This window comes from Lutzomyia longipalpis, chromosome 2, assembly GCF_024334085.1.
Source record: "Lutzomyia longipalpis isolate SR_M1_2022 chromosome 2, ASM2433408v1".
Lineage (NCBI taxonomy): Eukaryota > Metazoa > Arthropoda > Insecta > Diptera > Psychodidae > Lutzomyia > Lutzomyia longipalpis.
The window spans coordinates 9,038,145-9,099,092 of record NC_074708.1 but is presented as its reverse complement, the minus strand read 5'-3'; the positions used below and the strand labels follow the sequence as shown (position 1 = coordinate 9,099,092).

The 60,948-nt window shown below is 36.0% G+C and overlaps 10 protein-coding genes across 15 annotated transcripts in view; 4 read left to right on the top strand and 6 right to left on the bottom strand.

Annotated features, from left to right (window-relative positions):
• The first annotated feature begins 3,273 nt into the window (after positions 1 to 3,273).
• Positions 3,274 to 7,279, top strand: LOC129789144 (ubiquitin-40S ribosomal protein S27a). Its single transcript, XM_055825801.1, has 3 exons — positions 3,274 to 3,369; positions 4,913 to 5,233; positions 7,064 to 7,279. The coding sequence occupies exons 2-3, from the start codon at positions 4,913 to 4,915 to the stop codon at positions 7,208 to 7,210; spliced, it is 468 nt and encodes a 155-aa protein (XP_055681776.1). The 5' UTR covers positions 3,274 to 3,369; the 3' UTR covers positions 7,211 to 7,279.
• LOC129789114 (ribosome biogenesis protein NSA2 homolog) lies at positions 3,285 to 4,813 on the top strand. Of its 2 annotated transcripts, none has more exons than XM_055825760.1 (2): positions 3,285 to 3,369; positions 3,966 to 4,813. In XM_055825760.1, the coding sequence occupies exon 2, from the start codon at positions 3,977 to 3,979 to the stop codon at positions 4,754 to 4,756; it is 780 nt and encodes a 259-aa protein (XP_055681735.1). In that variant the 5' UTR covers positions 3,285 to 3,369; positions 3,966 to 3,976; the 3' UTR covers positions 4,757 to 4,813. The 2 variants fall into 2 exon arrangements, with proteins under 2 accessions (XP_055681735.1, XP_055681736.1); XM_055825761.1 differs by lacking the exon at positions 3,285 to 3,369 and adding an exon at positions 3,508 to 3,790.
• Positions 7,264 to 16,716, bottom strand: LOC129788945 (nuclear pore complex protein Nup154). The gene is made up of 5 exons (XM_055825439.1): positions 16,478 to 16,716; positions 15,645 to 16,295; positions 12,911 to 14,402; positions 8,956 to 10,082; positions 7,264 to 7,991 (listed from the first exon to the last, which is right to left on the bottom strand). Exons 1-5 carry the CDS (start codon positions 16,571 to 16,573, stop codon positions 7,344 to 7,346), a joined length of 4,014 nt encoding a protein of 1,337 aa, XP_055681414.1. The 5' UTR covers positions 16,574 to 16,716; the 3' UTR covers positions 7,264 to 7,343.
• A 930-nt stretch (positions 16,717 to 17,646) lies between these two features.
• Positions 17,647 to 33,789, bottom strand: LOC129788959 (unextended protein). Its single transcript, XM_055825478.1, has 9 exons — positions 33,121 to 33,789; positions 28,188 to 28,629; positions 26,050 to 26,232; positions 25,756 to 25,971; positions 25,517 to 25,690; positions 22,398 to 23,043; positions 22,043 to 22,309; positions 20,660 to 21,012; positions 17,647 to 19,105 (listed from the first exon to the last, which is right to left on the bottom strand). The coding sequence occupies exons 1-9, from the start codon at positions 33,615 to 33,617 to the stop codon at positions 18,941 to 18,943; spliced, it is 2,943 nt and encodes a 980-aa protein (XP_055681453.1). The 5' UTR covers positions 33,618 to 33,789; the 3' UTR covers positions 17,647 to 18,940.
• Positions 33,790 to 34,279: 490 nt separating this feature from the next.
• LOC129788982 (conserved oligomeric Golgi complex subunit 7) lies at positions 34,280 to 36,785 on the bottom strand. The gene is made up of 3 exons (XM_055825540.1): positions 36,584 to 36,785; positions 35,341 to 36,522; positions 34,280 to 35,273 (listed from the first exon to the last, which is right to left on the bottom strand). Exons 1-3 carry the CDS (start codon positions 36,695 to 36,697, stop codon positions 34,359 to 34,361), a joined length of 2,211 nt encoding a protein of 736 aa, XP_055681515.1. The 5' UTR covers positions 36,698 to 36,785; the 3' UTR covers positions 34,280 to 34,358.
• A 62-nt stretch (positions 36,786 to 36,847) lies between these two features.
• Positions 36,848 to 40,218, bottom strand: LOC129789023 (U4/U6 small nuclear ribonucleoprotein Prp4). Of its 2 annotated transcripts, XM_055825632.1 has the most exons (5): positions 40,143 to 40,218; positions 39,897 to 40,081; positions 38,925 to 39,836; positions 38,577 to 38,853; positions 36,848 to 37,023 (listed from the first exon to the last, which is right to left on the bottom strand). In XM_055825632.1, exons 2-5 carry the CDS (start codon positions 40,076 to 40,078, stop codon positions 36,880 to 36,882), a joined length of 1,515 nt encoding a protein of 504 aa, XP_055681607.1. In that variant the 5' UTR covers positions 40,079 to 40,081; positions 40,143 to 40,218; the 3' UTR covers positions 36,848 to 36,879. The 2 variants fall into 2 exon arrangements, with proteins under 2 accessions (XP_055681607.1, XP_055681606.1); XM_055825631.1 differs by having other exon boundaries at positions 39,897 to 40,215.
• On the top strand, positions 37,179 to 38,575 carry LOC129789063 (probable DNA-directed RNA polymerase I subunit RPA43). The gene is made up of 2 exons (XM_055825691.1): positions 37,179 to 37,965; positions 38,029 to 38,575. The coding sequence occupies exons 1-2, from the start codon at positions 37,255 to 37,257 to the stop codon at positions 38,506 to 38,508; spliced, it is 1,191 nt and encodes a 396-aa protein (XP_055681666.1). The 5' UTR covers positions 37,179 to 37,254; the 3' UTR covers positions 38,509 to 38,575.
• A 4,612-nt stretch (positions 40,219 to 44,830) lies between the features above and the next one.
• Positions 44,831 to 52,122, bottom strand: LOC129788979 (uncharacterized). Its single transcript, XM_055825537.1, has 6 exons — positions 51,860 to 52,122; positions 50,950 to 51,775; positions 50,856 to 50,886; positions 46,820 to 47,135; positions 46,283 to 46,727; positions 44,831 to 45,641 (listed from the first exon to the last, which is right to left on the bottom strand). The coding sequence occupies exons 1-6, from the start codon at positions 52,003 to 52,005 to the stop codon at positions 45,150 to 45,152; spliced, it is 2,256 nt and encodes a 751-aa protein (XP_055681512.1). The 5' UTR covers positions 52,006 to 52,122; the 3' UTR covers positions 44,831 to 45,149.
• Positions 52,123 to 52,190: 68 nt separating this feature from the next.
• On the top strand, positions 52,191 to 55,659 carry LOC129789009 (negative elongation factor B). Its single transcript, XM_055825605.1, has 3 exons — positions 52,191 to 52,536; positions 52,594 to 53,630; positions 54,870 to 55,659. The coding sequence occupies exons 1-3, from the start codon at positions 52,404 to 52,406 to the stop codon at positions 55,464 to 55,466; spliced, it is 1,767 nt and encodes a 588-aa protein (XP_055681580.1). The 5' UTR covers positions 52,191 to 52,403; the 3' UTR covers positions 55,467 to 55,659.
• A 1,117-nt stretch (positions 55,660 to 56,776) lies between these two features.
• Positions 56,777 to 60,948, bottom strand: part of LOC129789134 (ras-related protein Ral-a) — an 11,115-nt gene continuing 6,943 nt past the window's right edge. For 2 of the 4 annotated variants that reach the window (XM_055825786.1, XM_055825787.1), the window contains exons 3-5: positions 58,814 to 59,149; positions 57,465 to 57,585; positions 56,777 to 57,126 (exon numbers count right to left, since the gene is read on the bottom strand). In XM_055825786.1, the coding sequence (XP_055681761.1) occupies positions 57,469 to 57,585; positions 58,814 to 59,149 (453 nt within the window). In that variant the 3' untranslated portion in view covers positions 56,777 to 57,126; positions 57,465 to 57,468. The remainder of the gene's footprint in view (positions 57,127 to 57,464; positions 57,586 to 58,813; positions 59,150 to 60,948) is intronic. The other 2 variants (XM_055825788.1, XM_055825789.1) reach the window with 1 other exon arrangement.

The following is a 60,948-nucleotide window of genomic DNA, read 5'->3' as shown; positions in this document are numbered from 1 at the left end:
AAATGCGAAAAACTGATTTTAGCCAAAAATTTGTCTAAACTTCAAGGGAAAAATTGAAAATTCTTATTTTTTGTAGTTGAAACTTCCCTTTGGGACATATCGATCAGGCTCATCGACGAACCTGCGGGTACGGGATGACCCAAAAAACCATTCAGATTTGCTCTAAAATCAACAGGAGAGCCAGAAAATGCGAAAAACTGATTTTAGCCAAAAATTTGTCTAAACTTCAAGGGAAAAATTGAAAATTCTTATTTTTTGCAATTGAAACTTCCCTTTGGCACATATCGATCAGGCTCATCGACGAACCTGCGGGTACGGGATGACCCAAAAATCCATTCAGATTTGCTCTAAAATCAACAGGAGAGCCAGAAAATGCGAAAAACTGATTTTAGCCAAAAATTTGTCTAAACTTCAAGGGAAAAATTGAAAATTCCTATTTTTTGTATTTGAAACTTCCCTTTGGGACATATCAATCAGGCTCATCGACGAACCTGCGGGTAGGGGATGACCCAAAAATCCATTCAGATTTGCTCTAAAATCAACAGAAGAGCCAGAAAATGCGAAAAACTGATTTTAGCCAAAAATTTGTCTAAACTTCAAGGGAAAAATTGAAAATTCTTATTTTTTGTAATTGAAACTTCCCTTTGGGACATATCGATCAGGCTCATCGACGAACCTGCGGGTACGGGATGACCCAAAAATCCATTCAGATTTGCTCTAAAATCAACAGAAGAGCCAGAAAATGCGAAAAACTGATTTTAGCCAAAAATTTGTCTAAACTTCAAGGGAAAAATTGAAAATTCTTATTTTTTGTAATTGAAACTTCCCTTTGGGACATATCGATCAGGCTCATCGACGAACCTGCGGGTACGGGATGACCCAAAAAACCATTCAGATTTGCTCTAAAATCAACAGAAGAGCCAGAAAATGCGAAAAACTGATTTTAGCCAAAAATTTGTCTAAACTTCAAGGGAAAAATTGAAAATTCTTATTTTTTGTAATTGAAACTTCCCTTTGGGACATATCGATCAGGCTCATCGACGAACCTGCGGGTACGGGATGACCCAAAAATCCATTCAGATTTGCTCTAAAATCAACAGGAGAGCCAGAAAATGCGAAAAACTGATTTTAGCCAAAAATTTGTCTAAACTTCAAGGGAAAAATTGAAAATTCCTATTTTTTGTATTTGAAACTTCCCTTTGGGACATATCAATCAGGCTCATCGACGAACCTGCGGGTAGGGGATGACCCAAAAATCCATTCAGATTTGCTCTAAAATCAACAGAAGAGCCAGAAAATGCGAAAAACTGATTTTAGCCAAAAATTTGTCTAAACTTCAAGGGAAAAATTGAAAATTCTTATTTTTTGTAATTGAAACTTCCCTTTGGGACATATCGATCAGGCTCATCGACGAACCTGCGGGTACGGGATGACCCAAAAAACCATTCAGATTTGCTCTAAAATCAACAGAAGAGCCAGAAAATGCGAAAAACTGATTTTAGCCAAAAATTTGTCTAAACTTCAAGGGAAAAATTGAAAATTCTTATTTTTTGTAATTGAAACTTCCCTTTGGGACATATCGATCAGGCTCATCGACGAACCTGCGGGTACGGGATGACCCAAAAAACCATTCAGATTTGCTCTAAAATCAACAGGAGAGCCAGAAAATGCGAAAAACTGATTTTAGCCAAAAATTTGTCTAAACTTCAAGGGAAAAATTGAAAATTCTTATTTTTGGTAATTGAAACTTCCCTTTGGCACATATCGATCAGGCTCATCGACGAACCTGCGGGTACGGGATGACCCAAAAATCCATTCAGATTTGCTCTAAAATCAACAGGAGAGCCAGAAAATGCGAAAAACTGATTTTAGCCAAAAATTTGTCTAAACTTCAAGGGAAAAATTGAAAATTCTTATTTTTTGTAATTGAAACTTCCCTTTGGCACATATCGATCAGGCTCATCGACGAACCTGCGGGTACGGGATGACCCAAAAATCCATTCAGATTTGCTCTAAAATCAACAGGAGAGCCAGAAAATGCGAAAAACTGATTTTAGCCAAAAATTTGTCTAAACTTCAAGGGAAAAATTGAAAATTCTTATTTTTTGCAATTGAAACTTCCCTTTGGCACATATCGATCAGGCTCATCGACGAACCTGCGGGTACGGGATGACCCAAAAATCCATTCAGATTTGCTCTAAAATCAACAGGAGAGCCAGAAAATGCGAAAAACTGATTTTAGCCAAAAATTTGTCTAAACTTCAAGGGAAAAATTGAAAATTCTTATTTTTTGTAATTGAAACTTCCCTTTGGGACATATCGATCAGGCTCATCGACGAACCTGCGGATACGGGATGACCCAAAAATCCATTCAGATTTGCTCTAAAATCAACAGGAGAGCCAGAAAATGCGAAAAACTGATTTTAGCCAAAAATTTGTCTAAACTTCAAGGGAAAAATTGAAAATTCTTATTTTTTGCAATTGAAACTTCCCTTTGGCACATATCGATCAGGCTCATCGACGAACCTGCGGGTACGGGATGACCCAAAAATCCATTCAGATTTGCTCTAAAATCAACAGGAGAGCCAGAAAATGCGAAAAACTGATTTTAGCCAAAAATATGTCTAAACTTCAAAAGAAAAATTGAAAATTCTTATTTTTTGCAATTGAAACTTCCCTTTTGCACATATCGATCAGGCTCATCGACGAACCTGCAGGTACGGGATGACCCAAAAATCCATTCAGATTTGCTCAAAAATCAACAGGAGAGCCAGAAAATGCGAAAAACTGATTTTAGCCAAAAATTTGTCTAAACTTCAAGGGAAAAGGACTTATTTTTGGCTGAAATCAGTTTTTCGCTTCTAGACGCAATGGAGAAGGGGATGCATAAATGATTCAGAAAAAAACGCGGGAAAATAAATAAGCTTTGAAAGCGTTGAAAGCTTTGAAAAGTTCATAAACGTGCGTCGACTAAATGATACTTATCGCAAAAGTTGCGAGATTGGTCAGATAATTTTTTCTGTGCAGAAAATGGAATATTTTTCTTACCTTCTCTGGTGCTTCCCTCACTTTAGACACTTCCTTGATGTTTTTTTTTTTATAGAAAGAAAATGCAAACTTCCGGTCTTCATGTCTTCACGTGAAAAAAAAGTTTTCACTGCACTGGGAAACCGGCATTTGAAACTTTCCGAATTTCCTGAATTTTTTTGCAATTGTCAAAGCTCTACAGTTTCCCATCGATAGTTTTCGTATGATATCGATAATATCGCTAAATATCGATAGTTTGGCATTCCAAATGTCACCTCAACTTCCGCCAAACCTCCATTTTTCTTTTCGTTTCGCGTTTTGTTGGATCAAGAAGTGAACAAGGTAAGTTCCTTTGATTTTTCCTTAATTTCCTTTCCAAAATTTCCTTTTAGTGATTAAAAACTACGCGTAAACAATAGAGAATTATGGATTTAAAGGAATTTGATTGATTTTCTTTAGAATTTCACTGGAAATTATTGAAAACAATAATTGGGAAATAGGAGACCGCGTGGCTCAATCGTTCTGACTAGTTTTTGCTTAAAAACTATTTCTTTTTCCTTTGATTTAGCAATAACATCTTTTGCTGACAATTTACTTATATTTACTATTGTAGTGATTTACAGAAACATTAAAAAGTAGTTTTTTGAGCAAAACAATCGAATTATTGTGTATTGAAAATCCTAACCTAAAAAAAAACTTGTGGAAGACTCACTAATCTCGGTGTGAATATAAAAAAGTGATTTTCCCGGAAGTAAAACCCGCGGTAAGTGCAGAAAAAATGAAATTAAACAATTGTCTGGGAATTAAACGATTGACGTATTCAAGAGAAAGGGTGGGTCTTCCACTCAACCTCCAATTTGATTTTGTTAGCGTTTAATTCTCCGGACAGATTCATTGAAATTGCTTATCGTCTCATTTCTTTTATTTTTCTCTTTAAGAATCCCACAAAATGCCACAGAACGAGTATATGGAACGTCATGCAAAGCTGCATGGACGGCGGCTGGATTATGAGGAAAGGAAGCGCAAGAGGGAGGCACGTGAGCCAAAGAAGCGCTCCAAGAAGGCACGAATGCTGCGGGGAATCAAGGCGAAGATTTTCAACAAGGAACGTCGCAATGAGAAGATTCAGATGAAGAAGAAGATCCAGGCGCATGAGGAGAAGCGAATCAAGAAGAGTGCTGAACAGGAGAAAGATGGAGCACATCCACAGTATTTGCTGGATCGTGGTGTACAGTCCAGTGCTAAGGTGCTGTCAAACATGATTAAGCAGAAGCGCAAGGAGAAGGCAGGAAAGTGGGATGTCCCCATACCCAAGGTTCGTGCTCAGAGTGATGCTGAAGTCTTCAAAGTACTCAAGTCCGGAAAGACAAAGAGGAAAGCCTGGAAGAGGATGGTGACAAAAGTTACCTTCGTCGGGGAGGATTTCACCCGGAAACCCCCAAAGTTTGAGAGATTCATCCGCCCCATGGCGTTGCGCTTCAAGAAGGCCCACGTAACACATCCCGAACTCAAAGCCACATTCTGCCTCCCAATAATTGGCGTCAAGAAGAATCCCAGCTCACCGATGTTCACGAGTTTGGGCGTTATAACGAAGGGTACAGTCATTGAAGTGAATATCTCAGAACTTGGTCTTGTGACACAATCCGGGAAGGTTGTCTGGGGGAAATATGCTCAAGTGACGAATAATCCGGAAAATGATGGATGTATTAATGCTGTACTTCTCGTTTAAATCTCCCCAACAACGCTTTGTTTTTTTATAATAAAAAGAAAATAATTTAAAAAATAACTTTGTTTTTTAATAAAACTTTTAAATTAATTTACGAGAATGATGTTCCTACAATTAAAATTCTTGAGTTAAATGTGATTTTCTTTTTCCTCTTTGCAGATGCAGATCTTTGTGAAAACACTCACAGGGAAGACGATCACCCTCGAGGTTGAGCCGTCAGATACCATCGAGAATGTAAAAGCTAAAATTCAGGACAAAGAAGGCATTCCGCCAGATCAGCAGCGTCTCATCTTCGCCGGGAAGCAGCTGGAAGATGGGCGTACATTGTCCGACTACAACATCCAGAAGGAATCAACACTCCACCTTGTGCTCCGTCTTCGTGGTGGTGCCAAGAAACGCAAGAAGAAGAATTACTCCACACCCAAGAAGATTAAGCATAAGCGCAAGAAGGTCAAGCTTGCTGTACTCAAGTACTACAAGGTAAGTTAAGGGAACTCTGTTTATAGAGGGAACAATCGGACATTCTGGAAATACCAAAAGGAGGCTTTTATTCGTTGGAATTTCGGGTAATCTCGAGATCAATTCATCTTCCGGAAAGTCTCAAAAAGTAATCTTAAAGAGGAAACGAATGGGGAGGAATCCTTTCTGTGTATATTAGATTTATGGGAGGACCTTTTAGGCAAAATAAATCGACAAAATCTCTCGTCAGTCTACATTTGCGATTAAAAATTTAATTCATTGGTTTAGATCGTTTAGATAGTTTTAAGGGTAAGAATGATCCATGAAAATCAAGAGAAACTAGATCTTTTAGACTGGACTCTGAAATAATGTTATCAGGAGATATTGGGCCTTATTCAGCGACCAAGAAACCCTTGAAATTCGCTTGAAATCTTGAAATTTATGCAAAAAATTCAAAGATTTTAAGGGTTTCTTGGTCGCTTAATTAGGCCCATTATTAGATTTATTTTCAAAGGGAGTGTCTAACAAATATTTCTATTTTTCAATTATAAAAAAAAAAACAATTTTAAATGGACTTGGAACGCTTAATGAGTGAAGATTTATGAGGATTGAGATTTGGGTAATTTTAACGTTTAACGTGTATTTTCTAACTTACAAGACTTATTTTCAAATACTTGACAGTTCTTTTTTAACATTGAAGTTTTATTTAGGACATTTGAAGTCTTTTTTTCAATGTTTGACGTTTCTTACGATTGACGTCTCTTTTCTAACGTTCAACTTGGTTTTTCTGACATTTGTCGCCCTTTACTAATGTTTAAAGTTTATTTTCAGACATTTTACGTTCATTTTCTAACGTTCAATTTTTATTTTCAAGCTTTTGACGTTCCTTTTAAAACATCTGTTGTTTGTTTTATAAAGTTTAACGTCCTTTCCAACGTTTGATTTTCCTCTCTAACGTTAGACTTTTACAGTTTTTGACGTTTGTTTTCGAACGTTTAACATTTATATTCTAACATTTGACGTTCATTCAAGAACGATTTATGTCATTTTCTAACTTTTGACTCTTCTTTTAATACGTTCGACGTTTTCTACAGCTAATATTTATTTTCAAATATTTTACGTTTTATTGCAAGGTCAGCGGAAAATTCCCGCTCACCCAAGGAAAAGCAGCAATTTATGCTTGTTATTAATTAATAATTTCAGTGGTTTGAAAACCACTGAAGAAGAGCCACTATTAGGCTCGAAAGCTTTGTCATAAATTGCTGCTTTTCCTTGAGCGGGAATTTTCCTCTGACGACCACCGGAAGCCTCTTGCAATAACATCAAAATACGTCAGAAAAAAGAAGGAAATTTTACGTTCTTTTTTTTTTAACGTTCGACGTTTTTACGTTTCAAAATATCATTGAAATTCTACTTTTAATTCCAAGTCCTAAATTAATTTATTTAATTTCTTGGGAAAACCTAACCTGCTTCAATTTCAAAAAAAAAAAAAAAAAGAAAATTGATCTCCGTCCTAACTATAGGACCCTAACTATTACTACTGAACGGTGTTCGTTATTTATCAGGCTAGATTATTTTTAAGTGGAACAAACACGTTTTTAGTTAATTTTTTTTAAGATTTCTTGATAAAGTTTTTAATCAATTATAAATTGTATCGCAATTGTAGACTAGTACGAGAGTCTAGTACCTCCCACCTACGATCTCTTAGTATTTAGTAGATGACTCGAGTATTGCCGGGATTTCTTCTAACGTTTAACCGATCTCCTTGCCGATTTGAGTCCTTCATTCCCACAATATTTTCTTCTCTCAAAAAAAATCAAAAAATTAATTTCGTTGTGGTTGAATTTGAAGGTCGATGAGAATGGCAAGATTCATCGGTTGAGGCGCGAATGCCCGGGAGAGAATTGTGGCGCGGGTGTCTTCATGGCTGCCCATGAGGATCGCCACTACTGCGGCAAATGCAGTCTCACGTTTGTCTTCAAGCAAGACGAGAAATAGGCGGGCAGACAGCAAGAAATGTTGTAAAGATGCCAAATTAAACAATAAAGAGGTGTCTTGAAAATGAAATTGGCGTTTTTATTTTAACTTTTTGTAGAATTTTTCTTTCTCACATCTTTGGGCGGGAAGGTGTTTATGCAAGAAGTCGCTCGAGTTTACTCTGAATATCCCGCAAAATTTCAATTAGATGCTGCGTGTCGGGTTTGGTGTAGAGAAGATTGAGGCATGAGGAGATGAGACTCATTGCCTTGGCAGCTACACGACGTTGATTCCTTGCCACAGATCCCGTACAGGTGGCAATGAAGGTGGATGCGAGCTTTGCAGCTGCTTCCACGAGGTACCATTCATTGCCCTCCGCCAGCCAGACGCGATCATTCATCGCCACCATGCGCGTGTAGATGTCCAGGAGGGTGTCTGTGTCGAGTTTTATTGCCAACAGACATTCCGGGACGGGAGACTCGTGCAGACGGAGCTTACAGGCACGCACCTCGAGCTCGTAGACGAGGAATGGGAGTGGGAAGCAATTGCCCGTGTCACTGTACTCCCGTGCGAGGCATTTGAATTTCGTCAGGAGACGTTCCATTTGTTGCTCCGGCGTAGCATGGGTGGATGCTGCGAGTTCCCGATCGAAGATATTCAGCCAGACAGTCTCAATGAGGAGGGCATCGTTGTGGTGGGAAACAGCGAGAATCTTTAATTTGCACTCCCACAGATTGAATGGTTCGGCGAATTCGCAGTAAAGTTGATTCATGGTGTACAGCTGGGAGTTGAGTAGCCGTACCTGTTGAGAAGGGATTAAGGAATGTTTTAGTTGTGTTTCTTTCAGACACAGCTTTTGTGTACCGAGCAAAATCGAAAGTCGTCAGATCGAGCTCAAACTTGGGATGAGCACGAATAAGGGTCCCCACATTCCAAAAAACGTATGCGCCAAAAACATTTTTTACCGGCCGGCCGTCCGTCCGGCCCTCCGGATTATAAACTTAAATTGCAAGAGAACGGTGATAGATAGAGACTTGCGGTAAACGGCAAAGTTTAAATATCGACCTGAAGAAATCCGATTATGAGGTCAAATCCACCACCCCACCCCCCCGTCCGCCATTTTGAATAACCTCAAAATTTTGTTTTCGCTATATCTCAGCCCCTATTATAGCTAGAGGTCTGAAATTTTGATATGTTGTAGGGGCCATCAAGACCTTTCCAACGATACCTCATTTTCGAAAATCGGTCAAGCCGTTTAGTCAATATGGCCGCCACAATTTTTCATCGAAAATCGACCATAACTCGAAAACGGCTTGACCGATTATGATCAACCCGGGGTCAAATGAAAGATCTCAACAAACCCTACAACTCTCTAGAACATCAGAAGTTTCAAAAGTGACCGCTAGGGGGCCAAAAAACAAAAACAAAATTTTCGATGAGTTTTCGATGAATATCTCGAAAACGACGACATAAATTTTTTTCATTTTTTGATATGTTATAGCTGACCATATTATCTAGCTCCATGCCAAAAATGAAGAAAATATATGGATCCATTCTCGAGATATTATAGCCTTCTAAAGATTTCTTAGGGTATGTATTTTCAACTTTTCCCGACTTTACGCGTATTTAAATTAATTCGCGTTCTAGTTTACTCTCACAATATTGGTACACTGAAAGAAACACAGCTCCCGTAAGCTTGGTCAGCTTACCAGTACATTTTTCAATGAAAAATCAGGTAATTTGGGTAATTCTGTAGCTGTACTTACTGCATCATCTGTGTCCAGATCCCCCTCTCCCATGCTGGATAGTGTATCAAGGATGAGCTTCTGTACTTGAGCAAATTCCAATTTTTCCTCCATCTCCTTGAGCAGAACCCCATTTTGCACGGAATACCCAATTGTCTCGCTCCTCATGCACAGAACTGCCTTCGAGAGGTACTCAATGCGTCGACTAAGGGGAATATTGTCCGCATCAATTGTTGCGAGATTATCGAGAATTTTCGCTGCAGCTGAATGCTGCCCATTGCGCTCATGATACTTCCACAGTAAATCAGCCAATTGCTGATTATCCGGATATTTTGCCAGTGAATTATTCAGGAAGAGGCGCAGCGATGGCTCACTGAGCCCCAGCAACTCCCCGAGAAGTCTATGCGACAGCAGCCATTCATACACGGCCACATGGAGAAGGATGTCAGACGTTTGCAGTGCAAGAGTAACAATTTTGAGGATTTGCCCATTAATATCAGCAATCTCCGTATCATTATTGGCATTGCCATTCACCTCAACACAGCACAGCTGCTGATAAACCTGTTCCAGCATCAACTTAACCTCCTTGTAGCACTCACTCCTTGCCGAATAGGCCATTAAACCCTCACGATCGCCCTGTGGCTCCCCATTCCTATAGTAATGCAATGCAGTCTCATTAACATCCAATTTGAACGCACAAACAGCACAAAGCTCAATGACGCCCTGATAGAAATTAGCCGCTGTGAATTGCTGACAAATACTCCCAAGTGGGAGATTCGGTGCAGCACTCTTGCACAGTGTTAGCGCCGTCATGAGGTGCTCATTCTTCTCCTCCCCATCAGTGCATGTTTTTGCCATTAGAAGAATTTCCGTTGCCTTGTGCGACACAGCCTCCTCATGGCTATACAGTGTGGGGCAGACATCACGTAATTTCGCCGATATACTCCCAACACTCGCATTATCATTGAGGTAGTAATTGATGAGAACACTCGTAAATTGCGAACATGTGTCCGGACGACAGAGGATCAAGTCCCGGAAAGTACACGATGCCAGGATATTTTGCTGCTCACGCGATAGGGCACCGATTAAAATGTGAAATTGATGTTCACAAAGCAATTTCCACAGGGCTATCACTTCGCATGTATGTTCTAAGGAAGAAAAAGTATTAAAATAAAAATTAACATAAAAGGAGTTTATTTGTTTTGTATGGAAAACTTTTTTGTTTCGGGATAAGTCTTTAGGAAAGCGATAACAAGAACAATAAAATGAAAAATTCGTCTCATTTTCATTCTTGTAATAACCAAGGGACATTTATCTGAATGAGAATAGGCAGATCTTTCAAAAAGAAAACCAAAATATTCGGCAAAAATCAACCTTGAGTTTTTAATCTTAAAGGTGTAGAAATTCGTGTTCATCCCAAATTTGAGCTTGATCTGACGACTTTGCATTTTAGAGTGTACACAGAAGCTGTGCTTCTTTGAAGAAAGAATCACAGCTAAAAGGAGCAAAAGTACAAAGATATTAAATTCAAATCCATAATGTTCTAAATTCAAGCCCTTTAAGTACTAAATTTAACAATAAAAAGTACCAATACCCTTTCCGGTTCATTGGGTCATACGCTGACCCAAAGGCTCGATTTTGAAAATGTTTCATTTTGTATAGTTATTTTATGAATATTGAGTCTAAACTAGTACAAGACTATCTTTACAATCCCTGATCATTTTGTGAGCATAAAAGGCCATCCCTAAGGACTCACAGGATCAAGAAGGAGGAAAAACCAAAAATTTTTGAGTTGGGACTTTTTGCCAAAAATGTCTTATTTGAGTTCAAAGGAACCCATAAAAATTATTTTTAGTTCAATCAGCTCGCTTGATTGATCGCAGACATCGCAGACCTGAACGGGTTAAGCCGAAATATTCAGTTAATTCGTCAAAAATGTCAAAATATTCTACACATTAACCCTTGGTAAAAATATTCTTTTTGTGGAGAATCGAAAAAGATTCAGAAATTGCCATACTTCCCATTTTCATTTCAGAATATCTGAGAAAAGGTTAGAAAAATACGCCCAAAAACACAAAGAATGACGTTACTATTGCATTTTTTTGTTTCATTTAATACTTGAAACATTTGTGCTGATGTTTAACCGGTGATTTCTAACGCGATATTATTATGCTTCATGCATAAGAATGAATGCTTTATGCTTCAAGAAAGAGACAAAAATCACAACAGTGACGTCATTGTTTATATTTTTGGGCAAATTTTAGCTTTTTGCAAACTAATTTTTGAGGAAAAAGTGAATGAGAATTTTTGAGAATTTCTTATTCTTTTAAAATGTGATCTATTTTCTTCAAAGGAGCACTCTGTGTACTAATTTTAATGCAAAATCGTTAGATTGACTTCAAGCTTGGGCTGAGCAGGAGCTTATCTCAGTCTATATAACAATTAGAGGTCTGAAATTTAAGAATATTGTAAGAAACCTCATCAGCTCTCAAATGAGAGTTTATTTTTTAAAAATCGGTTAAGCCGTTTAGCTAAGAGTTGAACTCAAGCGACTAAATAGCTTAAAAAATGTACGGGTAAGCTGACCAAGCTTACGGGAGCTGTGTTTCTTTCACTGTACCAATTTTGTGAGAGCAAACTAGAACGCAAATTAATTTAAATACGCGCTAAGTCGGGAAAAGTTGAAAAGTCATACCCTAAGAAATCTTTAGAAGGCCATATCTCGAGAACGGATCCATAGATTTTCGAGTTTGAGCTATCGTTGGAAAGGTCTTAACCTCAACTATAATATATTAAAATATGAAGTAAATCGATAATGGCATTTTCGAAATATTCGAGTTCGAAATTTTCGAAAATATTGATTTTGACTTTAGCGCCTCTCGCGGTCATTTTTCGAAGTTGCAATGTTCTAGACATTTGTAGGGTTTCACGAAACCTTTCATTTGCGCTTGAGTTGATCAAGATCGGACTTGTAGAACCCGAGATATGACATGCTAACTTTGGAAGGTTATATCTCGAGAACGGCGACATAGATTTTCTTCATTTTTGGCATGGAGCTAGATAATATAGTCAGCTATAACATATCAAAAAATGAAGCAAATCGATAATGGCGTTTTCGAGATATTCATCGAAAACTAATCGAAAATTTTGTTTTTGATTTTTGGCCCCCTAGCGGTCACTTTTGAAACTTCAAATGTTTTAGAGAGTTGTAGGATTTGTTGAGATCTTTCATTTGACCCCGGGTTGATCAAAATCGGTCAAGCCGTTTTCGAGTTATGGTCGATTTTCGATGAAAAATTGTGGCGGCCATATTGACTAAACGGCTTGACCGATTTTCGAAAATGAGGTATCGTTGGAAAGCTCTTGATGGCCCCTACAACATATCAAAATTTCAGATTTTTAGCTATTACAGGGGCTGAGATATAGCGAAAACAAAATTTTGAGGTTATCCAAAATGGCGGACGGGGGGGTGGGGGGGTAAAATTTGACCTCATAATCGGATTTCTTCAGGTCGATATTTAAACTTTGCCGTTTACCGCAAGTCTCTATCTATTACCGTTCTCTTGCAATTTAAGTTTATGATCCGGCCGGACGGACGGCCGGCCGGAAAAAACTTATTTTTGGCGCATACGTTTTTTGGAATGTGGGGACCCTAATTCGTGCTCATCCCAAGTTTGAGCCCGATCTGACGACTTTCGATTTTGCTCGGTACACAAAAGCTGTGTCTGAAAGAAACACAGCTAAAATTAGAACTTTCAAAATTCACCACATTGGTTCGATTTTGATAAAATTTAATTTTGATCTCAGCCTAAAACATTTCTTTTGTTACTTTTGCATAAATATCTCTAAAATCGCATAACGAATTTTCTTTAATTACAGCACTTAAGTTTCTTTTCTCAATTAAAATACTTTCCCAAACAAAATCATGTAAACTCCTTTGCCTAAAACAAATATTAAATTGATTTTTTTTACTTACTTATAAATCGATTGAGCGCATCGAGGGATTTCTTCTCCTCCAACCGAGCATCTTCGGCCATATTCTTGGGTCTAGTTAGATTCCCACTGGGGCTGTATTGGAACACCCCACTTGCCCCCTGCGTGGCTGATTGATTGTTCTGCAGGGTGGTGGTTACATTTGTAGCCGCATTGGCTGCCAGGAATGCTTTAATGGCGTACAAATCACTCAAAACCTGCCCACAGTCCTGCAGGCTGATTGAACTTGTAAATGGGGCCGTTTCACTGAGGCATCGTCGCCTCCAAATGGGTTTCAGGAGGCGCGACACGTGCAAATACAGCCCCGTGTGCTTGGCTGAGTACACCAGATTATTCGATGGATCCATGGTGGTGGTGAAGTTGGCATTGGAGACATTTTGTACGGTGGATGGGTACTGGGTCTGCTGCAGGAGACTCTGTTGGATGGCCGATGCTGGTCGTGACGCGAGGAAGGGCGTAGAATTGAATATGGGCGCCCCTTGGCCATCGGCAAAAGTTGTCCCAGCACTGAATGCGCCTCCTGTGGGTGCTGTGCGATAGTGAGGCTCACCGCCGTACAGGAAGAATGCCTGTGTTGCCCACATTGTCATCTCTGTGCCACGAAGGGCTTCAGTGCAGGCTAGCATGAGGCTCGTGGCACAGGCTTCGGGTTCAGTTTGAGCCTGGAAGTACGCTTTGACGGCCTCATGATGAGGTCCACGGCAGGCAACAAGTAGCTGCTGCAGTAAATCCATGGGCTTCAGTAGGGACACAATGTGTGCTCCCTGATTTGTCAGGAGAACAATCTTCGTGGGTTGGTATGTGTGTCGAATGGATGATATGGTTAGGGCGTGAGAATCTCTATCCTTGATTTGTGCCAAGGCGCACACCTGCCCATCGAGTTGCATTAGCGTTGAGGACTCTGTGAGGTAGGGACGATGCGGAAAAGGTTCCGAACTAAGGGACCACAGAAGGTCTTGATCCTGCTGCGATGAGGAGACCATCAGGAGGGATCCACGATGGTAGAAAGCTGAATGAACTTGCCGCGGTTTCCCCACTTGTGTGTTTGGCGTGTATCCAGGTGGAAGGCGCACGTGCAGGAGGTACAAACCCTGTGGCCGAAGTGCCTCCATCGTTCCCTGACCCACGAGAATGGGTGTGGTGGAGAAGTAGAAGCGTACGCCGCATTGGGTCACAGCAATGAGGTGCAAATGGGGACTATCGTCGAAGGTGAGCGGACAAATGGCTGTGATGTTCTTGAAGATTGCCGCATCGACGGTCTTCACCATACTCACAGCTGCCTGAATTACTTCCCGATGTGTCACACGTCCCACGCGTCGGATGTTATCATTCGGCTCCAATTCCCACGCCTCGATTGCGCCCTTCTCAAACAACACATACAACAATCGTCGACTGTTGTCCATAGCTATACGTGCTACTGCATCATTTTCCGCGAAGATCTTCAGAAATCCCGGAACCATGTAAGAAACTAAGCTCTGGAAGAGATTTGTAAACAAAAAAACATTTAAAAATGTACTGGTAAGCTGACCAAGCTTACGGGAGCTGTGTTTCTTTCAGTGTACCAATTTTGTGAGAGCAAACTAAAGCGTAAATTAATTTAAATACGCGCAAAGTCGGGAAAAGTTGAATAGTCATCCCCCTAGAAATCTTTAAAACACCATATCTCGGGAACGGCTCCATGGATTTTCGAGTTTGAGCTATCGTTGGTAAGGTCTTTACCTCAACTGTAACATATTAAAATATGAAGTAAATCGATAATGGCATTTTCGAAATATTCAAGTTCGAAATTTTCGAAAATTTTGATTTTGACTTAAGCGCCTCTCGCGGTCATTTCTCGAAGTTGCAATGTTCTAGACATTTGTAGGGTTTTACAAAACCTTTCATTTGCGCTTGAGTTGATCAAAATCGGACTTATAGAACCCGAGATATAACATGTCAAAGTTGGAACTCAATATTTTCAAAATGGCGACATAATTTTTTTTAATTTTTTTTTTATAAATAGATGTTATAGTAGGCTATAATATATCAAAAAATGAAGCAAATCGATAATGGCGTTTTCGAGATATTCATCGAAAACTAATAGAAAGTTTTATTTTCGATTTTAGCGCCACTTGCGGCCATTTTTTGAACTTGCGATGTTTCGAGGGGTTGTAGGGTTTGTTGAGTTGTTGTTTCATTTCACCCCGGGTTGATCAAAATCGGTCAAGCCGTTTTCGAGTTATGTTCGATGAAAAATTGTGGCGGCCATATTGACTAAACGGCTTGACCGATTTTCGAAAATGAGGTATCGTTAGAAAGGTCTTGATGGCCCCTACAACATATCAAAATTTCAGCCCTCTAGCTATAATAGCGGCTGAGATATAGCGAAAACAAAATTTTGAGGTTATTCAAAATGGCGGACGCGGGGGTGGGGGGGTTGATTTGACGACATAATCGGATTTCTTCAGGTCGATATTTAAACTTTGCCGTTTACCGCAAGTTTCTATCTATTACCGTTCTCTTGCAATTTAAGTTTATAATCCGGCCGGCCGGATGGCCGGAAAAAAAAATTTTTTGGCGCATACGTTTTTTGGAATGTGGGGACCCTAAGTCGTGCTCATCCCAAGTTTGAGCCCGATCTGACGACTTTCAATTTTGCTCGGTACACAAAAGCTGTGTCTGAAAGAAACACAGCTAAAATCTTCCTGGAAGAATTGCAAAAAAAAAGATTCTTTTACCTGTGAGTGATTGACTTTCTTGCAACGTCGTCCAAACCAATTGGATTCAGCTTGGTACTGAAGCTCAAAGAGGCTCCCATCGCGTCCTCCAAGGAAGATTCTCCCATCGGATGTTCCCTCAATGGTCATGATGGACACATTGTCGGTGTTGAGGACAAATATGGGTCTACTGATGTGCAATTCCTCAAAGGGCTTCACAGCATGAACTGTACGATTGGGCGAACAAATTGTCTTTGTGGAATCCCCAAAAATCACCCCGAGCACCACAATCTCAATGGGTGTTGTGAGGATCAGGAGGTACTTGACGTCATTCACAAAAACATCCGGCTTGGGGGCAACGAGTCCCACGCTGACAATCAAGTGATTCAACCCATCAAAGTATGCCACATCCCGATCATTCTCATACGTCCAAATGTAGATATCTGAATCAATTGTCAGCCATGCACGTCCAATCTCCGGGAAGAGTCCCATCATGCAGTGGCATTTGATGTGATTGAGATGCTCCAGGATTTCCGGTGGAATGGGCACCTTGCTGGATGTCACCACTTGATTGAGAGACTTCAGATTCATCGAGAGTGATGATAAGTTCTGATAGTCAAAATCATTCAGCCCACTCGTTGTGGCCATGCCGTGCTGCGCGACTCCGGTTACCTGTGAGTTGAAAAGAAAATAAAAATTGAGGTTAGAATCACAACCCGGGAGATCCGGATCTTTGTTCCCCCAGCACCCACTTCTCCCAACATCTGGGCAATCTTTCTCTGTTGAAAATTCAATGCTTCATCACACAAATGAGCAAAAATCTCATAAAACTCCTTAAAATATGAAATATTTACCTCCAAAAGATTGGGCGAGGATAGACATTGGAAATGCCTATCAATCATATTTCCGGCAAACTCCAGTGTATTCCCCCCAATTTCCATCACATTCATCTTTGCACCAGCACTCAATTGAACGCCTCGAAGTAATATTAATTGTCTTTAATTAAAACTTTCAAGAAAAAAATGCGAAAAAGCAAAACTTGGACGCCGCCGGATGAATGTCAAAATTGATGGCGGTTAAAATCTGAGACGATATGACAAAATATAGGGGAGACTGGGGTATGTTCAGACACTTTCGTTCCTTTCGTGGCATTATTTTCTAAATATGATTTCTTTTTTTGGCGAAATTACAGTGATCACAATTCTTGATTACTTATGAGTTTTTAAGGAAAAATAATTTTAATTTTTTGTGTTTTTTGGGTTATACGATGACCTAACCCTTTCACGGTCGCATGAAACATGAAATTGAAACATCGTTGAAATATTCGATATATGGAAGCATTTTGAGGATATTCCTCAATCAAAATGAATTCTTTTGTCAAATGTACGTATTTTCTATCCATTTATTATTTAGAAAAACAATTTAATCATTTGGGAACTTAAGAAAATAGAATGTTTCATGTTTGTATCAGTGTATGAGGGACGCGAAAGAGCTAAAATAAATATAGGATTACCCGAGAAACATTCTATTTTCCTGGAAATTAACCCTTTCGCGTCCACGTGAAACATTGAAACATTAAAACAAGAGTTCTTTTTATCACGATATTTATTGTCTAGATGCTTTCCAAAGGACTTTTCTCAGTCAGAAAGTCTTCTTTGGCCTCTTTTGCATAAATTTGATGCATTTGTAACTTGGAACAAAATTAAATGCATAAATACTTAATTAGAAAAATTAAATGTTTCACGTTATTTGGGTCATACGCTGACCCAGACGTGAAACATTTAATTTTCCCTAATTTTTATGAATTTAATTGTTTTTTAAAGTTAAAAAATGCATGAAAGTCACTCAAAAGAGGCAAAAAATATTTTTCCTGATAAATTATGTAAGTATGTAATACGATGAAAAAATTGAATGTTTCAATGTATCCATGTTTCATGAAACTTTTCATAAACCAATGAAACATCATCAAATGCTTCATAGGCTTATGCAACGGCACGAACTACAAAATAAAAGAAAAACAGAATTTTACATCTTTGAATAAAACTTTATTGTTTTATACCGGCATAAGTAACGGTTTTTAAGGAAACATTTTTTTCAATTTTTTTTTGGATTCGACTTAATAACGCAAGATTTTTTAGCACCTCTACGTATTGACACAAAAAAATTTCATTAGAGAGAATAATATAATTACTAAAATAAAGAAGATTTTGAATCCTCTCGACATTACTAAATTTCTAATTATTCCTTTTCACGATAAACATTGCAGTTTACCTGTAAATATTTTGTGTTTTTTTTTTCTTTTTCGTTAATTCTACATTTCTTGGAGTCAATTCTCAATACAATTCTTTGTTCTTTCATCTCATTGACCCTTAATACATAATTTTATTTATTTATTTTTTCTTTGTAACTACATGGCTAAGGGAAATTCAAAGCTCCAGTTATATGTATGGATTCGCTTTTATCATATCAAATTTTATTTATTTTTTTTAATAAGCATGTACTTTTCTTGATATTTACGAGGTAATTTTCATTAAAGCACTTCAATCAAGCTTCTGTGCAATTTTGTTTTATTTATTTATTTTTTAATTTATTTTATTACAAGGAAGATGAAATCTACGTTCACTCCCAATTATTTCGATTTTCGGTTGATTTATTAATTTATTTCCTAAATGTGTAGGTACCACACAAGCTAATCCACATTGATTGAAGCACCTTAAAGTTTTTTATTATTCTCTAAACTTGTTTTTTTTTTGTGTGAAAATATTTGCTCTAAAGATTTGTTAGTCATCACAATCAATTTTATGATTTTTTTTACTTCATTTTTTTCTATCTTTTTATTAAAGTACATTCCTGTTTTGTAAATTTTCAAATAATATTTACTAACATTAGGTAGGTATATAACATAAACTAAATAGCTTTAACACATTTCAAAAAAAAAAGTATGTAATACGTTTTTTTTTGGGATAATAAATTTAAGAAATGTAAAAATTATTCACTTTATTTGCTTCTAAACTTAAAGAAAAAAATCTTTTACAGAAAAAATATATATATTAAGCACTTTTTTTGGAAACTGAATATACAATACTTAAGTAGATAAATTTTCATAGATAAATCCGTAAAACAGTTTTTTTCTCTGATGATTTATAAGTACTTAAATAAATAAAAAAAAGACTTGCATATCAAAAAAAAATCATGCCATGATACACTTTTGTGTAAAGTAAAAAAAAAGAAGTACATAGTTTGCAAAATTCCTAGAGGGAATTCAATTCCTCCGCATTTTTTTGCTCCTTCAACGCCAAAGGAGGAACGGCGTTTCGCTAAGATTTTGATCGTGGCAAAAGGGGGGTCTGTGTGGGATCATTTCCCATTAATTTGTAACTTTGATTCGGTATGCTGTGACTCCGGGCACTACCACCGCCGTTGTTGAGTACAATATTGTTCGCAGTGCTCGTGGTTGCTAAAGCATTCTTTGTTGATGGCTCCTGTAAAAAAGTTAAAAATGATTTATTTTAAATATTGAGATAGATTCTGTCGAAAATCTTTTATTTTCTTAAAACTTGAAAATTGTTTTTAACCCTCCGTATACTATGAGGGGTAGGTGACCGACCCCACAGCTATATTTCGATTAATTGCGCCTTGGTTCTTAGAGGTATAGAACTAAACTTCTGGAAATAAGTTCCTTGGTTATCTGAGAAGATTGTGTAAAAATTTCAGGTCAATCCGGCCACCAAAAAAATATTTATTAACAAAAATGTAAAAAGAGGGAATTCAAAAATTGGTGTAACGGTCAAATTTATTCCATTTTCTCTTCACTTTGTCACACTTTGTCTTTTTCTTGACGTTTTTAACCTCAAAAAAATCATTGAAGTAATCATCAAAAATCCATTTAAAATTTAATTTTTGTGTTCTAAAAATGACAACAGACTTCTTAGGGAGTACCAAGGAGTCTATTAAAGATCATTTGACCGAAATAATTTGCTTTTTTTGCGAAAAATTCTATGTGGTCGCTCACTTACCCCATAGTAATGCTCGAAAGTGTTTTGATCACAGTATAAGGAGGGTTAAAAGATTTTGACAGTTGAAGTTTTTTTTTAATCCATCTATTGTCTTCCGTAAAAGAAAAACAAAGTTGTTCCCGGAAACAGACAGAAAGATCTTTAAAGAGCCTTGGAAAGGTAATTTTTCCTATAGGTAAAACACGAGTAAAGAGAAACAAACAAAGAGGTAGATTCTGATAAAATTTTTCCTTTTCTTACAATTCATCAGTTATAAGATTTTTGGTATTCTGGGAAAAATCTCATAAGATTTTGACAGTTTGTTTCTCTCTAATCATGGATGAAGACGACCCAGCCCGGAAAGTCCTCTGGGGTAGAGTCTATGGCACGAGGCGACGAGGAAGGCCCAGCCTCAGATGGATCGACGGCGTGGACCAGGACGCCAAGTCAATAGGGGTGCCGAACTGGCGGACAGTGGCGCGGGATAGGGACAGATGGAGGAGGATCCTTGATCAGGCCAAGGCTGGAGACCAGCTGTAGCGCCGGTTAAGTAAGTAAGTAAGTTTCTCTCTAATCGTGTTTTTGAAGGAAAATTACTTTCCTAGTTTTCTGTAAAGATCTTTCTGAGTTTTTTTCTGGAATATCAAATTCTTTATTTTTCTTTTATAGAACGATTGAAAAACACCATCTGTCAAAATTTCACAACAACTTTTACGTTGTTACAAAAGAAAAGAAAAGAAAAGATTTTTATCAGAATAGTCCCCAAACTGTTAAAATCTTTTAATTTTTTTCCTAGAATACTAAAAAAAATCTTCTAATTGACGATTTTCTTAAACAGAATTAACCCCTTTTGAATTTAAGATAAATGTGACGTCATTCTTCAAATTTTTTGACAAATCTTTATCAAAGCTGGGAAAAGCTTCCCAATTGAAAATTGAAAGACTCCTTAACAATTTCTTTTTATTTTTTTTTGATTCTCAACAAGATTTTGCGTATCCTGATTTTTCACTGAAAAAAAAACGAATAAAGTCCTTTTCTTACCACTTGTAGTGGAATTGGTGATGGTGACTTGCTGGGCGGTTTGCTTGTCATCTTTGGTGTATTCACCATCAAATTGGCCGTATCAGCACCAATACTGCGATCATCCTCGTCAAGAGAATGAAGCAGCTTCTGCACCTCATCGTCGATGGCATCACTGCTTTGATCACCGAATTTCTGCGAACGCTCCATCAGTGTGGCACGTTTAGCGGCCAAATAGAGGGTTCGACGAATTGCAATGTACACCACCTCCGTGACGGCACGCACTGAGTAATCCGGCACAAAAGTATGCCTCAACAGGGCGTCCATGTTGAGGGATTGAAGAGAGCCCATAATCTGTTGTTGGGGCGAATCAACTGAAAAATATTACATGAAAAATTCATTTTGGAATCTTCCTTCCCAGGGGTGTAGCCAGGACGAAATTTTGGGGGGAGTTATTTTAAGTTTGGGATTGAAAATTTTATGCATGACCTAAGTTTTTTATGCATGGCATTGGTTTTGCCAAGAAAGCATCATCCGACGGATGTCTAATTCGGTTTTTTGGGTAAAGAAGATGATGTTAAGTAGCCTTGATGAGATATTTTGCAAATTTAAATTTTTTGGTCAATCTTTTCTCAAGTTAAGAGGGGTCTCTTGGGCAAATTGTTGGAATTGACATACTTTTAATGTTTTCCTTTTTTTGGGGTTTTTCTTAAACTCGGTTTTCAAGTGTTGGTCACATTTAGAAACTTTTTATTGAAAAGTAAGAAAATCACTTTTCGCCATCTTTGGTGCGACGCCATCTTGAGATTTTCCGACTTTTCCACAGATTTGCCCTAAAACACAAATGTAGATTTTTTCTCAAGATCTACCGGATGGATTTTGATGGGGTAAAAAGCAAATGAAATAGGAGATACTAATGCAGATTTTGGTGCAACAGAATTTTAAATTTCCATTCTGGGGCTTAGAAAAATGAAAAAATGTGATTTTAGTTCACGATTGACGTTTTTCCACTTTTCTCAGTCCCAGAATAGAAATTCAAAATTCTGTTCCGGTACATTTTCCACTGAAATGTTCTCTTTCATTTGCTTTTTACCCCATCAAAATCCATCCAGTAGATCCTGAGAAAAACCTACCTTTGTGTGTTTTGAGGAAAATCACAAGATGGCGTCGCACACAAAATGGCGGAAAGTGATTTTCTTACTCTTCAATAATAAGTCTTTAAATATGACCAAAACTTGAAAACCGAGTTCAAGAAAAATAAAAACATTTAATTTCACCAGCTTTCAAAAGAGACTCCCCTTAATTTGCCTCGAGGAGGAGGTTTTGACCCCCAAAACTCGACCCCCCTGGCTACGCTACTGTTCCTTCCCATTCTAAAGTTTTAAACTACGAAAAAAAACTTACTTATTCCAACATTTTGTACGAGCGCCTGAGTGCCAAAGTAGGTAAATGGTCCACTCTCAAATACCAAATTCTCCTTTCCAACAGTCACCTCAACGCGCCCCTCTAGGATGAGTACGAAGAAATCCACGGGTTTCCCCTGTTGATAGATTAACATGCTGGGATCAGAACGCTCCTTGCCCTTGCATTTGATGTGATTGATGATATCTTGATTGAGAAGACGCCGCAGTATTGTCTCAGACACTGAGTCTGACTTGAATGCATCCACAGCTAAATAGTTTCGAAGAGTTAATAAAAAAAGAGATTGATTACCAGGGAAAATGCCGACAGAAAAAAAAATAAATCAAATTGTCATTACTTGTACTGAGATATTGGAATGTTGCCAGGGTAAGTTGAGGTGAGATGCGAATACGATGATTTTCACGCCTCTCAGCAAATACCGTAAAGTCTTGCTTCTTAATCTTGTTCCGCCTGACTTTTGTTCGATTGTCGGTGAAAACATCCGTTTCATCCATAATTTCTGCCTGTATCAGCTCCTCAATCACATCCTCGAGCGTCACCAGGCCAATGGTCTCGTAGAAGGGATCCCCATCACCCTCACTATTGACACGATGCACAAACGCCATGTGACCCTTATTGCCTTCCTTGAATTGCTTAAACATTACATCCAGTGTGACGTCGTCAAAGACAAAATGGCATGGATTCTGATAGAATTCACAGAGTGTCTTCAATGGTGTATTATCATCTGGATCAATGAATGCCAAATCCTTTATATACAGAAGCGTAACGATATTTGTGCGTTCATTCTCGAAGACGGGTATCCGGGAGAATCCGGACTTCATAATTTCGGACACAGTCTCAAAATCAAGTACAGCATCAAGTTCCAGCATGAAGGCATCCTCAATGTGAGTCATCACATCCCCAACAGTCTTCTTGCGTAGCTCAAGAGCACCGGATATTATATTTACTTCATCCTTGTCTAAATCATTTATGTCTTTCGTGACCTGAATATAAAATGCAAAGAAAAAAAAACATTAAATCATGCTGATTTATATCGAGGAGCTTTTCAAGCTTTTCAGACACAAAGAATATTGCAAAAAAAAACTTTGATTTTTTTTAATTTTTTAAATAAAAAAACTTTTTAAAATTATATTACAGAATTTCTATGGGAAAAATCAATTTATTGTACTATAATTTATCAATTAAAATCGTTATTATAATTTTGCTGGAATTTTGACTACATCAAAAATCGCATAAGCAATATACTTTGCAGTGGCGTAGCCAGGGAGGGTGTTTGGGTGTCTAAATAGCCTAAAAGTTTAGGTAAGTTAGGCTTTACTTTAGAGGCCAAAATGATTTTTTTTAAGTTATAAAGATCACAGCTAAAAAGAAAGTCAAACGTTAGAAAAAACGACAAAAATTAGAGAATAAACGTTGAATTTAAAAAAAAAAAACAAACGTCAAAAGTTATAAAAGCAACGTCAAAGAAATATCTAAAGTTATAAACGTTTGAAAACAAATTCAAACTTTTGATAATTCTGTTAAACATTTGAAAAAGAATCATCAAGAACATTAATTAAACATTAGAAAAGAAACGTCTAAAAATCAACTTAAATCATTGGAAAACAAACATTGTCATGCGTCAAACGTTAGAAAAAGAACATCGAGAATGCCAAATTTTGGAAGAATCTGTCAAACATTTAAACACAGCTAAAAAGACATCTCAAATATTAGAAAACCATGTCACTCTACAAAATAAATGGCAAGTGTTAAAAAAGAATGTCAAATGTTACAAAATAAACGTTAAACGTTAGAAAATAACTGTCAAATGTTACAAAGGTTAGAAAAAATGCCAAATTTCAAATGTCAAACGTTTGAAAATGAATGTCAAATGTCAAAAAGAACGTCAAGTATATGAACGTAAACTTCAAATATTGGAAATGAAATCTTATAAATATCAAGAAAGAAATGTCAAGTTGTTAGAAAAGAAACGTCAAATGATAAAACAGAAACGTCCAACGTAAAATTGGTAAAATGTCAAAAACTGCTAATTTTATGTATCAATTCCAATCTCCATTAAACTTCAACCCTTAAATATTTAATTTTTAGTCCAAAACCCTCTTGAAATGTATTTCTGACTACGTCCATGTTCTTTTGATCACAGAATATATATAAGAAATCAATGAGAGTCAACATTATTTGCTCTTTTGCCCTGTCACATATCAATGTCTATATTGAGCCATTTTGCCAATTTTTTCATTTAGGTTTATTTTTAAATGAAGTTTTAATAAAAATAAAATTCGCACACATTAAATCAATGTCCATTTTCATAAAAAGGCATTTAATAATTCAATTCCAGTTAAATATTTAAGTTAATGAGCTTTGGTGTTAATTTTAAATTTCCATGAGTTGGTCATATCAAACCAAATTAGTTTAAAAACCTGCACGGATAATGAAAGATAAAAATATCCAATTTCGCTCATGCAATTGTTCTAGGGTATCTATAGCTAAATATGTAGGGGAACGTGGCCCAATTCGGACCTCTTAAGGCCTTTTTCAATCCGTTATTACTTTAAACTGATAAAACTTTAAATGTGGAAAGCTATGAGAGTTAAAAGAGCATTAAATGGGCTTTATAATGGTAATAAATTTAAGAATATTTCTTTTTATTTTAGACCATTTTTTCTCATTTTGCGCGTACCTTTGGAGGTCGGAATTAGGATACGTTCTCCTACGTTTTATTCACATTTTATCTATCACTATGGGACCATCTATTACAGCATTGTGGGGTGAATCAGAAAAAGTCTTTCTTTCCGAACCCCAGAGAGTTCTCCACATTACCCCAAATACAAATATTTGCAGACTATAATACATTATTATTTACCAATCAATTAGGACACACAGGTAATCATTATTTTTCCACCATTTATAGGTAACTTAGAAGGACTTATTGGTTGGTTATGTCAAATAAGGGCGAATACGAAGAATTTTCTTGCATTTGAAACCGATAGTTGGGTAGATTTTAAAATTTCCTTGGTAATGGAAAATTTTCAATCACAAATCTTCACACAAATTTTTATTATGAATGATTTTATGTCTTTAATACTGTGACTAAAAGATAATTAATTTCAGTGGAAAAAATCCCCATGTGCTTCTAGGAGGGAACGTACAATTAGTTTGGGAAAAAAAACCATCACTCAGTAACAAGAAAAGTGAGTCACTTCTTGAGAGATGTCGCAGTGTCGTGTGTGTGCTTTACGTGTTTTCTTTCATCAAGAGGCTTTGTGGGGTGTAGTAAAATCACGTTTGTGAATTTGAAGTCATCCCCCTTACGCAATGTTAATTGTTCTTTTTTTTTTTCACTCTACACACTAAAATCTATCCATTCTATGACGTCATTGAAATTAGTAGCAACAACAACAAAAAAAATGAAAGATAAGCACGATAAGACGTAAATTGCTTTCGTATTTGACTTACCCGAACTAATTCCTTAAGTCTCTCACGATTGTAGACATTTCCGATTTCTTCACCGAGTAATACATCTAAGATTTTCGATGTTGGGTAGGCTAGGGGCCACGTGAGGAGCATTACAGCCTTTGTAATGTAAATAGTTTTGGCACCAACAGCTAATCCATGTCGCGAACAAATTGCCTTAATTCGAAACGATTAAAAAAATTAATTTTCAGAATTTTAATTAAGAAAAAAAACTAATTTACCTGCGGAGTAATTTCACCAAATATCACAATGGCGATTGTGGAACAAATAACAGCCACAAGGCCCGAAGTAAGCCCATCTAGGAGGATTGTAAAGGTGGAATTCACCAAGACATTGCCCAAGAGAATACTACACAGAAGGTAATTTCCATGATCTCGCACTGGTTCAATCTGACGGGCATAATGTTTTTCTTTTTCCGTTCCGGTATTCCTTAAAATCTACAAAAAAAAAAGAACAATTCACAAATTTAAAAATACTTCAATAAAAATTCTTTAAAAAGAAGCAAAATTTTTTACCTTCAATTCCGTCCTATCGAGTGACATTAATCCCAAATTCAGCCCAGAAAATAGTGCGGAGAACATCAAACAAATAATAATGATGATTATTGATACCCACAAAGGGAGGAGTTTCTCATAACCCCTCATTCGCATCCAACTTGCTGATCCCTGATGTACAAACGGTAATGTCCGAGTAGCCAGCTATAAAAGAAGAATATTGTACATATTGAAAAAATTTGCTAATTTAATTTATTTCACAAATTAACACTTCACGAAAAGATATTTCTTTGCACTTTTTTCCCCGAAATTTTGCTTCCTCTGTGCAAAGAATATTGTGCAAATTTTTTCTGAAGAAAAACTGTTATAAATGTCCCAATGAAAACGTCTAATTTACTTAATGAGTGTCCGTATAATTTATGGTCTTTAAAGGTAAATCAATAAATAGGACACATTGGACACTTTTGTGTTCAAGAAATATGCAAACAACTATCAGGAATCGCATTAGCTAATTGAAGATAAGCAATACGATTATATTTCAATTTTATGTAATTTTTTTATTAGAATTTCAACGAAAAAAATGCTACAAAACATTTTTTCTTTACAAAATTCTTCTATTTAAATGTAATTTATTGGTTTAATTTAGAAATAAAAATATTCCCTTATCTCAGAACTGTAGGGGAGACCGGGGTTAAAAAAATCACTTAAGAGTTTTGAAAAAGCTCAAAATATCATATTTCCCAAATAGATAAAGCGAAATGTATAGCTCAATTCTTTAGGATATTTCTTGCCCTACAACTCTTTCTCAGATCATTTTGTTCTATCTAGCTAGGAAATATGATATTTTAGGCTTTTTCCTAACCCTTAAGTGACTATTAGCCCCGCCCTCCCCTAGTTAGAATTCTATTCGAGGGGATGTTTTATTTAGGTTTTTTAAAATTAAAGGACGTTAATAAGATTAGATTCTGAAATAAATCTTTTCTTTTATTTTCTTACAATTACTCAGTTTAAGATTTTTTGTATTCTGGGAAAATCTTATAAGATTTTGACATTTTATTTGTTTCTTTAATCGAATTTTTGAAAGAAAATTACTTTTCCAGGGCTCGTTATAGAGACATTTCCGACTGTTTTCTGGAACAATAAATTCTTTGTTTTTTTTATAAAATGACATAAAAACATCAGCTGTCAAAATCTTGCAACATCTTTTATGTTGTTAAAAAAGAAAAGATTTTTATCAGAATGAACCACATAAAATCAAATTAATCATGGGTTCAGAGAGAGTTTTATAAAGTTTGAAATTACTAAACCAAATTAACGTTTCTGGCATTTAAATCTACAGTTTTTCACAATTTTGACGTTTATTTTCTTACGTTTGACATTTGATTTTCCTTTTCAATCTTGGCATTTCTTTTATCGTTTAGTTTCTAATGTTTAGCGTTTATTTTCTCTCTCTTGACGTAACTATTTTACCGTTTGACGTTTATTTTTAGGTGTGACATTTCTTACATTTGACATTTCGCTTCTAACATTTGACGTTTCTATTCTAACGCTCTAAATCCAATTTTAACAATTTTAGAATCTAATTTTTAGCCTAAAAATAATTTATTTTCCTCTCTAAAGCTTCTAATAATAGACAGACCCTCCTGAATTCTTAGGATGTTCGTTCAAATACCCAAATTACCTTTTCTTGTCTACGCCACTGCTATTTATTCTGCATAAATAAGTTAAAATGTAGCTAGGAATTGTGAAAATAATATCTTTTAAAAAAAATTGAAATCAGAAAAATGTTGCAAGTGACACAGATTTTTTTTCCTTCATCAAGATGATAAGATGAATTTTATAACTGATAAACTCCCATTAAGTCGTCACACACACACCTACGTGAATGTCGCGTGAAAATTCTTCAATGAGTTTCTTCTCACTCTAATTTTTTTCTTTCTTTCTTTTTTACATTTAGCTTATTAAATAGTAATGTAATGTACATAAGAGGAGGAATATTATATTATTTGTTGTATGTATATACCATTGACCCTGGCATACATAATCAGGACCAAATGGGTGTGTTTGTGTGTGAAAAAAAAATAGCACGAGATCGCAAATGGAGGAAAAATTCTACATTAATGTGCAAGAAGAAAAGGAAAGTGAGAGATTTTACTTACCTCGTCACTTGTTCCGTTGTGAGATACTTTGGCGCAAAAATATAAATCCCCCGCGATATGTGGTACGATGATCTTCACGAGTGCTGTTCTATTTGTAATGGAATGGGGGATTATGGGAAATGCCTCTGTGCACGGCATTAGGCACGAGCCACCAAACACGTTTGGTTGATTAGTTAACACAACTTCCATGTTCTCCACGAAACCATTGCCAAAAATTCGCATAACCACATGAGTCTCACTCATAAGCTCCGGTACACCATCTTCGGAGTATTGGGGCTCCTTCTCTGCATGCTCCACGCGAAATCCATCAATTTTAATCCCAACTGAGCTTACAGTTTGCGCAGCACCATCCAAATTCTGCATTAATCTCCCTTTTTCTGCATTCTCATCCAATTTGGCATCGCGCTCAGTACGCCTCAGAGCAGGTGCCGAAAAGTGCATTCTGTTGACATTTTGTATAATTACTATTTTGTAGGTAAAAGAATTTAGTACTCAAAAGAATTGTCTGCGCGAGAAATAAATTAAGGGTCGATTGAATTGAGTTTGTGTGATTTGTTGCATAGCATGACTAAAAGCTTATTTTATTGTATGTTCATATGTACAGTCACCACAACACATCACATGTGTGAGGGCAGAGAAAGAAAAGTATCGCTGTGTGTACAATATTGTTTGAAAAATCAGCAATAAAAATTGATAATATAGTATTTCGTTAATTTTTTTTTCATCACTACAATGACCAATTTATTTTTTTTTAAATTGTCTACAAACACAAAAAAAATCATTTTTCGACATTTTCCAGAATATTTGTTTACTGTAGTAAAATCATTTATTAATTATTTGTCTAATGTCCTTCCACAACATTCTCATTGCTCTTCTTAAACAAAGTGCTAACGTTCAATAGTAAAAGTCATAAAACAATATATTGATAATCAGATCAAGAAATCTACTATTAGCTTAGGGCAACAAACAAACATTCGATTAAAGATAATTCTTATAACTTTGTATATAATGCTGCTATGTGATATTGATGATCAAAAAATGTTGAACTTAACAAAATTCTATCGCTCAGATGTCACAATATTATTTTTCTTTTGATAAAGAAAAGAATTCATCAACTTCCTCTTCTTTGATTATAATTTCTGCTAACGAGACATATTTATACAAATAATATTGTTAAATGTGCTAGACCAAAACAAAAAGTTTTGTCATATTGTTCCTCCTCCTTTTTTGTTCTCTCTAATAAATTATATATGTATTAAAATTTTACCCACGCAGCTTACGTTAGAGGATGAAATGGAAGAGAAAAAAAAATGTGAATGAGATTGCGCAAAGTATGAAAGGAAAAAAAATAAACCAGATTAAAGCGGTTAATTCGCGATTTAAAATTGGATGTATTCATAAAATTTTGAGAATTTTCCTCTGCATACATACAATCGAGATCATCTACAGCAAGGTTTGCTGTATTAAGTATTCTTTATCCTACATATTTTTCCGAGTAAAAACCCAACATCTATTTTTAACGTTTCTTCAAATACATTCAAAGTGGCATCTCTCTGCCATGCACAAACCATGTGCAAACATAATGAAAAAAAGTAAATTAGGTAAGGAAGGAGGATGAGGTAGAGTGTGGGTCACTTTATTGAAAAATTATTAATTTGTAGGTATTCCAAACTTTCGGTAAGAAGAAATTCTCTCATTTGGTTTTTCTTAGAATCATCATCAAAAGAACTTTATTTTCATTCACTTTCCACGAATTTTTATTGCTGAAAATGCAGAATTGTTCTTAATGCTATTCCCGTTAAAGGGAGTCTTTTAAGAAAGCTGTTAGAATTTACACATTCTTAAGGTTTTTCATAAACTTGGTTTTCCGTTTAAGTTTAAGGAAAACCCAAAAAAAAATTTAATTTCACCAGCTCTCAAAAGAGATCCCCCTTAAGAAAGAAAAATGGTTTTATGAACATTCTTTGCTAAAATTGACATTAATTGATTACTTTCTTATCCGTTTTTAAGGATAAAACCGTGTTAATTCTAGAATTTCCCCAGAATTTCGATTTTACAGACAAATAAATGATTTTAAACGAAATATCGCTCTCATTTTCAAATTATTATGCATTTATTTATTATATTTAAAATTTTATTATTAAGAAAAACATAAAAATAGACATAACTTTCACTCTGACAATTTTAGCTCATTTTTGTTGGTATTTTATGGTCAGCAGTTGTGCCAGCAATTTTTTTTTAAATTATTATGAGCAGAAAAACTTCAAAGATTATGCGAAAACTGTTCCATGCTTTGATCCTATTAAGATTTATTACTTTAAAACATTCAGAGTCAGAAACTTGAAATTAAATTTTAGAGCGAGCTAGCTCATTTCTAGAAGTTCCTGATTTTCTTTTTACGAAATCTAATTCACTAAAAAATTAAATATATTGAATTTAGGATTTTAGAGAAGTTAAACTGTTTATCAAGGCCTTAAAGGTCTTAAACCCATAAATTGAACCTTAACATGATGTATGGAACTGATAAGAGAAATCAGTACATTTACTAGGTACCTACTCTGAAAAAATAGTTTGTAGCGAGTTTCGTCAAAGTTTGTCAAAGGATATTAATTTGGAGGTAAATATGCAATTTAACAAATATAGTTTGTATTTGGACATCATTGGTTGTAAAATGTTTGTAAATTTAAGAAAAAATACAAAGAAGTACAAACTTTAACAAAAATTTTACAATTTTTTGCAAACAAATTTTAATAAATTTGGAAGAGCAATTTTTTTACAAACAGTACAAACATGTTTGTATGATGGTTTGTTTAGAAAATCAAACATTAACAAACATTCTTGATAAAGCTTGTTAAAAGGTTTGTTGTTTTGGTCGATTAACAAACTTTAGCAAACAATTTTGATAAAGTTTGTTGAAGGGGTTGTTATTTTGGTACATTTTCATTAGAAGTAGAAAAAACCACTAAAAACCAGATAAAGTGATATTTTGTGAAAAATTGCGGTGAAAATAATTGATTTCATGGAGAATCCCCAATTTTATAACCTATGCGTGCAGTTTGGGGTTTTTTAGGCAGATACACCATTGAATGGTAAGTTATTTCAAGATAACCTCAATCCTGTATGGAATAATTCTCGAATTAAACATTCTTTTCGCTAACTATTTTTTTTTATTTGTAGATAATGGAATAACTATGGAGCTCCTGGAGGAACTCGAGGAGTGACTTCAGTTTGATTTACATCTACGCAGCCACCAGAATGAAATTTCGCCACGAATAGAGGAAGCAGCGTCGCCAATAAACCTCCGGAAACACAACGGAACTCCATTGTAAACTCTTTGGCTGTGGCTGGGATACCTCTGTCTAAGGATATGGGTGGACCTATCGCCGAGATGGACATTTAAAGAGATCTTCAGACCAGCTTCATAATTAACGACACAACCCGGAACTTATGTGTTTGTATATAATAATAGAAATTTTGAATAAATTTTGATGATTCTTATTTAAAAGGATGTCTTTTATTTTAAAAGTTACAAAATATAATAAACAAGCTTGTAATGGTTTATTAAGGTTTGTAAGGAGGGCTATGCAGATTTTTATACAAATTTTTACAAACAATTACAAGCTTCTACAAACTTGGGTATTATTTTTTGAAATTACAAACTTGGAGATTAAAAAGTAATCTCCTTTGACAAAAAAGGGCTTTGACTCCTTTTCACTTCCATGTTTGTTAAAAAATGTATGGGAGTTACAAACTTTGACAAATTCAAATACAAACTATTTTTTTTCAGAGTATATGCTCATAACTTATACCTAATTATGATTCAAATGATAACATATAGTCATACAACCTACAATATCCTAATTAACCTTAATAAAAATTTGCACATGTAACTCCAATAGGATCAGCTGGAAAAAGCAGGCAAAGATTTGTCCAAAAATGTAAACAATGACGTCACTGTTGTGTTTTGTTGTCTTTCAGTTAATGAAGCAGAACTTATCATAACTCTTCGAAGAAGCATTAACGCGAATGCGTCATGCATTTACAAAGACAAGAACACAATTATGATGTCATTGGTTACATTTTTTGGATAAATCTTTGCCGGTTTTTCCAGCTGATTCTATGGGAGTCACATGGGCAAATTTTATTCTTTTATCTATTTTCTACGAGAATAAGTAGCATATTATCCCGATTGTTTGATTAAATTTTGATTTTTCTAGTTCCTCAATAAAACAAAATTTTGCTCTTTTATTAAAATATTCACACGGACAGAAGGCATTGCAGTTAATCTCTTTAATTTTTAAATAAAAATGTACCTACAAAGAAAAATGTATTTGACCATTTTGTGACCAAAATATACATTTTGCGTGGGTGTTTAGCGGTATGAAGGAGAAAAACGAAATGAATCATGCGAATAAATAATTTTTGTCGGTAGGTTTTGTTGTGAAGGAGGAGAGAAAAGATTGTGTGTGATTTCCAGGGAGGAAAATTACTACATATTTTATGTTGCATAAAAAAAATTGGAAGTGCTGCCTGTGGCAGAGACACAACACTGTTGTAGTTTCTCTCTCTCTCTATGTAATTATGCCAATAAGTCAATGAACTTCAAGGTGTAGCGTCAAAATAAGAGAGATTATTTTTTTTTAATGTACACCTCATTCAATAATAATGTATCATTGCATAATATGGGTGATGTTGGTGGAGAATCTGGTATTGAAAGTGAATGCGAGAGAATCTTGATCTTCAGGCTCTCACATTAAATACATAAATTGGTTGGATGAAGAGGCAGCAGATGTGAATTAATTGATCGCAATGAGTGAAAAATTGCCGCAGAGAAATATGTTATTGTGCTGTAATTGTATGATAATAATTTACTACAGAGATACAGCTAAATGATGTGTTCAAATGTAGCCACAATAAAGTGCGAGACACTCACTTGGGAATCCGAGATTTGGGGCCCAAATGTCGCGGTGGAGCCGTATGATTTTCATGTGGGTAGAAACAGAGAAAGTAATCAGAGTCTTCCGGTATGATGGGGTATTTGGCAAGGAGGAGAGAATCTGTGACAATTGAGAAAATCTCCAGTGGTGCCCCATCATTTTGGCACACATCAGCGGAAGATGTAACACGAAGGGTATCCACGAGATCCGTGAATCCCATTCCCACCAACTTAAGTAGTGCCCATTCGTTGTTCTCCCCATCGATACTTTCGGTATTTTTATGTGGTCTCCACACCTTTCGCACATAATTCACAGTTAATGCCTGCCCGTCGTGAACTGCGCCTTTCTCCCCAGTTTCAAGGCCACGCACATCCCCTTCCACTGCTGTTGCCCCTAAGAAAAGAGCCGCGACCAGGAAAAACGTCCAAAATCGAGCACTTTTCTCACACCTTCGAGTCCGAATAAACACCCTGCTAAAACGCACCAATTGCATTATTTTTAATGCCTCACTCAACTTTCCCGATAAATTTTAATTCACTAAAAGATGGGCTAATGAAGAAATTAATTCCACAGGGATGATTATCTTCTCAGCTTGACCACAAAACTGAAATTATTCTGCTGGAAATTATTATAGCGATGAGATGTGTGTGGACACAAGAATGAATGAAGTTAGCTGCAGGTGCGCCAAATTATGAAGTTTCAAACGTTTTGCAGTTCAAACTTGAAAAAATGAATGATAAATTAACGGGAATTATCCTTTCAAAGAAAAAAATTAAATTACTCGATTTTCTCTCTATTATAAGAATGATTAAGACACAAATTGATTGAAAAAAAAATGATCTTTGGATGCTTCAACTACTTCTCTTTCTCTTTCTATTCTTCTTTTATTAATTATAGCCCTGCCAGCATGTCTGCGAAACTTCTCCATTGAAATTGAGATCAAGGAATTTACTTTGGCACACAATATTAGCTATAATAAATTAATTGATATGACTTTCTCACGCACCCCGCGGGAAGGGAATCCAAACTTCCCTGGCAGAAGGAACCACAAATATCCGGTTATAGTCTGATTATCCCGAGCTGTGAATTCTTCTTTATTCAGCACTTACGCAAACGACCGAAAATATCTTTATATTTTAAGCTGTGTTCCTTTCAAACACATTTCGTGTATATTTATATATTTTATTCTCAATCAAATAAAGTTAATAAAGATTTTTTTTTTAATTCAATTCAATTATTCCGATGAAATAATATTCCTCATTTGCCGAATTGTTGTTACGAGCTTTGGATCACATCCTGCACTGAGGGATAGATACTTTTCAGGAGATGCCCGAAGGAGGATGGCTACTTGTTGTATTTGTGATCCCAATTTCAGCCCGAGTAGTTCATCAAAAACACTGGCCAAGTACTCAATGTCCGTTGCAAGTTGCTTTGCTGCTGTATTGCTCAAACTTCCAATCTTGTAGATGTTCTCCATGTACAATGCACAGCATTCTTCGGCAATTAGTGAGAGTAGAACGTCTCCACATGTCGAAGATTGAGAATACTTCTCATCTGCTATCTCGAGAGATCGTCTCAGTGTATCCGACGGGGATAGGAGGAATGGTTCCAGATGCTGTGGGAGTGTCATCAAGTACTGTCCCACCTGCGTAATGTACTCCTGCGGTGCAAAACTATAATCAGGCAAATCGGAGCTTGAACTACTCAAATCCGTTGGCTCAATATTCCTCAGATGCACCTCAATGGGGGCAAAAACCGACGCCAGGGTTGTATCGTGAATCTCCGCACAAATTGGCTTAACAACTTCGAGTAAACCAGCAAACAGGGACCACACATTCAATGAATTTTCTCCCCCCTGTGCGTGCCTTTCATTTACAATGTTTTTCATCTTTTTCAACTCACTCACATCCTGCTTCCGGAGGACTTTGTACTGAAATGACGACGATTCCTGCCGGCACATTTGCTCATACGTTGCCAGGAGCTTTTCCGTGACTTCCTCCTCAAAGGTGCTCACTTGCAGAATAAAATCTCCAAGATGTTGCAAGAGAGTTGTGCAAATTTGAAGGAAATTCACATTTGGGACATTTCTCGTTGCATCCAATTGCTTCTGGGCCTTCTTGTACTTGTCCAAGTACTCCCGGAAGAATAGCTGAGAGTACAGAAAAAAAGAAAATTAATTAAAAACTTCTCAATCAATTAATTGCTGCAAAACTTACATTCAGCACTGTTACAAGTGGTCCAATTGCGCAATTCTGTGTGATTGTCTCACACCTCTGGAGAGCATTTGATGCTGCCTGAATCACCTTTGCATTGCAATTCCCCAGACTCCGGACAGTCTCAAGGGCCACCACCTGATTCCCAAGTCCAAGCGTAACCAAATGCGATGAAAGCAAATTCTGCTCAAGGGCCCCATATTGGATGATGAAAACTTGGAAGTAGTCATAAATGGCTTTCGAGAGAGCCGCTAATTTCTCCTTTGGAAGCGTTGATCCCGAATTTTGCAGATATTTCTGCAGGGTCACCCCAAAGAATTGATTAGCAGCGGAGAATTCCGAAATTGCCTCCAATTTGTCGGTGTGGCGTTTGAGAAAATTCGTAATTGCCACCTCCCTCGTCGGCTGGAGGCTATTGAGTGTGTCTGCTGTCATTGATGAAACCTCAATGACCCCATCATACTGCCCAAAAACTTGCCCACACCACTTTACTTGCTTCTGAAAGTGCTCCAAGAGATGATGATAGAATTCCCGCAGGAAGCGCACATCACTGGAATTCTCCGCTAAATCCACAATCTCCTGCCATTGCCCCTGTAGTCCGGTTTTCTGTACTGTGCGGTAGTACTGCTTCAACTGCGGCAGACGATCCATTTTCCCAAACATATCAACATACTTGCTGGCCTCCGTGGCATCCCCAATTGAGAAGCATTTTACAACTTGTGGACTCGCAAGGGCTTCAAGTTTATTCTTTGCCTCCTCAACGTGCATCTCACGCTCATTCTGCCCTGGGAGATTCATCTGGGCAATGAGGGACTTCTGGAGAATACTCAACTTCTCACATCCACCCAAAATGTCATTGCGTTCCAGCAAATCCTCCAGTTCCGACGTCAAACGACCCCAACCGTCAGATTCCTGAAGTCCCTGCTTGGCAATTTGCAACTTTGTCTTCAGCGTATCCAAGCGCTCGAGATTCGCCAGGCAACTTCCTGAATCCTGTACCTGAGCAATTTCAACATGAATCTCTCGCATTTTCCTCTGCAACGTTGCAGCTTCCTGCCTCAAATTATCCATATCTTTCACAATCTTCGGCATATTCCCAATTACTTCCTGACTAGTGTCCTCCAGAACTGCGCTCACATCTTGCACATAAATCTGGAGCTCAGAAACAAGGGAAGACACAAAATCCTACAGAGAAAAATAACTTATTGCAGATTTTTTATCTTCCAGCACTATTCCCATTGCTTACTTCTTTGTTTTCGTATTCATTGGCTGTGTAGGCACTATTTATAAAATCAATTGCACTAAAATTATCATTTTCAAATGCTTCCATTTCGATTTTATTTTTATTTTCCTTTTCCATATGATTTTCTCCCGCAATGTTTTTGTTTTGGAAATGTGGCGGTGACACGTCTAATAACTTTGAGAACAGTTTTGAGAACTTTCTTTTACCAACTTTACCAATTTCCCGCCAAAAATTACGAAGATGTATTTTAGCTGAATTTGAGTTGAATTATGCTAAAAAATCATTTTTATTATTACATATTATTCAGTAGACCACAATTTGAATGTACGATCGTACGATGTGGTGACAATGTACTGTGAATTTGGCGAGATATCCACACTCATAACCTTACTGTCGTGCCCAGAGAGAGTTTTCAGCGGTTGCCATGTACGGTTTGACCAAATCTGGAAGAAAAGTTTAACAAAAAAGTGTTAAAATCCAAGAAAATAAGGAAAAATATTTTTTTTATTCGTATAACAGAGTAAGTATGACAGTTGGGAAACACCTGTGGAACATTTCAGAATCTTCCGTGGAGAATCCATTGAGAACTCTGCGAAATTTTGTTTAGTGGGCTAAAAGTCGCGTGGAGATTTGTTTCTCTGCACACATTCTTTCAAAAATTAATGTGAAAAACAATGAAGAAAATCAAAAGTTACGTGCAATTCACAAAGGCCGAATTGGAAAACTACACGCGCGATGAAAGTTCCTGCGTCGAACGGATGAACAACACAATCCACATTGATTTCCCACCATGGGGAATGAATAACTTCCAAGATTCCCTGATAAGTAGTGTGGCTACCAAGAAAATTGGTAATTTCGACGCAACCCTCAATGGCATTGTGCTGGATGTGAAGAACATAAAGCTACAGGGAGATATGAATCTTGTCCGCTACGATGCACCGGAATTGCATTTGACCATCCAAGCTGATTTCTACCTCTTCAAACCACGAACAGATGCAATCCTCAGGGGTATTGTGAATCATGTGTCCCGGGATCACATATCCGTCGTCATCTATCGCGTCTTCAATGTTTCCATCAAACTCAGCCAGGCACACGGGAGGCATAGATTAAAAATTGGCGATGAAATAACATTCAAAGTGAAGAAGTTTGATTTGCAGAACATTCTGCCATACATTGAGGGTGATCTCATGGATCGCGATAGCATGGATAGTGGCATGAGTACGTCTGAGGAGAGGGGTGAAGGTAGCAACATCAAGTACTGCACTGATTCTGACTGGGATACCGACAAGGAAACAACAGAACAACCCCCAATTGCTGTGAAGACTGAAAACTCCAAACGAAGCCAAGACTCATCTTCTTCCTCTGATGAGGAAGATGATCGAAAGGTTAGAAAAAAATTATTTCACGTAAAACTTTCTTGAAAATAATGCAAAATCCTTTACTTTTAGAGCTTAATCCGGGGAATAATTGAGAAGCAAAAAATTAAACAAGAACCCAAAACTCCTCCTTCAACGTCCCCGGAAAAATCTCTCCCTGATGAACGATCAAGCGTGAAGAAGTTAAAGAAGAGGGTAACCATCGCACCAGCAGAGGACTCAAAATCAGATTCAGATAGACACAGTGTGCGTAAGGAAGCAGTTGGGAAGAAAAGGACAAAAAAGACGATAGAAGCAGCAAAAGTACCGAAAGTCACCACCCCCGGTGATTCCTCAACTTCCGACTCCGATGATGACTCAATAAGCAACCTCCTTGTCAACAGGGTGAAGCGAGAGAAAGAACAATCAAATACATCAATGGAAAATGACGCCCCATCGAGGAAGAAATCACGAAAGGATAATGAATCATTGCAGCTTGACAGTCCTCAACTGTCCTCCACGAAAATACATGAGAATGAATTGAGTAAGAAGGGAAAATCGAAGAAAAAGTGATTTTTCCCAAAAAAACAAAAAACCTTTCAAGATTAGGACTAAATAAAGGAAATTTTAAGAAAACTTACTTTGGCTGTGTTGTCGTAGCTCGCTGTAACGAGGAAGTCTCCGCTGTTCTTCTGATACTTCACATCCGAGAGGAGATTTGTATGCGCTGGGATTGTATAGATTGGCTGACGACGGCGTAAATCCCAAATTTTGCATGTATTATCTTCACTAGCGGTGGCCATTTGAAAACCATTCGGTGAGAAATCTACTCCAAATATGGCTTTGAGGTGTCCTTCGAGGAACATTATGCATCTTCCTGTTCTCAAATCCCACACACGTCCGAAAGCATCGAGACCCCTGTCGAAGTTTAAGGTTTTTTTTATTATAATTTCAGGAAATTTGATAAATTCTCTGATTTTGAGACTCACCCTGTGACACAGACGCTCCCATCGTCTTGAAAGGCAATGCAATGAACAGCTTTGGCATGTCCTTCTTGATGCAAAACCTCCTGCTTTTGCTCCAAATCCCAAAGACGCCACGAAGCATCGTAGCAGGCGGTGCCTAAAAATCTCCCGGAAGGATGAAATGTTAGCCGGGAAACACGGTGTGGTATGTGCCCAGTGATGTCTGCAATTGATTCCTCATTCCCAAATGCCCACAACTTGACGGTGCCATCAGCAGCACCGGATGCCATCGCGACCTCATTCATTGCGTCTCGGGGAACATTGTTACGGAACGCCACTCCACCCACATGGCAGGCATGCCCCCGGAAATTCTGCACAAGCTCACAATCGGGGATTGACCAGAGTTTGCAGACACCCGACCACGAGGCAGTCAGCAGGAGATTGGAGTCACCATTGAAGCAGCAATGACTCACGGGGCGGGTGTCACCAACTTGACTACACACCGGGACGAGTGATTGCAATTTCTTCTGAAGCTCCACCATTCGACTTGCCTTGGTGGCACTTGGAACGCTGAGCAGTTCTTTTGCCGTCTGGAGACGTTGCTTTGCCCGTGGCAGGGAGTAGTGTGCAATCCAAATACGGGCAACACGAAGAGATTCAGGCCCTTCGTGGTACCACGTTGACTCCTGCTCCTTCTGCAGCTGCTTCCGTTCCTCCTCCTCGGCAATCTTTTGCGTTATTGCATTCTCACCGAGAGACGCAAGGAGCTCCCGGAGACGATTGCGCCGTTCAGCTGGACCCTCTCCAAACAGGCATATCGGTTCGTTGAGTTGTCGCAGATTTTTCTTCACTTCAACATCATCGGTGCTCACATTAATTTGTCTGGCTTTCTTGCGCCTCTCAAATTCCTCCAGCAGAGCAGCTTTGTCCTTTGATCTGCAAAAGAGAACATTTCATAAAATACAACAAAAAAAAAATTTCTTTCATTCTACAAACATTTCATTTTCCAAATCAAAGTATTCATTGGATGTGTGAATTTGCCCCAATTCCTTGACCTTTAGGTCTTTGTCGTCACCGGAGGAAGATTGAATGTCCAGAAGATTCGATTGCCTCTCCAGAGATCCGTAGTGAATTGTCTTTGTAGGACGCGTAAATAGGATTTCTTCATCATCAGACATTTTCTATAAAATGCTTTTTGTTTATTGAAAACTAAATTGAATAATTCAAAATAAGAAAATGTACTTTAAATGCAATAAAATAATAAATAATTTACAGCACAACGCTTGATCTCACTTCCAAAAGATTTGTTTGTTTACACTTAACCTCAAAAAAATTATCCCTTCAACCAATAGTTCCTGAATGTCCATACTTTCCACTGGAAAAATTCCGTGTTAGTTCGAGCCAAATTCTCTAACTGGGATTTGTAGAATCAACGGAAATGAACGTGCGGATGAGTTGACAAGGATAACAGCCTCCATGCAAGAGAAGGAGGACATCATAATACGCTATCTGATATCCAAAGGCATTGAAGATTTAAATCTAAATCGAGAATAAAAAAAATCGACGTGAAAAAAACAAACTGAGAAGCATCTTACAGCGATTTTTAATTCCGTCCAGCTTTGTGCAGGAACCTCCAAATTATCCTCACCAGATTGAGAATCGGAAACACTGAAACTGACGGAATTTGCACCTGTACAGCACATCTTGATCTTTATTGATAAAGTACTGCTTGTTGTATTGCTACTACAGGAGGGTGGCAAGGAAATTAGAGCATGATTTTAACCGCAAATAACTTTTGATTGGATTGAGATATCTGAAAACTTCTACCACAAAAAGATGTATAAACTCAAAAAGTTTTATTTGCTTTTTATTTCAAGACGATATCTTAAAAATTGTAGCGGCTAGAGCAAAATATGTAAAAGTTACTTTTTGTATGAAAAACGATGAAATATACTGGATTTCATGTCTGTTGAGCTTCTCAAACCCATCAAAATGTTCCAAAGATCATTAAACAATTGAGTGGGAGCAGGGGCGTCGGAACTGGGGGGTACAGGGGGTCTTTTGTACCCCCCAAAAAATTTAAGGGGCGCCGAAGACGCCTCAAAGGGGCGCAAAAATCACCACAAAAGGGCGCCGAAGGCGCCACACAGGGGCACCAAAATCACCACAAAGGGGCGCCGCAGGCGCCCTTTTAATTTTTTTTCATAATAAGTCCATAATAAAAAAGGAGACAAAAAAATTAAGGAATAAAATTTTAAACAAAGGCGCAAAAAGAGCTTAAAGACTAAAAATTGAAAATTGTTAAAAATAAATTATAACGTTTCAAGGGGCGCCCTCAGCCTTCTAAAATTTTTTGAACGTTCTAAAGGCGCCCTCGCTGTATCAGAGGGCGCCGAAATGATCCTGAAAATTCCCAAAAATAAATAAGAAGGTTTCAAGGGGCGCCCTCAGCCTCCTGAAATTATTTGAACGTTCTAAAGGCGCCCTCGCTGTATCAGAGGGCGCCGAAATGATCCTGAAAATTCCCAAAAATAAATAAGAAGGTTTCAAGGGGCGCCCTCAGCCTCCTGAAATTATTTGAACGTTCTAAAGGCGCCCTCGCTGTATCAGAGGGCGCCGAAATGATCCTGAAAATTCCCAAAAATAAATAAGAAGGTTTCAAGGGGCGCCCTCAGCCTCCTGAAATTATTTGAACGTTCTAAAGGCGCCCTCGCTGTATCAGAGGGCGCCGAAAAGGACCTGAAAATTATTTAAGAAAAAAATTGTAACGTTTCAAGGGGCGCCCTCAGCCTCCTAAAATTTTTTGAACGTTCTAAAGGCGCCCTCGCTGTATCAGAGGGCGCCGAAATGATCCTGAAAATTCCCAAAAATAAATAAGAAGGTTTCAAGGGGCGCCCTCAGCCTCCTGAAATTATTTGAACTTTCTAAACGCGGCGCCCTCTGATACAGCGAGGGCGCCTTTAGAACGTTCAAATAATTTTAGGAAGCTGAGGGCGCCCCTTGAAACGTTATAATTTATTTTTAAGAATTTTCAGGACCTTTTTGGCATACATACAAATTTTCCCAAAGAATGTAAAGGTTTATCATATATTTAGTTGATTAGCTTCTTAGTTTATAGGAATTGTAGAATATCGTAAAAAGTCTCAGATGAAAGCTATATAAATGCTTATTTTTTCGTAAAAAATATAATTTTCCAAAACCCATTAGAAGGTAAAAAAAATAAAAAAGTTTTCCCTAACACGTATTTTTTTGTTTTTAGTCTCTAATTTCCAAAATATTGCAATGGACTTTATTTTTTCCACCTTCTATGGGTTTTTGAAAATTATTTAAATTCATAATATTACACATTTTTATAGCTTACCTGAGACCTTTTACGATATTCTACAATTCCTATAAACTCAGAAATTAATCAAGATAGTAGATGATACACCTTTACTTTATTTGGGAAAATCTGTATGTTTCCCAGCGCTTTCCCGGGAAATGTTCACTCTTATTTTGAATCTTAGACGATCCCATACTTTTAAAACTAATTGTGATTCAATTCTAAAGATTTACTCAGTGTATGGTGCATAAGAGTCATTCATCGCGATCGGACAAACGGTGTAGATGTGTATACAGTGGGACCCCAGTACAACGACCACTCGGATGTACTCTTCACACTCATTATTTTCAATGCGCGAGAGTAGTATAACCAAGCGGTCGTTGTACTGGGGCCCCACTGTAGTCGTATAGGAATGACGATTTCCAACAAACAGATCCTTCTTTTTTGATTATTAAGGTATCTAATGAAAAATAATAGAAAAACAAAAAGAAAAAAATGTTCACGGTGAGATTTGAACTATGGATGTTAACAATAAGAGTACTACGCGCTAATCTCTAAGCCAAAGATTCTTTTACTGTTAACTCGTTGGTTCTTTTTACTCTTTTTAGGATTTACTTAAATCGAAATTTTACAAGCTCATATATGTATGTAGTCTCTAACCAAACAATGCAAAAACTCCTCAAAATTTTTTTTTGTTCGGAAACTTTCTGAGTTTACTGTTTATATGCATAAAAAATGCAAAGATAAATATACAACATAAATTAAATATATAATTGCAAATTTAAATATAGCATGGATGATAAAGTATAAAGCGAAAGATCGAATTAACGAATTTACGGACTATGATTCTTTCTTTCTCAGTAAATGTGAAACTGGCTGAAAATAAGAGATGGGCAAATTGTAAGGAAAGACTTCTTTACCTATATATTTTTTAAAAATAACTTTTTAAGTCAAAATTGTAATTTTTTTGAAAAATATTTTTCCCTAATCGGCATAACTACTACTTATAATTTAGGATCATTGGTTACCCGCTATTTCCAATATTTTATAACATAAAAAATAACTTTGCTATAAAAAATAATTCAAAGACCTTAGGGTGGGGTGGGAAAAAATAAATGTGCAGTTTTGTAAATATTTATTGTTCATTTATTTTTTATTAAAAAATCTAATTTTTACGCAAATCTTTCAATCTCAATAGCTTTGATAGTGTTGAGTTAAAATAATGTTATAGAATTGATATTTTTGACCATTTATTATTTATAATTTGGAAAGTGGAAAATGGACTGAAAATGCATTTTCACGTTAAAATAGAAACAAATTGTCTGACACAAAGTTGTAGCTCGGAAAATCTATATACATATTAAAGAAAGTTGTGTTTGTTGGAAAGCGTACATTTTTTTAAATCTATGTTTTTCCTCTCGTTTTTTATAAGATCGTCGTGTGGAAGAAAAGAAATAATGTGGAACGACCTTAAGAGGTCTTCAAAAAGGTAATTTCCTTCGAGAAAAGTTTTTTTTTGAAAACCTTTAAAAAAATTTGTTCATCATGCAACTGTCCATGAAAAATTAGAGGGTTCTCGTTTCGCACTTATATATATAAAAAAAGACCCTAAAAAAATAGGGGGGGGGGGCGCCAGTATAGGGGGGCGCCAAACTAGGGGGGGGCGCAAAAAAAGGGAAGGAGGGCGCCAAAAAAGGGAAAGGGGGCGCCAAAATGTTTGTCCCCCCCAAGTTCGAAAACGTTCCGACGCCCCTGAGTGGGAGTCAAAACGCGCGATCTGACCTTTTGAAAATACTCTTTTATTATTTTTGCGACGTTTCGGAGCTTTATTTCTCCTTCCTTCCTTCCTTCCTCTTGTGTCCAAGTCATGATGTCCAAGGTGATGAGAACCGTAATTGGTGCAAAGTGGATGCAGAAAGTGAAAATTAATTTGACAAAAATACCCTCAATTATTGATGCCTGAGGAAAGAGAAATAAAGCTCCGAAACGTCGCAAAAATAATAAAAGAGTATTTTCAAAAGGTCAGATCCCGCGTTTTGACTCCCACAACATTTGTAAATTGACCGAATCTCCAACATTGCCATAAACAATTGAGTATTTGACTAAATTTGAATTAAAGTAGCCTTTCAGTAAAAGTCCGATAAATCTCAGCTCTCACTCAGGTGTTACAAATCTCAAAATTAATGTCGGATAGATGAGGTCATTGTCTGTGAATGCGCTAACAACCAGCTTTACAGCAGCGAAGAAAGTCTAAACATCTTTTTGTTGGTATAGGATAAATGCTTCCGATTGCGTCAGCTAAGGGACGGTAGTTCAACCCAAACGCGTCCTTTCAATTTTACGGGCCAAAGCTTTCGACGCTTCTATGCGTCTTCCTCAGTGGTCAATTGTGTCTTTGTTTGGGAATCGTCGAACGTTTGAATTCTGTGATCATGCGGATTTTTATGTAGGGGGATTCTCTTTTTTCTTCAATTTTCTTTTACTTTTCTATCACTGACTTTTCTTGGCAACTATCTGAGGCGTAACTAGATTCCACTAGAGTTTGTTAACATCATCATCCAAGATCCATCCATAAATTCTAGAAATCATAAGAAAGGAAAAACGAAAGTTTTGCGACTTGAAAAAGTATTTTATTGCTGTTTTTAATTGGTTTATATGAAATAAAGTGGGCATCAAATCTTTAAATAATGTGTCGCATTTTATATTGATATTGTATGTACATCTACAACAAATAAACTCGCTTTCTACTCCACTCTCCTGATGATCCATTTCTACATTCTTTTACTTTCACCACGCGTTATTTGTTCAAAATATACCCAAACAATTTTTTTTTAGTTACTTTCAAAAAGTATTGTTAAACTGCAAATCGATTTGTGATTAATAATTTTTGTTTTTTAAGTGAATAAATGGCCTTTTGTTGTTTTTTTCTACTTGAGTAGCTGTGCATATTCTGAGGCACTTTTAAATTCCAACAACTCATCGCGCAGCTGCATCATATCTTGGATGGCATCGCGATGCTTCTTGCTCTGCTTCAGACGATACCGAGCACCATTAATCAATTTATCAATCATATAATGTAGCCAAAGGACATTGTTGAACGGATCGTACTTCTCCCATTGATTATTCACTTGATTACGCATCAAACGATAAATATCAAATTGATAATCGCCACTGGCTGAAAAGAGTTCCTCGTCCTGGGATAGATCGTTGTACTGGCATTCACCAGCATACACCATACGCGAAAGTGTGTAATCAATTATGGTGACCCGAACACCATGTGATGGTATTGCAATCAATTCACCATTGAAGACAAATTCCACCTCCTTATCATCTGTGTGTGAAAGCAAAATATTTCCCCAATGGAGATCACGATGTTCAAATTCAAACTTTTGTTCTGCAACAGCTAGTGAGAGGGCGACCTGTGGACCCAAAAAGAAGACCAAAAATTTATTAAATTTGTATTTAAATTTTCTTCTTATTATTTTAAAATGTTAAGTGGAATAATTTCTTTGTTTTCCTAATGAGAAAAAAATTATTCCACTTTTAACAAAAATTAAAAAAAAAAAACATCAATGAGGATGATGAATGGCAAAAAAAATATAAAATAAATCAAAACTCACCACCAAAAAATAAATAATAAAAATAATAAATGACGAGAGACATTTATTCCAGCAATAGATGAGTGAAAATCTAGTCATGTCCTTTAACACAAAACCATGTGCTAGACATTCACTGCATCAACTGACGGAACAATAAATTATTATTGAGAAAAAAAAGCTTTAAATGAAAGGAAAAATAAATAAAAACATAAACAATACAAAAAACATAAAAATATCGAGGCTGTAAAAAAAATAAAAGCAAAACGATTGTGAATAACATGGAGGATGAGTGTAAATCTAGTCATAGTAGAATTCTTTATATATGTACTAGAAATACACCCACCCCTCATGAAGATTCAAAAAAAAATGACGGCAAAACAAATTGAAAAAATAAATGCAACAATAAACAAAATGAAATGAATTTTAGCAAAATAAAGATAAATAAAACAACGATAAATTACCTGAATGAATGCTGAATATGATTCAAGAGCATTTTTGAAGGTGAATGCCTCCAAATCTTGTCCACCATTGCCCAATTCTAGAACAATATACAGCTGATCGTGCTCAAAAATTTCCGGATGATCATTGTCTGTGCCATGGTTGTCACGATAGAGTTCCCAGAGATCAATCAAGTGTTCCGGATAGCAGCCTTGTACACATTTAACATTTACAAGATCCACAAATCCACCAGTACGATAATCCTGACCATTCTTCAATTTACTCAATTCCGATGTTATAATAATCTCCGAGAGGATCTCTTCGAATTTCTTCTGATATTCACCATTTACGAATTTATCACCTTCAATCGGGATCACTTTGAGGACTATTGCTTTTCCCTGGCTATTTTTGTACATAAACACCTCACTGTAGACTCCTTCACCCACTTTACGGCAACTTCTCAAGACGCTAATCACATAAAAGACAAGAGAATAATCATCAAAACCTCTAGAAATTCTAGGAATTGTTTATATAAAAAATTATAATCTACATTCACTCACCTACTAGAGTACACTTCATTGAAGTCCAACGGTTCTGCTTGGCCACAGTAGCGCAATACAAGTCCTCGATGTGTGAGGTCACCGTTTATATAGCCTCCGACCTCCTCACGAACACTGCTCGTGCGTCGATAGCGTAGAATTGAGTGAGTCTGCCTGCGAAAATGTTTTCGGCTGGACGCTTCATCAAAGGACAAATTGCCACTCTCGATGGCAGACACGCTTCGACTAATGGAAAAGTGACGACTTGGTAAAATGTCTCGACTTCCTGGTAGGGACTGGTTGTACGTCTCGTCATCTGATTGTGGCACCAGAATTGCTGCAAGACACCAGACAAGAAAAATAAATAAATTGCAAAAACTACCTAAAATTTGCACAGTTAGGTATATGTATACAAAATCCCACCATTAGTTTTATGGTCTTAAACCTATATTAGTTGTGAAGTTTTTTCTTCTTCTCTCTTACAATTAGGTCATGTGTGTTGATGTAAAATGTCTCGTCTCTCAAATCACCACTTTTTAAAAAAAAAAAATTTTTTCATGTAGCCTCTATACTAAATCTTGAGGACGCGCCATACGCATTGAAAAATGTCAGTGATAACAACATTAAACTTGAGCATCCGGACATTTCTCAAGTTGTGGTGATACATTTTTTTTACTCTCTCGTATCTACCAACACTTTGTTAGTGATTTATAATTGTGGTTTCAGATTAAGATAACTCTATATACTGTAAAATAAATATGTAGGCAATGAGTACTCAAACTGCGATTTATTTTTTTTTACTACATATTACATTTGAGTATAGAATTTTACGATAATTTAATTAAAATACCTTCAAATATTTTAATTTTTGTTTCAGCATTGAAGAATTATTTTAAAGTTAAAAGTAACAAAAAATCTACATTCCAGCCATAGAGATAATATTATACGTTTAAGAATATCTGTACTATGTAAATGTTCACTACTAAAAGCAAATCTTAAAAAAAACTGTTGAAACATCGATTTTATTTTTAAAACGGAGATTTGATCTCAGGCTACTTAGCCCAGACCTTGAAAAATTGTCTAAATCGGGTATGAGGATAGTAGGTTCAAGCCCACAGTAGCGTCGAATTTCTGTATGCCTGTTAGATGATCTAAGAATAGGTTAGACGGCATTTTAAATTAGAAAATGTTCAACAGTCGCAGTTCAAAACATCGTCTGGTCCTCAGGGTAAGGATTAAAACATAGGCGTTAGTTCCCCAAGAACCTTATTACAAAAAGGATTCAGATCTAAAATAACTTGAACTTAAAAGAAGTTCGTGTCATTAAAGTAAAGGTCATAAGGGATAAAGCTGAGAAAGTATAAGGAAAATTTATTTCTGGATCATCACAGCTGAGTATTTTCTGGGTAAAATCGCAACAATAAAAAACATTTTCACGAAAAATCTAGTCTATCCAATCCCTATGATTCATTGGTAGCTGAATTTCGAAATACAATGATTTCCTTTTGATAAAAGAAAACACAAAATAATAAGCTTCATTTAATTAAGTATTTCTGTGTGATTGTCTACAAGTCTAGCCAATGTTTAGTTAGAAAAGTCTGGGTCTGACTGGTACAACCACTCACAATTGAGCTACAACGTCATTGCAATATTATGTTTTTTTATCGAGGGAATCACGCTTTCATTAATGAATCATCACCTTTCTGTATAGATTTGATAATATTCTACGCTATCCTTCACACCGCTCAAGAAACCGCAGTATTCGAGTATTTCGTGTTTGGATTTTACGCCTTAGAAAAGCAATATACCTATACATCGTGTAAGATTTGTGACGAAACACATGAGAATGTTGGCGCAGAGAGAAGACGCAAGAGCGAATGGCGTGTATAATTATTATACACTAGTTAACTTGGATCCCCGGGCAGATGTAACTAAATTTCATTGTGTTTGTGAGTACATAATTTTGTATTTTTTCTGATTTCATCTGATAACGCGCGTTCATTCGTTACGAAAAGTAAATTTTCTTTAAAATTTGAATAATTTCATATGTAATAGGGATAATAACTCTAAAAGAATGAGGGTAAAGGTTATCTATTGCGGTTATTTTTTTTATAATTAGTCAAGCCATTTTAGAAAAATTCATTTTTTTATATCTTGAACCAAAATTGTTTAGAAGATTCCGAAACTTTAGGTCAAATTTCAAAATCCAAAACTGCACACTTTTCATTTTTTTTTCTTACTATTTTTCCATTACCTACTTATATGTATTTTTTATTATTTATGTGTATTTGTTATGAAAATGCCTGTGTATGTGCGCGCATTCGTATCATACAAAATGTATGCATGTGTTTGTATTACAACTTCTCTTTGAGAAAAGAAGGCTTAGGAGTGAATTTTGTCAAATTTATCACCTTTTTTTTATTTTTAAATTCAATGAGGAAGTGATATCAAAGCAAACGTAAAAAAAAGTCAGACCACAAAGAGAAGTTCATCAGATCAAGGAAATGATTAAATTTACCTTTTTCCGCAAGATTAAGATGCATGCACTTTCAATGTTGATCTGTTTTCTTAAACAAAGACTGCTGCTTGGATGCTGCACTTCAACGTAAACTACACTCTATCTCTTACTTAGAGAGTACTTTTCCCCCCAACAACAGTAAACTTTTATATATGTATATAGTAAAAAGTATATAGTAAGCTGTATTACTATTGCTCTCGGAGTCTTTCTCTGTACACTTTCACCAACAAAGCCCTGTTATTTTCCTCCACACAAAGCCTCCAACTCTCAATTACGAAATAATCAAGTTGCTCGTGACGTCAGAACTTCGGAAATTACTCCACTTCCTTGCACACAAGTTTACTCCGCCAGACAAAATGAGAAAATTTCGAACACAAAATTCACTTTGAAAAGCAAAAACGGGTTCAATGAAAAAATTTCCTCAACACACTTGTGGGCTTATAAGTAAGCTTTTTTTCCTTGAATTTCGCGCAGTGAATCAGTCCACCTTTGTGATTGGTTTTTGCACCAATTATCTCAAGAGACGCTTACTTTGCGAAAAAACCTTCCTCACCCAATGAATAACACAAAATAACGAAACAAAAGACTTGTAGGATGCAATTAAGATCACTTAAAAGTCCTTTTAGCAATTTTTTCTAGGACTTTAGGCACAATTTTCTCAACTACACAACTGACGCCGAGAAAATAAATTCGGGAAATTCGAGAATCAAGTCCCCCATTTTATATTAGTACGTCCCACAAAGTGCCTAAGGAAGTTTTTTTACGCTTCAAAATATTAAATTTCGATAAAAAATTCTCGATTATTCTCATTGTTTATATATCGGATTTTGGATTTTATAAGAATTATGAAGAAATAAAATTAGTTGATAAATTAGTAATTTCAAAGGCATAAAAATAAGTTTAAAAAAGTTTAAAAATAATTTAAATAATTAGTAAAAGAATCTAGACTTGAAAATAATTTTTCGATTAATCGTTTTTAATTGAAACATATCGACAATATAAATATTTGTAGTGTTATTTCCGTACAGAAATTCATAATCGAGCCCATAGAAATAAGTACAGGACGTGAAACATTGAACTTTTGCATCCACATGAAACATAGAAACATTAAAACATGCGGACTTTGTATCAAGATAGTTTTTTTTACGGAGTCTGAGGATATTTCTGAGTTAAAACGTCTGCTTTAAGCTCTTCTACATAAACTTAACGTATTTCTATTATGGAAAAAATGGAATAAAGAACTCCATAGAACAAAATGTTTCACGTTTAGGTTAGTACATGACCCAATTAACGGAAAGGAGCTAAAACAAAACTTTCAGGAATGATAGTTTTTGACTTTCTTAATTGTTTATGTATCAGGAAATTTAGATCCTGATATCTTGAAGTTTAAGATGAAGCATAAGAAATTCTTATTTTGTCACCCTTGTCACGAATCATCCATGAAACATCAGCGCTAATGTTTCATATACGTTAAAAATTCTAAAACTAAACTACAAAATAAATCAAAAAAGTAGGTACAAAAAATATTGCCAAACTTACCACTCTCCTTGTTCGAAAGGGTTGAAAAGGTCTGAAAATTTGAAGAAAATTTTGAGAATAAAAAGAAAAACAAAATTAATGAAATATTCCTTACATCTGAGTCGTATATCCTTCGAGTAACTCGACGTCGTCCTGGTTTTATCAGACTAACATTTGCTGCAACGTTAGCATCGTCAATTTGTTCCTCATTTGATTTGTTTTGGTGGCAATTTTCATTGATGTGCGTTCTTCTCCAATTTGCTAGGGATTTCCTCCATTTTCCAGCTGCCAGGACAATCGTTTGTCTTGGTTGAGGAACTTTGTCTTGCTCTGTTGAATTATCTTGAGATGTGTTCACAAATGCCACCGTCTTACGGATTTTGGGAGGATTCTGTGATAGTATTGTTTTCCTTGGAAATTGCACAACAATCTTCTTTGGAGATTTCACCGAGTTATCATCTTCTGTATCCTTCTGTACATTTATTTTATCTTCCTGCATTTCCTCGGCAGGTCGTTTTGGTATGTTTGATTGTACTATAACACAGGAAGAAGACTCCGTCATAGATCCTGTGACTCCTTTCTTTACGCTCAGAGGTTTCCAAACATAGCTGTCAGACTCGGAAGAAAATGTGCTCAAGAGATTATTGGGTCCTGCCGGATTTTTCTCATGACCTCCAAGGAGCTTCTGATCTGAGACAATTGGTGAGAATTTCTCAAACAGTGATAGTTTCTGTTTTTCCTCTGTGCTCTTGGCTGTACTGATGGGTGTTGAAACTATGATGCCAGCAGCGCTACTTTTGCTCTTCTTCCTTGTTGTCCTCCTCATCCGGGAAGGCCTGGGAAGATTTGTGGAATCCGATGAATCGTAAATGCTGCTATCGAGATTAAAAGACATCCTCACTTTTCCCTTTGGTCGCAACAAATTCTTCTCCCGTAGTCCACTGGAAGGAAAATATTAATGCCCCTTTAGAAATTATTCAGTAATATGTGAGGAAAATGATGAAAATGCATTAATTTCAGCTTACTTTCTGTTATTGGAAATGAATTTATCAAAGGAATCCATCCAAATTGAATTGCTCAACGTATTTTCATCGGCGAAATGAGTTTTGCGCGTTTTACGCTTTTCCTGTGGATTTTCCTTTGCTTTTTTCGTTTTCAGTCTTGTATTCATGTTTTCGGGTCACAGTAGCACCAAATATTATATCAAAATATTCTTTTCTTCACGGAAAATCACAAAATAATCACTCTAAAAATATAAAAATGCTACCAAGACGTGATGCTACCTTGTCAGTCAAAAAAAAACCCGTGGCGGTGTTTTTTTTCGCTGACTACTATGAATTCTGTTCGAAAAGAAATGACAGCTGTATAACAGTTTTATTGGCGTTGTTTTTATTGTGATTTCTTCACATTTTACTTTTCCATCGCAAAATCTTCATCTTCCCCGCGTGTTTTGGGGATTTTTGCACACGTAAAACCAGGTTTAAATATTCCAGGTGCACAGATTTGTGGAAAATTGTACGTTGAGTGAATTGTAAGAGTTCAAAGGGCAAAAAAGCAAAAGACAAAAAAATGACGAATCAGCCAAAATTTGTGGGCACCGGTTTGGAGGAATTGAAAGTTCCAGGACAAGCGTATCTCAGAGATGCCCTCACTTCCTGTACAGATCCGCTGAAAGCGATTGAGAACTTCCAACTAGAAAATGGTTAGTTTGTACTTTTGAAAATCAAAAGAAAACTTACAAAAAAAAACATCTTTTCAGGAATTCTTCTTCCATCCCTGAGACCAATGCTTCCGCTACTTGATTTGCACGGTGTCCGTCGATTGGATTTCCACACATCCGTGCTGGAGGAGTTGCGTGAACGGCTGATAGCTGAAATAAACAAATTGGGTGCCAAAGAAGGGCGTGAACGTGATAAAATACTGGATAAATTGCTGAAGGAGAGTTTTCCCGTTGTCCGGGTACGTGCTCTCAGGCCAATTGTAATGTGTATCCTCCGGAATACACCACATATTGATGATAAATACCTTCGTGTATTGGTGCGAGATCGCGAGCTATACTCAGACACTGACACCGAAGTGAAGAGACAAATCTGGCGGGATAATCAATCCTTGTTTGGTGATGAAGTCTCACCGCTGCTGTCGCAGTATATCCGTGAGAAGGAACACATTCTCTTTGATCACCTAAATCTCAACAATCTCTTCTTCACACCCTCACCAAAGATCCGGCGACAGGGTGAGGTGGTACAGAAGTTGGCCAATATGATTGGAAACAATGTAAAATTGTACGATATGGTGCTCCAATTTCTCCGTACGCTCTTCCTACGTACAAGGAACGTCCACTACTGCACCCTTCGGGCAGAACTCCTCATGGCACTGCACGATCTCGAAGTTCAAGACATAATATCCGTTGATCCGTGCCACAAGTTTACATGGTGCCTGGATGCATGCATTCGCGAGAAGAATGTCGACATTAAACGATCCCGGGAGCTTCAGGGCTTCTTGGATAATATCAAACGTGGTCAGGAACAGGTTCTTGGTGATTTATCAATGACCCTTTGTGATCCATATGCTATTAATTTCCTCGCAACATCAGCTATTAAGATTCTCCAGCATCTCATCAATAACGAAGGGCTACCGCGTGAAAATACAATCCTCATCCTCCTCCTGCGAATGCTGGCCCTGGGGCTGAGTGCATGGGTAATGATTGATTCGCAGGAGTTCAAGGAACCCAAACTCGATAGTCAAGTTGTAACGAAGTTTCTACCAGCTCTAATGTCTCTCATGGTGGATGATCAGGTGAACATCTTCATTCATATTTTTTTATGATTTTAAGTCAAGATTTATAAAGATTAAAAAATTTGACATTGATTTTCTAACGTTTGATAATTCTTTTTAACCGGTTTACATTTTGTTTTCGAAGCTTGATGTTTCTTTTCTCTCGCGTCTGACGTTCATTATGACATTTCTTTTCTAACATTACCCTCCTCCCCCCCACACTCCCTTAAGGATTTTGGATATTTAAGAGAAACAAATAAAAAAACTTAGGGGAGACCGGGGTAAAAAAAAAGTCAGTTGAAAATTTTCAAATGCCAATTTCTCCCAAGTTATAATTCGGAAAAATCTGAAAGAATATAGTGGAAAGCCCTACCAACCTTCAATAAATTGACTGCAATTTGGAGATTATCCGAGCAATAGTTTAGGAGTGAAAAAAAAACAAACAAAATTTTGGACTCATTTCCAAAACTTTTGTTAATTAATAAAAATCGTTTTGCAAAACTTTTCTTTAAGCGATTTTCCAATCTGATAATTTTTCTCACTAGCTGGGTTAATGGGTCTTATTCAGCAACCAAGAAACCCTTGAAATCATTTAATTTTGTACTGAAATTTCAAGATTTCAAGCGAATTTTAAGGGTTTCTTGGTCGCTGAATAAGGCCCAATGTATAGAAAACGATGCCAAGGTGAATTTTTCACTAACTTTTAATGATTTTTCTGAACAATTGTTTGAATCAAAACATGCCCCTTGGGGTAAATATAGTCAACAAATGTAAAACATATGGAACTTCGAAATTTTTGACATCTTTTCTAACCATTTGTTGCAAAACGACGTGATTTAGAAAATCGCAAAATTCTCTGTTTTAATGGGTGTAAAAGTGAAATTTCTTGTTGCGGATCAAAAGGTGAGAAGTTTAGCTATCAACTACTATCAATCGCTCATGTGGAAAATCATTGGAATTGTCAGAAAATTCCACCGATCTTATTTACCCCGCTGGTGATTATATTTACCTGCCGAGTTTAAAAAAAAAGTCAGAGGTGGAAGGGTTCAGGAAAAGCTTGAAAACTCACATTTCCCGTGGAGATAGAGAAAAGTGGTCTAAGACAAAGTTGTAGGCCAGGAAATTTCCTATAAGAATGACTTATAGAGGAAAATTTCTTGCCCTTGGGGAATCCTGCAGTTAGGGGTTTATGCAAATTGACTTTTTTTACCCCGTGCTCCCCTATGTGACATTTTATATAAAATTTATTGTAATCTCCAGGTGCGCTCCTTGACTGCTCGCCTCCCGCCGGATGAGCGTGAGAGCGCCATTACGACTATTGAACATTCAGGACCAGCTCCCGATGCCGTTGAGGCGTACATCCAAGAGAGCACAGTGGCCTCCATCCTGGCCATGTACTACACACTTCACACAGCACGCCAAAAGGATCGCGTGGGAATTCTGCGTGTTCTCGCAATCCTCGCATGTTGCAAAGATGATCGTGCTTATGAGGATCCCTTCCTGCACTCCCTCATTGCTCTCCTCATTCCAATGGCTGAAGAATTTACAGCTGAAGACTTTTGCACGGGACTCTTCGATGAGTTTCTCTTTGCACGTCTCACGCGGGATAACGTCACGCGGCACATGTTGAAATTGCTGTGGTACATTCACCCGAAATTACCATCTGGGCGCCTCCAGACGCTCCTTAAGGCCCTCCAACCGACAGCTCAGCACCATGAAAATGTCCATAAATTGTATGAAAACCTCCAGGCGCGCATAGGATTGGCAATACAGGAGAATGCCGCAACGGAAGCCATGGAGATTGATTATGATTCCCCACTGAAGAGCGTCCCAACGCCAAAGCCGCATTACCTTTAAATGTTCTGTTCATTTTTTTGGGAGGTGTGTGTGCACGTTCCACCTTTTAGGATTGAAATGAAAATGGATGGAATTTTCATAAGAACAACATGAGTTTAAAAAAAAATTGAATTATTCTTCAGGTCGAGGCAAAAAAAAACATGAAAAACTTATTAAATAAATGCGAATTAATTGAAGAATTCACGAAAAAGAATTACGTGCCAGAGTTTTCAATCTTCTTCTTTAAATGGGCCACGAGAGATGTGAGTAAAAGTGCTGAATTTTCATTCTCATCTAATTATGTATTCCTTCTTATTCTCTCCCTATATTGAATTATTTACACACAATTACAATTTTTCTTTTTTTTTTTAAATTTTCTTATGGTGAATCTGTCACGACGCTGAATTGCATTTTTTTTTCTTTATCAAATATGTGCATTTTGCATATTAAAAGAAATATCATAAATATCCTTCTAATCATGTTAAAGAGAAGGGGGTTAATAAATTCAACCCCATTTTAATGTGAATTATTTATCAAAAGGACTTGTTTTTTGTTCAACAGTAAAAATGCTATACATTATGATAAAAATGTGGTAGTAATTTAATTTCTAACATTGTTCCATTTGGTTGATTTTTTTGTTGTTTGTTTCGTAGTTTTCCTCCTCTTATCCTTCCATGTAATATGGGGCGCATAAATGCATTTGTAATCGTATTGTGTGTGTTATAATAAATTTTTTTTTCTTGGGGGAATATCGCGAAAAGCAATTAAGATTAATATAATCATAATGTATACACTATGATTAATTACTAATTTTTTTTGTTTCTATTATATCCTTCATTTTTTACTTATCTCCTTGAAATTTTAAAATAAAATATATAAACACTATGAAAGGCTATATTTTGTAATAAGATTTTAATAATGCAAAATAAATTTAAAGTTATATAATTTTTTTCATTTTCGCTTTTTTTTCTTATAATTTAAAAAGAAATTAAAAATTCAAATACATAAATTAATAACTAAGGTGAACGTATTTTTTTTCTTCTTCTTTATCTTTCTCATTTATGTATAATACTTTTAAAGAGAGAGAGAGAGAAACGTGTGTGTTTATGCATCAACATCAACTTAGAGTGTTGTTTTTATTTATTTATTTTTTTAAATTCCAAATTGAAAATGAAATTTAATCTTACATACAATAATTATGCAATTTCCACATTTTTTTTGTTTGTTTAGGTTTAGTAATATACATTTATCTTAAAATTGGTGTATCACCAATAAAAAAAAATCATACATAAGATTTTTTTTGGAGGAAAATAAAGATACTAAAAGAGGAATAAAATAGTGGGGGTATGTTTATTATATACTTGTAAATGATAAATATGAGACACTGGAGACACTGCGCATCGTAAAATAAGTTTCAATATCCATCTGCGATGTTCCTTTTCCTGTCCTAAATGGTGTGAAAATATTTATTTTATTAAATTTGTTTGATCTTTCGAGCTTCTCTTTTCTCTCTTTTTGCTTTCAAAATTCAAATCTTTATCTTTTGTTTTAATCTTATTACAAATCGAACTTTTTTTGTTTAGATCAATTGGCAGCAGTGAGTTTTGGTTTTTGTCGGCTGTTGTGTGACCGTCTGACTTTTTTTTCGAGTTGCAATTTCCTGGATGAGAGTATTGAAGATCTACGTTGAAGAGGGTCAAGAAAAAGAAAACTTATTATTATCAAATTAACAATAGAAGCGTCAAAAGATTGAAGAATATATTTTATTATTAATTTATTTCGTTATTTTATTCAGGAGGAATGAACAAAACAAGAAAAGCATTTCTGCAAACTATTTAAATGACATCTTTTTTCTCTTAATTTTTTTTGTTGTTGTAATGAATTCAGCACAAATAAAGGACGAAAGCTTTATTTTTTTCATAGATTTCAGACAATTTTGAAAAACGTAAAATATATACAAACAATAACAAATAAAAAAGGAAAAGAAATAGTGTGTAAAAAAGAATGTTTAGCACCTACATATCTATATTAGTGTACACTTTAGTTTCCGCCTTTTGCATTTATCTTTGGCTCTCCCACTAGTTGTTTTTGAGTCTTCCGTTTTTCGCGACCGAATTTCACGCATCAGATCAAAAAACACCTGCAAATTGGTGGGTATACAGAATTTTTATAGATAAAAAGGTTTTTCACAATTGGTTGTTTCTTTTGTTTTACAAAATCAATACATAAATGTACACAGAGTGGATAAAAAGAAAAATATACATAATAGATAAATATTAAGAAAAGCAAATGATTTTTCCAATTTTTTGTCGAATACAGTGTTACATGTAGCAAAACACAAGAATAAAAAAAACATAGCATGCACAGATTCTTTAAAAATATAATTAAAGTATTTTGTTTTAATGAACAAACGATCCTATTTTTGCTTAAAATTTAAATAAATAAAAAAGATTAGGATAAGCCTATATGCAATAAGCCATTTTCTTGCAATTGAATTCTAAGAAAACCACATTTCAAAATTGAACCAGATTTTTCTCAGGATCCACTGAATGGATTTTTATCGGATAGAAAGCAATTGAAAGAGGATATATCAGTGGAAATTGTACCGGAATAGAATTTTAAATTTCCTTCCTAGAACTGAGAAAAGTGGAGAAATGTGAAATTTTTCAAACAAGATGGCGCCAAGTAAATAAACCATTTTTCATTTAAAAAAAAAAGGTTTTTGGCAGAATATATCGTAAAATCGAAAGTTTTAGTGCTTCTTTGGGAAGACCTTCAACCTTTCATTTCAATCTAATTTGATTGAATTTTGTTATTTAATTTGATTACATTTTCTCAACGCTTTAAGCAAAGATAAGACAGGAAATATCGTCTTAAAAAATACTTTAATTTTATTCTTATATCTTATAGATATTTATTAGGATAGAAGCAATTACTTTTCTTTATTTTAAACAAAATATAAAAACAATTTAACTCAGAACTATTCTATTCGTTTATAATCGGATATACAGCCTTGTAAAAAAAAACTTTGTTGAAATAGTATGATTCAACTAAAACCCCTCCTAATCTGCAAATCCAAAATGAATAGTTATTCTGATAAAATCTTAGAAATACATTTACTTACAAAGAATTCATTTTAATGGGGAAACATCGTAGTGATATGGCAAATCCCCCATTTTTATTTATTCAAACATTTGTGTGTGACTCATGATTAGACCTTGTATTACTCATATTTTAACTTTTTCAAGTAATTGCTTCTCTCCTTTTATTCCCTCTTAACAATTTAACTGCCCCATCTTGGCAGTGATCTTTGGCAGATAAAAAACGTTTTGTAAAAAAATCTGTTTTTTAGGTCTTTGATGTGTTACCTTATCGACATTCTCTCGTGTCTTGGCGGAAGTCTCCACATACGGAACACCCCATTGCTGTGCTCGTCCCTTGCATTCTGTGAGTGGCACTTTACGCTTATCATTTAAATCACACTTATTGCCAACCAAAAGGAACGGTATACTCTCGTCGTTCTTAACGCGAAGTATCTGTTCACGAAATTCCTGAGTTGCCTGAAAGCTCTCGTCGTCTGTTATGGAAAACACACAGAGGAATCCTTCGCCACTTCGGAAGTAGTTATCCCGTATGGCAGCATAATCCTCCTGACCGGCGGTATCTAGTATATCAATTTGTACTTCTTCGCCGTCCAAAACAACCTAAAAACAAAATGAAAAAAAGGAATAGAAAGACACAAGAATAAAATGAAAATGTGGACAGTAAAAAGTGAAGAGAATGTCTCATTATTTGAATCAGTCACGCAAATATTACTACAGTGTGGTTACCTTAAAATTCTTTAATATATTCCCAGAGTTCCCACACTGCGTGGTTGGACATTATAAGGTTTAATTTACTCACCAAATGGGAACCATCAAAAAGGGAACCGCGTGTGAACTAATCGCACCCGAAAATCATTTCTCTCTACAATTGTACACCCAAACTACATACAAGCAAAGTCTTAATTTACCGAATGGCCAGCAGACCCCCTTTTGACGCTGCTTGAGGAAAGGTAAAATGTACGGTAATGCGAAGACATCTAATTTTTTTACAAAAGCAAATTAAATCTATATTTTTATTGTTGAGTAAATTATGTTGAAATTTTGAGTTATTATTTTTTCTTCAAAAAAGTACAATGAAGATGATTGTTAAAGTAATATTTTTTTCTTATGAACATGAAGTTTTTTATTTGTGAAAATATGTGAATCCTTAAATGAATTCTCTCCTAACTATTCAAGGGAATAATAATTTGCATAAACGAGAGATCACCTAAATTGAATCAGATATTCCTTATTTATAGGAAAGAATCTAGATATTTTGTGATACAATCCTATCGTAAGAATAAATGTTTATCAATTATTTAAATTATTTTAAAGAAGAGTTTAATTCAATTTGCATTAGCAAAAGATGTCTGTAAACCTAATTTTATGAATTACCTACTTATTGTTTTTGTTGTTTACCTAATTTGCATGTTTATTATATTAGGTAAGTATACTCACTGTTTATATTTTTTTAGTAATTCAAATAGGGCAATTTAAAGAAAATCTAACACATTTATGTTAAAAAATGCGGCTGTTTAATTAACTGAGGCGCAGCTGTGTTCGGTGGTATAGGAGGTGTGAATTGAAGGAAAATTCAATGAAATCTAATCTAATTACTTCGGAAGAAACAATCGTTTGTACACCATCAAAGAAGATTAGGTGTGGCTCATTTAGCAATATTACTTATATTTGAATAAATTATCAAAAATTCTTAAAATCTTTTCCTCTCAATTTTCATTCCTAATGGCCTAATTCGGATATTTTTCTCTTGGATTTGATATAATTTATTAATTATGTTACAATGGGAGAATAATACTCAGAATTAGACTTTTTAGATTTTATCATTTAGCTGTGATTCTTTTTAACCAATGTACGTTTCGGAGATTTAATGTCTCTTTCATCAGGTACGTACAATTTATTTGATGAATCTTTAGTTAACGATTTTGAACTCTATCTGTAGCACACATAAAGGAAATCAACGAAACATTAGTACAACATTTATCAACGAAACATTAGTGCAAATGTTTCATGAATTTCAATAGTCGCAAAAATCAATAATGACGTCATAGTATTCTTGAGCCTTTCTGTCGTTTTTTTTTAATAAGTGAAAAATGGTTAATTTTTTTGGAGATTTGAAAATCTTCTTCGATTCTCTATATTAGACGTAATCTGAACGTTTCCTTGAAAAGGTTTCCTCTATAGGACCTATGTACCGAAAAACTTAAACAATGAATTAATGAGAGGCCACAAATTAATATTCCACTATATAGTGCTCTTTTACATGATTTTCTAAGAAATTTTTGTCTAAAAATAGCAATTAAATTAACTTTATAGTGGCTTGATTTTGTATCAATAAACATTTTGAAGCTTTTGTTCTTTCGCCAAAAAACTGATCGCGTCATGTGTTTTTGGTATATTTT

Coding starts and splice junctions, on each gene's coding strand:
- LOC129789114 (XM_055825760.1), top strand. CDS start 3,977: ATGCCACAGAACGAGTATATGGAACGTCATGCAAAGCTGCATGGACGG.
- LOC129789144 (XM_055825801.1), top strand. CDS start 4,913: ATGCAGATCTTTGTGAAAACACTCACAGGGAAGACGATCACCCTCGAG. Junction 5,234..7,063: donor CTGTACTCAAGTACTACAAG/GTAAGTTAAGGG, acceptor TTGAATTTGAAG/GTCGATGAGAATGGCAAGAT.
- LOC129788945 (XM_055825439.1), bottom strand. CDS start 16,573: ATGAATGTGATGGAAATTGGGGGGAATACACTGGAGTTTGCCGGAAAT. Junction 10,083..12,910: donor TGCGCTCAATCGATTTATAA/GTAAGTAAAAAA, acceptor TTTCTTCCTTAG/AACATACATGCGAAGTGATA. Junction 7,992..8,955: donor ATCTGGACACAGATGATGCA/GTAAGTACAGCT, acceptor CCTTCTCAACAG/GTACGGCTACTCAACTCCCA.
- LOC129788959 (XM_055825478.1), bottom strand. CDS start 33,617: ATGCAATTGGTGCGTTTTAGCAGGGTGTTTATTCGGACTCGAAGGTGT. Junction 25,972..26,049: donor TCGATAGGACGGAATTGAAG/GTAAAAAATTTT, acceptor TTTTTTTTGTAG/ATTTTAAGGAATACCGGAAC. Junction 22,310..22,397: donor ATTCCAATATCTCAGTACAA/GTAATGACAATT, acceptor GAAACTATTTAG/CTGTGGATGCATTCAAGTCA.
- LOC129788982 (XM_055825540.1), bottom strand. CDS start 36,697: ATGGAAAAGGAAAATAAAAATAAAATCGAAATGGAAGCATTTGAAAAT. Junction 36,523..36,583: donor ATGAATACGAAAACAAAGAA/GTAAGCAATGGG, acceptor TTTTCTCTGTAG/GATTTTGTGTCTTCCCTTGT. Junction 35,274..35,340: donor CACTTGTAACAGTGCTGAAT/GTAAGTTTTGCA, acceptor CTGTACTCTCAG/CTATTCTTCCGGGAGTACTT.
- LOC129789063 (XM_055825691.1), top strand. CDS start 37,255: ATGAAGAAAATCAAAAGTTACGTGCAATTCACAAAGGCCGAATTGGAA. Junction 37,966..38,028: donor ATGAGGAAGATGATCGAAAG/GTTAGAAAAAAA, acceptor CTTTACTTTTAG/AGCTTAATCCGGGGAATAAT.
- LOC129789023 (XM_055825632.1), bottom strand. CDS start 40,078: ATGTCTGATGATGAAGAAATCCTATTTACGCGTCCTACAAAGACAATT. Junction 39,837..39,896: donor TTTGATTTGGAAAATGAAAT/GTTTGTAGAATG, acceptor TCTCTTTTGCAG/ATCAAAGGACAAAGCTGCTC. Junction 38,854..38,924: donor GGGAGCGTCTGTGTCACAGG/GTGAGTCTCAAA, acceptor AAACTTCGACAG/GGGTCTCGATGCTTTCGGAC.
- LOC129788979 (XM_055825537.1), bottom strand. CDS start 52,005: ATGAATACAAGACTGAAAACGAAAAAAGCAAAGGAAAATCCACAGGAA. Junction 51,776..51,859: donor TTCATTTCCAATAACAGAAA/GTAAGCTGAAAT, acceptor TTTTCCTTCCAG/TGGACTACGGGAGAAGAATT. Junction 47,136..50,855: donor CCTTTCGAACAAGGAGAGTG/GTAAGTTTGGCA, acceptor GGTGTCTTGCAG/CAATTCTGGTGCCACAATCA.
- LOC129789009 (XM_055825605.1), top strand. CDS start 52,404: ATGACGAATCAGCCAAAATTTGTGGGCACCGGTTTGGAGGAATTGAAA. Junction 52,537..52,593: donor GAACTTCCAACTAGAAAATG/GTTAGTTTGTAC, acceptor ACATCTTTTCAG/GAATTCTTCTTCCATCCCTG. Junction 53,631..54,869: donor CTCTCATGGTGGATGATCAG/GTGAACATCTTC, acceptor TGTAATCTCCAG/GTGCGCTCCTTGACTGCTCG.